Consider the following 59,876-nt stretch of genomic DNA (forward strand, 5'->3'; position numbering starts at 1 on the left):
TGGGCTGCATGTGTAAACGCAGCCTAGGTTTGGCATGGGCCCTCAAATCCTCCAAAAGTTCTACATACATGCAAATGTATTTTTTGAAAACAACATTCAAGCCAATCCTTTTACAATTAACTATTGTCTTTTCTTCCACCTCAAAACAATTGATGTTCAGTGTTTTACCTCTGAAATATTGAGTGATAATTTTGTCTGACACAACAAACACGTATACACATATGTCACAATCCACCTCCACTGCCCTTCCCTTTGGTACTATTTTAGGAGCAAGGGCCTCTTTACGCCTTATATTGAACGTCTAGGTTGTAATGGGAATGCATCGCTCAAGCGGTAAACGTGCCGTTTTGGCTTCCGTTGTGTCACAGCGTCTCTCTTCACACTTCCCACGAGGACATAACACAATCCCTATTTCAGTACACACACACACACACACACACACACACACACACACACACACACACACACACACACACACACACACACACACACACACACACACACACACACACACACACACACACACACACACACACACACACACACACACACACACACACACCATAGACCGACAGTTTAAAATTAGAGATGAATTTGGATTGTGATGTGCACAGCATAGCAAGACTAAGACAACACTGGTTTCCTGTTGAACAGTGTGGAGGAAACCTTTTTCACTCATCCTGAAGACTACTGTTCATATAGACACACAAACATATAAGTGTACCCTTAATGCACACTGCACTCAAGCAGATAATGGCTAATTAAATCAAAAGACTTCTAACACATAATGCTTATAGCAATGCAAAAAAAAGGAGCATGCTATTAGAGATACCACTTAAGGGTACGTTAATCACAGCCCAGATTTCAAAATGGACGACAATTGCCCCCAGATAAATGATCCAACGAGGCACTGAGGGACAAAAGCCAAACAGCTGTGACACCCCATCCCCCTCCATTACTACCCTCAAGAGTCCCCTGCCACCATCCCCCTGGGAACCCATTACGCCCTTCTCCCTCCCACACCCAATCACTGCACTGGACCCCACCTGGTATCTCCCCAGCTCGACTATCAGCCTCTTCGAATGGCATTACCAAAACATCAATCAGAGATTAGCGTACTGACGTAGGTCAATCGGGTGAGGTGATGACTCCTGATAGCAACTGTCCCGGCAGTCAACAACTACCAATAGTGAGGGATGCTAAATTCTGTCTCAATGGTAAAAACCTATAATTACAGACAAGGCCATCTGTAGCTCATGAATACTACATGAGGAGACAGGGCCTCAACTGACTGGAGAGGATTCAGCTTAGAGCCCACAAGTTTCAGTGACAAACGCTGTGCTACCAAGGTCAAGGCTAGCACCAGAAGTCCTCTCGTAGTTCAACCTATGTACCAAAGGTGTAATGTGAAATTCAAAACTCAAGGGTTTTGCCACTGGAGACATTGCAGGAGGGTGCCTCCTTGTGTGCTATAAAATATATTTTTGTTGTTGTGTGAATGATGAGACACCATGTGAGGAGAAGAGCAGGGATGGTGTGAAGCTTAGGACTCTGGGTCTGAGCACCTCCCACTGCAACTGGATCCTGGACTTCCTGACGGGCCGATCCCAGGTGGTGAGAGTAGGCAACATCACCTCTGCCACGCTGACCATCAACACAGGGGCCCACAGGGGTGTGTGCTTAGTCCCCTCCTATACTCCCTGTTCACCCGGGTCTGCGCGGCCATGCGCGACTCCAACACTATCATCAGGTTTGCTGACGACGCAACGATGATTAAGCCTACAGGGAGAAGGGCAGTGTCCTGGCAGTGTGGTGCCAGAGCAACAACCTCTCTTTCAACGTCAGTAAGACCGAGGAGCTGATCGTGGACTACAGGAAACGGGGGGGGCACATCCCCATCCACATCGATGGGACCCCTCAGGAAGTTGAAAGTTGAAAAGTTTGGCATGGGCCCTCATATCCTCCAAAAGTTCTACAGTTGTACCATTGAAAGCATCTTGACTGGCTACATCACTGCCTGGTATGGCAATAGCACCGCCTTCGATCGCATGGCGCTTCAGAGGTTGGTGCGGACAGCCCAGTACATCACTGGGGCCGAGTTCCCTGCCATACAGGACATCTATGTCAGGTGGTGTGGAAGGAAGGCCTGGAAAATTGTTAGACTCCAAGCACCCAAGCCATAGACTATTCTCTCTGCTTCCACACGGCAAGCATTACCGGTGCATCAAGTCTGGCACCAACAGCTTCATAAGACTGATAAATAGCTAACAAAATAGCTACATGGACTATCTGAGTTAACCTTGTATCGTTCTTGGCCTTTATTTTTTTATTTTTGCATTGTCGACATAGACACTCACAGGACCCTACACACTCACAGGACCCTACACACTCACAGGACCCTACACACTCACAGGACCCTACACACGCACAGGATCCTACACACTCACAGGATCCTACACACTCACAGGACCCTACACACTCACAGGATCCTACACACTCACAGGATCCTACACACTCACAGGATCCTACACACTCACAGGACCCTACACACTCACAGGATCCTACACACTCACAGGACCCTACACACTCACAGGATCCTACACACTCACAGGATCCTACACACTCACAGGATCCTACACACTCACAGGATCCTACACACTCACAGGACCCTACACACTCACAGGATCCTACACACTCACAGGATCCTACACACTCACAGGATCCTACACACTCACAGGATCCTACACACTCACAGGACCCTACACACTCACAGGACCCTACACACGCACAGGATCCTACACACTCACAGGATCCTACACACTCACAGGACCCTACACACTCACAGGATCCTACACACTCACAGGATCCTACACACTCACAGGATCCTACACACTCACAGGACCCTACACACTCACAGGATCCTACACACTCACAGGATCCTACACACTCACAGGATCCTACACACTCACAGGATCCTACACACTCACAGGATCCTACACACTCACAGGATCCTACACACTCACAGGATCCTACACACTCACAGGGCCCTACACACTCACAGGACCCTACACACTCACAGGATCCTACACACTCACAGGATCCTACACACTCACAGGATCCTACACACTCACAGGACCCGACACACTCACAGGACCCTAAACACTCACTGGGCCCTACACACTCACAGGGCCCTACACACTAACAGGACTCTACACACTCACAGGCCCTACACACTCACAGGGCCATACACACTCTCTCCATCATTTGCTCATTCACACATAATATGCACATACATTTATACTGACTCTACACACTCACTCACATGCAACCTGCTGCTACTCTGTTGATCTTATATCCTGTTTCCTAGTCACCTTACCTCTATACATACTGTATCTACTCCCATCACTCCAGTATCCCTGCACATCGTAAATAAGCATTTCGCTACACCCGCAATAATATCTGCTAAACATGTGTATGTGACCAATAAGATGTGATGTGATTTTGATCTGACCCTGTATATAGTATGCTTACTTACTTATTGTGTTCTTCATATTTCTTCTTCTTTCTTGTGTATTTTTCTAGTATTACATTGTTATTTGATTATTCTATTGTTGGGTTTTGAGAATGCAAGAAAGTCATTTCACTGTACTTGTTTGCAAGTGATATTAAAAACGTGAAACTTGAAATAAATAGTGTGGTGCGTTGCATGTGAGGGCAATGTAGCATAATATGTGAAGTACAAATTAGAAGGTGCCTGTTGACGCAAACAGGGACTTGATATTCATTCATGCTCTAAAAGGTACACCAGAAATGCACCTGTGACTAAATGCCCATTCATGTACGTCAATCCGTCTGAACAATACAGCTTGTCACATTTGTCATATTTCCCAGCATGCTCTGTTGAAAGTGGATTTTTTAATTTATTGTTTGTTCCAATATCTGTGTGTTCACATGTACATTGATTGTTTCTGTGTTCTATACTAATCCAATCTGTACGGTGCCTTTAGAAAGTATTCACAACCACTTTCACTTTTTCCACATTTTGTTGTGTTACAGCCTGAAATAATTTTAAATGAATTCAATTGAGATTGTGTGTCACTAATCTACACACAATACCCCATAACGTCAAAGTGGAATTCTGTTTTTAGAAATCCTTACAAATTAATTTTAAAAAATGTAAGCTGTAATGTCTCGAGTCAATAAGTATTCAATTATTTTGTTACGGCAAGCCGAAATAACTTTGAGAGTAAAACATGTGCTCAACTAGTTACATAATAAGTTGCATGGACTCACTCTGTGTGCAGTAATAGTGTTTAACATGATTATTAAATGACTACGCCATCACCGTGTCCCCCACTTGTAAGATTTCTAAGTCCAGCAGTGAATTTCAAGCACTGATTCAACCACAAAGACCAGGGAGGTGTTCCTATGGTTCGCAAAGAAGGGCACCTATTGTTAGATAGATGGTATAAAAAAAGAAGACATTGAATATCCCTCTGAGCGTGGTGAGGTTATTCCTTTTACACTTTGGATGGTGTATCAATACAGACAGTCACTTCATAGATACAGGAGTCCTTCCTAAATCAGTTGCTGGAGAGGAAGAAAACCCCTCAGGGATTTCACCATTAGAACAGTTACAGAGTTTAATAGCTGTGAGAGGAGATCAGTGAGCACCACTCTTCATATTTTCAAGAATAGTGGTGGTTGCATCATGTTATGGGTATGCTTGTCATCGGCAAGGACTTGGTCTTTTTGGGGGATAAAAATAAACGTAATAGAGCAAAATCTTGGAGGAAATCCTGGTTGTCTGCTTTCCAACAAACACTGAGAGACAAATACACCTTTCAGCAGGACAATAACCTAAAACAGAAGGCCAAATATACACAGGAATTGCTTACCAAGATGACATTGAATGTTCCTGAGTGGCCTAGTTACAGTTTTGACTTAAATCGGCTTGAACATCTATGACAAGACTTGAGAATGGCTGTCTAGCAATGATTAACAACCAACTTGACAGTGCTTGACACATTTTTTATAGAATAATGTGCAAATATTGTACAATCCAGGATTGCAAAACTTTTCGAGACATACCCAGAAAGGTGATTCCAACATGTATTGACTCAGGGGGTTGAATACTTATCTAATGAAGATAAATTAGCGTTTAATTTTCGAATTAAAAAACTATCTATAATTTTTGTGTAGATCATTGACCCCCCAAAAATGACATTTCATAACTTTTAATCCCACTTTGTAACACAGCAAAATGTGGAAAAGTCTAGGGATGTGAATACTTCCTGAAGGAACTGTAAGTGGTTGGATTTATAGTTGTCCCAGTTTACATGATGTAGGTAGTCTTCATGTACTGTATTTTCTTCCCTACTCTGACTGGCATTAGTTGCCACTCTAAATGCAAGTTGCGAGGGCTGGATGTCTTGCTGTAAAATCAAATCAAATCAAATGTATTTATATAGCTCTTCGTACATCAGCTGATATCTCAAAGTGCTGTACAGAAACCCAGCCTAAAACCCCGAACAGCAAGCAATGCAGGTGTAGAAGCACGGTGGCTAGGAAAAACTCCCTACAAAGTCCAAAACCTAGGAAGAAACCTAGAAAGGAACCAGGCTATGTGGGGTGGCCAGTCCTCTTCTGGCTGTGCCGGGTGGAGATTATAACAAAACATGGCCAAGATGTTCAAATGTTCATAAATGACCAGCATGGTCAAATAATAATAATCACAGGCAGAACAGTTGAAACTGGAGCAGCATCACAGCCAGGTGGACTGGGGACAGCAATGAGTCATCATGTCAGGTAGTCCTGAGGCATGGTCCTAGGGCTCAGGTCCTCAGAGAGAGAGAAAGAAAGAGAGAAAGAGAGAATTAGAGAGAGCATACTTAAATTCACACAGGACACCGGATAGGACAGGAGAAGTACTCCAGATATAACAAACTGACCCTAGCCCCCCAAACTGACCCTAAATTGGCTTCCAACAGAGATTGAATATCACATTGCAAACCCCCATAATGTGACGCGTTAAGAAATAGAATGAGGCTGTACACCTTCGTAACTCAAAGGAAGGAAACTGAAAGAGAAATGTACTCTGCTGGAGTTTAAACAACACAGTAAAGTGTCAAATGACAAGGGATTCGGTTAAAAATGACACTGAAAAGAGTGAAATGGCAATTTGAGTTACATTTAAGAAACCCACTGAGAGTTGGATATTTAATCCATTTAGTGTCGTTATAACTCCAAAAATATAAAAACCATGACCAGAGTCCTTTTAACACAAAATGAGGATAGGAAAATATAAACCCCAAAATAGAGTTAAACACATAACCAAATTGAAATATGCCTTTGGCCTAGTGTCAGCCAATGCACAACAGAGCATGCCCAGCTCTTCTGAAGTGAGTAGACCGGCCAGCTGAGCATTCCCATAGCTTTGCCACATCAAGGGTTTTATAACAGCAGAAATAGCATGCTATCATATCGCCGCAGTCCCACGCTACTGCCTCTGAAATATTCCGTCCCTTGTATCCCTAAAAGCCTTTTGTTGTCATGTTATTTTTCTAAGTAACCATGTGCGCTGTGCGTTCATCTACATAGGAACGGCACATTCGCTTCAGAGACATGGTTCCTCCTATACAGCTTGCTTTGTTGCGTCGTAGTTGTAATAAGTAAGATGTATTTTTTTGTGCTGTTGCTAACGTCCCTCGCTGGGCCATGACAAGACGCAAGTTGCAACCACCCTCCAATTGAACAAGTTCTCCTCCTCCGAGGCAAGCATGGCAACGTGGAGCAGTGAGTGAAGTGAGGAAATTATTTTTTTCTCTCTCCTGCATCCCAATGTTGTCATTGGGTTCTTTTATACATGCTATGACCTGATGTTGTGCTTCAGTATTCCCGCTCTTGTTGGTTACAGTAGTGTGCAGTAACTACCTGTCTGTAGTTGTCATCTTACATCCATTCACATGTATTTGGGTCATATTTAGCGATTATCATTATGAAGTCCTCTCCTATATAAGAAATGGCTGAAAACAGGGGCCAGGCAGTAGCATTTTTGCTCCAGGCTCCAGTATTACTAATGCCATCACTGAAGCATCCTTATTAATCCATTTGATTCAGTGGGGCAACGCTATAGCCAGATGCTGCAAGGCTATTGAGTCACAATGGAGCACAGAGCAGCCCCTCCCCCCACAACCCATACTCCTCTACTCTCTCTCTCTCTCTCTCTCTCTCTCTCTCTCTCTCTCCCTTCTAACAGAGGAATCAGGTGATAGAGATCTTCTACACAGTCACATCTGCTCAACCATATAACCTTTAAACTGTTAATCCCTCTGCTTAAACAGGGCTACTGGCAAGAACACTCCTCTAATACAAAATGGATGGGGTGCTAAATGAATTGAATCCTCGTTGCGAATGCACAGCAGTAAAGATGGAGCCATGCTTCACGTTCGTAATCATGTATAATTAAATTTGAATACTTAATTCAGTCCTAATGGGTAATATGATAAAAATGCAATTCTGCCCCTAGGGACGCAAATCAGTAGTTAAAAGGAAAGTGATGAAAGACAAAGGGAATTCGGTGTAAATTATTTATTTAATTTATGCATACATTAGTAATTTATCAATTGCTGTAAATAAAATCTATTTATGTAGATTGCTTGAGACATTTTAACCACTTTTCACCTCTTTCTGGCAGAGTTGCTATATGCTGGTCTTTGGCTTAGTTCAGATTACAAAGCAGTGATAGAGATCTCTTTCATTATCAACATTAGGCCTACTGTATTGCTTGTTGTCATGTGCACCAAAGCCATATAATTGCTGCTTAAGGGACACACATAATCAAATAAACTGATAAACCGCAATCACACATGAGTGATTGTAACCGTATGTGAGGTGAGCCTGGTGTAATGGAGCGATGTTTGTCCTGTCCTAGATGCACTGTGCATGTTAATATCAACTCAGTGACCTATGAATCACATTTTGGCAGTCAGCCAATGACATGGCGGGAAATACTGACCATGTGACTAAACCAGGACATGACTCTAAAAACATTGATTTCCACCCTATTTTGGTATGAAATAGTGCAGTGCAACTAACCCATCTTCAAATCTCCAAATGTAACATCGTTGTGCTCTGAAAACCTTTCAGAAGCTTTCATCATCTCTCTCTCATTAAATCATTGATCCTCTTGTTGTGAGATTAACCTGTGCACCTTTTGGAAGAGAGACAGAAGAACTGTTAAAATCATCTTCCCACCTGATTAGAAGTGCAACAAACACTACAGAGACCCAACATGACGCCTGCGATTATAATCCCATTATAGCATTTCTCCTCGGAAGCTGATCAGAGTTAACGAGCATGTTCTCTTGCTGGCTTCCGCTGAGTCACTCACAAGCAGGCTTTGGTAGACCACAGAACCCCAATTAACCGAAACAACCGAAGAATTCTGAGCACAAGCAAGAGACCATGCTACATGACCCGAAAATAGAAGTGCATTTAATAAAGCGAAGCAGTTAGTCACTTGATATCCTTGCAATCAAAGTGGTCTGTGAGTTTTAACTATACATGTCAGGAATCCAGCTTGGCAAATGAATCAGTTTGATTGCAGACTGATTGATTAACGTCTTGAATCTGTCCCTGGAATAGTATTGCTCAGCTCAGGACACAGAGGGAAAGAGGACATAACGCGCTCAGAGTAAGAGAAAGATCGCCTTTTGCATTCGGTCTCTGAGAAGACCAACAACTACAATACTAGGTTTTTGACTGGGGGAAATCTTGTCGCTTTTCAAGGTCATTGGACTGGACTGCACGTTGTCAATAACTGAAGCTAACCGAAAGAGAGAAATCCCAGGCATCTTCTCCATGTATGCATTTCAGACTGACATAATGCTCCCCAGACAATGTTTCCACACAAACATTCTCATTCCATTTGTCCATTATAAAAAAGCATTTCATACTTATATTTACAGTGCAAAGCATTTTGCAATGAAACCTAATCGACCTAATCTGGCAGATAATAATGTAAATACATGAACAGCATGACTTTCCTTGGGGGTGTCAGTGTCACCGAGGCCGGGCACCCCCACTCTAGCCTTGTTTATGCCTCTCAGTCTGAGTCACCCCCCATCCACAAACCAGGATTAAGCTCTGCTCTGCTTCCACAGCCCAAACGCCCATCCCTCCATCCACAGAGTGGACCACAGAGCCTTTGACAAAGGGAACAAAAAAACGAATGCCCAGAATCATATTATGAGGTCAAGGTCCATCTAACCTATTCAAACAAGCAAGGAAACAGCCGTGCTAATAAAATAATTCTGTCATGACTTGCTCAGCTTAATTTGACTAGTATACGGTATGGAAACAAGGATCAAGATAGAACAGTGTAAAATGAGCAGTAAAGCCTAAAAGTTTTGTGCTTCAACACTGGCAAGCAATGACAACAAAAACGTGACAGAACATCTACTGAAGGTACTCCATGCCCCTAGTGCTCTTTCTTATTGTCTTTGTTTGGAGAGAAGCCAGCATGCTTTTCAACTGTGTTGGCGACAGAGTCACTGGTCCCCCAGCCTATAGTCCTGTGGCGGTGTTGGGGGCCTCTCCATTGTTTTCTTTTCGGAGCGGCGGTTTAGTGACTGCGTCTGCAGCTCCTTCACCTCCTCCAGCACCTCCTTAGCCTGACGCCAGGAGGAGACGGCCTCCTGCAGAAGACGCTCCGCCTCCGCCCGTCTACTCTCCAAATCACAGTCACTGATAAGTGAGTGTGCACTCTTACTATGGGGCGAGTCATTACCTTTCAGACGGAGCGAGTCAGCACCCTTCAGACGGGGAGAGTCGGCACCCTTCAGACGGGGAGAGTCGGCACCCTTCAGACGGGGAGAGTCGGCACCCTTCAGACGGGGAGAGTCGGCACCCTTCAGACGGGGAGAGTCGGCACCCTTCAGACGGGGAGAGTCGGCACCCTTCAGACGGGGAGAGTCGGCACCCTTCAGACGGGGAGAGTCGGCAATCTTCAGACGGGGAGAGTCGGCACCCTTCAGACGGGGAGAGTCGGCACCCTTCAGACAAGTTGAGCCGATACTCTTCAGACTCTGAGAATTCTTGCCAATTATATTTAGAGAGTCCTTACCCCTCAGAACAGGAGAATCAGTATCCTTGATGCGAGGCGAGACAGAATCCTTCAGACTAGATGAGTCAAAACTTTTTGAAAACGGTGTACCAATGTTCTTGAGACGTGGGGATTCAGAACCCTTCAGACTTGGTGAGTGTGTTTCCATGAAACGGGAAGAATCAGCAGCCCTGAGATGGGGAGAGTCAGTAACCCTGAGACGGGGAGAGTCCTTACCCCTCAAATTAGGAGAGTCATCACTCTTTGAATGGGGTGAGTCTGTACATTTTGAGCGGGACTTCTTACCCTTCATACGAGGCGAGTCTTTCCCCTTCAAACGAGGCGAGTCTTTTACCCTCAAACGTGGGGAGTCACTATTCTTACTGCGAGGTGAACCTGAGGCCCTGGAGTGAGGAGACTCAGACCCTCTCAGATGGTGTAAGCGAGGCGAGTCAATGCCCTTCAGATAGGGCGAGTCAATTCCCTTTGCATGTTGCAGTTCCTCCAATCGCATTTCTTCCAGCAGTTCCTGAGCCCTCTGCATTTTCTGGGCGATAAGACTCTGCAGTTGTCCAACAGGCTGGACAGGTTCATCTGTGGGGCGAGGGCGAAGGACACCTCTGACTGGCCGTGAGGAAAGGACCTCATCCATGGAGGCACAGCGGCTCCTACCCTGGGCACTGAACCTCTTCCCTGGTTGAGGGGTGTGGGATTGAGCCTCAAGATGGTGCGCCCGGCCCCAGGAGAGCTCGCTCCCGCGGGGCAGGCTGCCCGTCTTGGGTACCCTTGAGTCCCTTGTGGTGACACAGAGTTTGGAGACATCTGTGCCAGAACGCTGACGACCTGTGGTCCGTTTGTCTAGGTCAACCCGGAAGTTATTTTCCCAGAAGCCTTCTTCCTCATCATCTGGGGTGGAGCCATCTTCCTCGTGGACAAGGTCAAGGGTCAACATTCCGTCTGAAGAGGTGGATGCCTAGGGAGAGCACAAGAGAGTTTAGCATTCATTGAAACAGACCAGGATAAATCCTTACAATACAAACAGTACAATTTCTCATTTGCCTTTCACAAATAAAATATTGACTTGGAACTAAAATGTCAGTGTTAGCCAAGGTAGCAACACCCACCACAGCCATGAGGTGTCCCCGGGTGGGCAAGCGCCGTGCATGGGGAATCTTGACACGATCACGTGTAGGGTGCACCAGGACACTGTCCTCTTCAATTGTGACCTATGGAGACAATCAGAAAAAGATTGCTTTTTTTACATTCAGAATAACATAAATGTATATTTGTGGAGAGAAAGTTGGGAATGGATGAAAGAGTATAAGGTTATAGGAGCAACAAGTAACTTCCCCTTAGCATGAGCTGAAGATGTAGTGTAGAGAACAGTAGAGTGCATTAGAGCAGAGTACATTGTTGGGTGTTGGAATTCAACCTGCTGTACGAATACAGGCACTTCACACTATGGTGGCTGCAGAGTTCATTCTCACTTCTCGACGATCTCTAAATACGGAAGAGGGACTGTTTGATCGAGAGGCACGAGGAAAACCGGTGGGTGTTGGCAGGGACGGAGCGTTAACGAGGACTGTTCCCCACGGAGATGGATGAGTCAGCGAGGAAACACTTTGATCTCTCATCCACGCCTGGGGAGATACCACTTACTTTCGCTTTTGTCTAAATTCAACAATTTGACACAGTGGGCCTAGCAACTGCAACGGCTAAATTTGTCTGGAAACTTTTTAAGGCTGGCCGTGGGGGCATTTGAGTGTCGGTGGTTTCATTTGAAATCATAAATGTTGCATGAGAGACATGATAATGAGAGAGAAGAATAAGGGAAGCTGTAGAAAGCTGGGGAGAAGTGAGAGCTGGTGACATAGTGACAGAGAAGGGGAGGAGAAGAGTGACTGACCTACCTCGTCAAAAATGCGGTTCTTGGATTTGATGATGGCTGTATTGAGGGCATTGACCCACAACTCCTTCTCCTCTGGGCTAACGGCCAAAAACACAAGATTGGGCACCTGAGGAAAGGACAGAATCGATTGAGTGGTTGAAAGAAGAGAAAGGGATCCTCCCAATATTCACCCTTCTTCCTACAGTAAGTGTGCACTTGCACACTCTCATCATGGATTTAAAAGCAATAAATGAGTGGAAGCATTGGCTTGGAGGGAGATTTTTGGAACGTAGCCAGTGTGTGAGAGATGGAATGGGGGACAGGAAGCTTAATGGGGCGGCTTTGCCTAAATCGCTAAGAAAAGGAGATTGCGCCTCACTAAATGTTAAAGATGGCTCTTATCTAAAGCAGGGTCTAAGCTGTAAACTGGAGGAAGAATCTCTGCAAAGCTTGACACAAATAGGTAAATTGAGCATCTGCCCTTAATCCAGTTCTTGTGTATAATTAAAATCTTCTCTCAAACACACACTCCCCCCTTCCATTCCCGACACGTAGTTACAGAATATCCCACTACGACAGTGAACAATGAAGTGAAATGAACCAGCAGCTGGTGCCGAGATCGAGAGGAACTGCAGTGGGTCAGAAGTGACAACTTCTGTGGGTGGAATCTCTATAGGATTTGGCCGTTATAGAGAATGCCTCTTCAGTGGTAATGGGATTCTGTGGATTATGTCTTTCTGGAGAAATCCACCAATCCCGGTCTGCGGTGGGGGTGTGTTAATGTTCAATCCAATGTGGCAACACAACCATATCATCTCCCAGCGAGAAAATTGAAGAAATGCCATCAGCTAGACACATTTTTTTGCACCTCTCTTGAACGGACTATGCACACAAAGTGGACTCTACCCACACACTGACACCCCAACACACACACTTTCACCACATACACTCAGTGGCCAGTTTATTAGGTACAACTATCTCGTACTGGGTCGGACATCCCTTTGCCTCCAGAACAGCCGAAATTCTTCAGGGCATTGAAACGTTGCACAATTGGTATCAAGGGACCCAACGTGTGCCAGGTAAACATTCACCACACCATTACACCCCTGCCACCAGCCTGCACCGTTGACACCAACACCGACAACAAAACTTGTACATGTTGATCATGTATTTTGTGTAAAACATGTAAATAGCTACACGTAACCCACTCCCCTCAAAAAAAGAACATGAAATGATGCTTACCGAGGCAGGAAATGCAGCAGTTTGAACAGTTTGGTTGACAACATGACATGTGTAGGTCATTGCGCTTATGCTTAATAGCCGACTAAGGGAATACAATAGTGCAAACAGTTTTGTGTACAACATGAAGTTTGTAGGCTACACCAGCTACCGGACAAAGGCGATCAAGGAAGGTGGACCAGCAGCGAAGCAGTCAGCACAGCAGCTACGTAGGTAGCGGAGTGGTAATAGCAGCTACGTAGGTAGCGGAGTGGACACAGCAGCTACGTAGGTAGCGGAGTGGACACAGCAGCTACGTAGGTAGCGGAGTGGACATAGCAGCTACGTAGGTAGCGGAGTGGACATAGCAGCTACGTAGGTAGCGGCGTGGACACAGCAGCTACGTAGGTAGCGGAGTGGACACAGCAGCTACGTAGGTAGCGGAGTGGACACAGCAGCTGCGTAGGTAGTGGAGTGGACACAGCAGCTATGCAGGTAGCGGAGTGGACACAGCAGCTACGTAGGTAGCGGAGTGGACATAGCAGCTACGTAGGTAGCAGAGTGGACACAGCAGCTACGTAGGTAGCGGAGTGGACACAGCAGCTACGTAGGTAGCGGAGTGGACACAGCAGAAAACAAAGTCGGAGGTTAACACAGGCTTGGGAGATACGTTATGCGTTCTGTTTCTATGAGATAACATGTCATGTTTACATGACCTTTATGAATTAGGAAGCCTTTACATCCTTTTCTTTGGCGTTTATCCCAAAACGCTATTCATTTCCCCATAGGCTTTGTCCAATGAACCATAGCAGCAGATAGTTCCTACAAAAAGACGACATTACTATTTCTCTCTATTGAGATACAAAATATCGGTGTCCGTAGCCACTCCGTTATCTTTAACTCTGCATTGTTGGAAAAGGACCCGTACGTAAGCATTTCACTGTTAGTCTACACCTGTTGTATAGGCAGCATGTGACAAATACAATTTGATTGATTTGATTTTGAACGTGTACTCAACATATCATACTCTCTCTTTACAGAAAACCACAAACTATGTCTGACGATAAACTCAAGTTTCAGTTTTCAGCGAAATTAAACTGCTAAGTGCATTTTGAGCTAAAATCGACACCTGCAGTAAGGGCTTCTTACTGAGGCCTAATCACCCCAGGCCCTGTGCAGCCTCCCTGCCTGACTCCTTCACTTTCCCTGGGCAGAAGGACTCACCATATTCCCAGGCTGCTTGCAGCGAAGCAGGGTGAACCTGCTGTGGTTCTTCTTACTGCGACTCTTGGCCTTGCGCAGCTCCTCAGAGCGTTCGTAGTCAGCCAGGTCAAACAACTCCTGGACTTTCCTCTCATCCTTCACCTGGAAACACGCAGACAAAACAGGAAGTAGTTACAACTCAGGTCTATAGAGATGTGCAAGATGGCACTGGCAAATTAGCTTTGTCAATTTGTTTTGAACCTTAAAACATTAGTCTACCACAAAAACACACATATGCACATGCACACACACACACACACACACACACACACACACACTCAAACTCTCTCTCTCTCTCTCACACACACACACACACACACACACACACACACACACACACACACACACACACACACACACACACACACACACACACACACACACACACACACACACACACACACACACACACACACACACACACACACACACACACACACACACACACACACACACACACACACACACGCTCAAACTCTCTCTCTCACACACACACACACACACACACACACAGAACAACCTACTATGCATTACAGCAGGTCATCTTGAGTTTAACCCAAGGGTTAGAACACTAATTATAAACTGGGTGGTTCCGTCCCTGAATGCTGATTGGCTGACAGCCGTGGTATGATCGTATACCATGAGTATGACAAAACATTTATTTTTACTGCTCTAACTACGTTGGTAACCAGTTTATAATAACAATAAAGCACTTCCGTGATGCGTCGTGCCTAAGAACAGCCCTTGGCTGTGGTATATTGGCCATATACCACACCCCCATGCCTTATTGCTTAATTACCACTCTTTGTTCCATCAGCCATCAACAGCACAGGGACACACCACGGTGCCTGGGTGAAAATCAACCACTTCTCACATTCGTATCATCCATTATGTTATTGAGGTTTCAAATGAAATGTTCTGAAATACCAGGCCTTAAATGCGTATACAGAAGCTCTTCTGTAGGTGTAACAAAGGTCTTTTTAAGTCCAAATGTCTATATTAAAAAAATCCATTACATGCCTGACATCCTAATGTTACTATGTCATGATCATGCTTTTACACAGAGCATTGAAAGATGTGTTCATTTTCAAAACCTGCTTCCCAATACCGTCAAAAAGCAATAGCCAGACAAATTGGTAGAAAAATGTAGTCTTGGAGCGGATGCTCCTGTGTTACTCCCCTGCCTCCCATTATTGGTCTCGTGGCCCCGCAGCAAAGTGTCTGTTTAAACACAGATCAATTGTAATCAACAGCGCTGGGGCAGAGACATCGACCCCTCCACTGAGCCTGACTGACAGGTGATTACATACAACCTCACGGGTGGTGGGACCTCCCAGAGAGCCCCATTAGATTCTACATATCAACGGGGTCAATGGGGGTCAAGGCAGGTGTGTGTGTGTTTGGTGGTGTTGGGGGTTGGTTCTTGACATGGGTACAAGCCTGTGTGTAGGCCTCTTGTGAGAACTAAAGGAAGACGCAGAAAAATAAGGTTAAACGTCATTGGAATACATAGCAATGGTGTGTGTGGGTGTATGTGAGTGTGTTTTTAGAAGGGGCAAGGGTGTTCCACTTTAATCTTGATGCATAGAGATTTTACACAGCAACAGAGCCCTGCATCAGAGGAATCTGCCAACGTTCGAACGAGACACGGAGCAACTGAGAGCTTCTGTGATCAAAGAAACCACCACATACGGTATCATTATATAATGTGTCGCAGCCTAGTATCAACCACTATTAATCCACTCGCAGCCTGAAATGCACTTGTTAGGGCTACATTTGGCCATTTGTGTTTTTTAATTTCATTGAGGAACTCTATTATGCCTAGCGATATACAGTATACCGGATGAGCACAATACATAGTGTCCAATTTCTTCATGACAAAAAATAGATCCAAACTGTGTCCCACCTGCATGCTGCTACCTTTTCGTTAGCCACCCAAACTGCATTTAAAATGTAGAAGTTAAGCATGAACTGTGTGTGTGTGTGTGTGTGTGTGTGTGTGTGTGTGTGTGTGTGTGTGTGTGTGTGTGTGTGTGTGTGTGTGTGTGTGTGTGTGTGTGTGTGTGTGTGTGTGTGTGTGTGTGTGTGTGTGTGTGTGTGTGTGTGTGTGCGTGTGTGTGTGCGTGCGTGTGTGTGTGTGTGTGTGCATGCATGTGTGTGAGAGGGAGAGAGACAGAGAGAGACTCTAATATGGGGCAAAAGAAAAAAGCAGAGTTGGGGGTGTCAGTGGGGGTTAAATCCTGCACTGAATCACTGAGAATAGCCCAGTAACATACAGTCCTGAAACGCAAAGATACCGAAAGTCTATAATAGTCGGCGGCAGCCCATCCAACAGTAGAATGCAGGGGGAAACCCTAGAGCGAATGGAAAGGCGATGTCCCTTTGGTCACACTCCAAAATCTGGTGGACATGCCTGTAATACCCTGTAATCAAGCCCGAAAGGATTTTATATAAACCAGGTTGGAATTAAAAGGAGAAATGGATTAAAAGCATCTTTTCAATCACTCTGGAAAATGTAATGCAGTTTAGAGCTGGGGAGTTGAAAGAGGTGGGTTTATTTATAATGTAATACAACATATATATATAATATTCTCAGAACTGGCCAGTAGGTTTTCCTGAAATAACTAGCATAACAAGTGTGAAAAGCTAAACCACCAGGTCTCCCTGCACCAATCATATAGCTTTGTTACATTGACCACATGATATGCTTGACGACCAGTCATATCCACATCATATCATATCCATATCATATCATATCCATATCATATCATATCATATCCATATCATATTCATATCATATCCAATTACATACTGGTTTCCACCAATAACCCAGTTCTCCACTGATCACATTGATCCGTCGGACCAGCAACAACACTTGTTCTTGTCCTTGACCAATGTCAGAGGTGTGTTAGTCCAATTTCATGCTAAGCTCCCCTAGTCAGAGGGTTTCTCTATCAACCACTAAACTTGGTCACACATTCGCCTTCTGTCACAGATGTTGAGCCAATCACATTGCAGTATCTGTAAGCTACATCAATCGCAAAGATCTTGACCAACTACAAAACACCTTGTCCAACTGTGTCACCACATTTCTTTAAAGCAGGGCCTAAAATCTTACCCCAAGTACCCCTTGGCCTAGGTCATACGGTATCCGACGAATACAAGCTTCCCTCACTTTCTCTCTCACCAAATCCTGTTTTGTTTGAGTGTCCTCTTTCATATGCCGTGCAAGTCACCACTGAAAACCATGAAAACTCTATATATACAGTACATGAACATAGACGGAAACCCCGTCAATTATTCACATAGATCATAGATTGAGTGCTCGTGTTGAAGCACTTTGAGCATTCTACAGGAGCATCTCTCTGTCTGCACGTGCCGAGACTACAGAAGAGAACAGAGAGCGCTCTTATGAAAGGTGTATGATGTGCGTAACCTGCAGCCAATAGCACAGCTGTAAGATAAGAACAGAGCAATACGCAGGGTTGATGTCGTCGGAGCAGAGAACACGCACCTCCTTAACCTGCTCTCTCAGCACACAGACACACATCTCATGCTCAACTACGACAACACACGCTGCTGTACACTTCACACGCCAACAGCAGCCTTCTATGGACGAACAGACCTCTCTGTAACCCACGCGTCTACGCAGTTCCTCTGCTGTGTAATACACGTTCTTATGGCAGCACGTCTGTGTGGCCAATTGAGTCTCTCCGAGCTATGGTTCTGCAGCCTATTATGGGAAGATGATACAAAATTATTCAAAATCCTGCGTTGAGCAGTAGCTGAGTGGGCATAATGTGAAAAATACACCGCAGTTAACAGGCTCTTTGAGATGATGAAACCTTTAATGATATCTTGAAATGTTCAACACAAAAATACTGGAGCTGTTCTCTGAGTAGTTTCCCCTGACACTGCAAAGTAACAGGGAGGTGATGAAATTCAATAGTCTTTAAAATACACTAAGTGTACAAAACATTAGAAACACCTTCCTAATATTGAGTTGCACCCCCTTTTGCCCTCAGAACAGCCTCAATTCATTGGGGTATGGACTCTACAAGGTGTCGAAAGCATTCCACAGGGATGCTGGCCCATGTTGACTCCAATGCTTCCCACAGTTGTGTCAAGTTGGCTGGATGTCCTTTGGGTGGTGGACCATTCTGGATACACACGGAAAACTGCTGAGCATGAAAAACCCAGTTATTGACATACACAAACCGGTGTGCCTGGCACCTACTACCATACCCCATTCAAAAGCACTTAAATATTTTGTCTTGCCCGTTCACCCTCTGAATGGCACACATACACAATCCATGTCTCAATTGTCTCAAGGCTTAAAAATACTTCTTTATCCTGTCTCCTCCCCTTCATCTACACTGATTGAAGTGGATTTAACAAGTGACATCAATAAGGGATAATGCTTTCACCTGGATTCACCTGGTCAGTCTATGTCATGTTGCGTTCCTAATGTTTGTACACTCAGTATACACTACAGGTCAAAAGTTTTATAACCCCAACTGATCCAAGGGTTGTTATTTATTTGTACTATTTTCTACATTGTATAATAATAGTGAAGACATCAGAACTAAGAAATAACACATATGGAATCATGTAGTAACCAAAAAAGTGTTAAACAAATCTAGATATATTTTATACTTGAGATTCTTCAAATAGCCACCCTTTGTCTTGATGACAGCTTTGCAAACTCTTGGCATTCTTTCAACCAGCTTCACCTGGAATGCTTTTCCAACAGTCTTGAAGGAGTTCCCACATGTGCTGAGCACTTGTTGGCTTCTTTTCCTTCACTTTGCGGTCCGACTCATCCCAAACCATCTCAATTGGGTTGAGGTCGGGGGATTGTGGAGGCCAGGTCATCTGATGCAGCACTCAATCACTCTCCTTCTGGGTAAAAATAGCCCTTACACAGCCTGGAGGTGTGTTGGGTCATTGTCCTGCTGAAAAACAAATGATGGTCCCACTAAGCCCAAACCAGATGGGATGGCGTATTGCTGCAGAATACTGTGGTAGCCATGCTGGTAAGAATTCTAAATAAATCACAGACAGTGTCACCAGCAAAGCACCCCCACACCATTACACCTCCTCCTCCATGCTTTACGATGGGAAATACACATGCAGAGATCATCCGTTCACCCACACCGCATCTCACAAAGACACAGAGGTTGGAACCAAAAATGTCCAATTTGTTTCTTGGCCCAAGTAAGTCTCTGCTTCTTATTGGTGTCCTTTAGTAGTGGTTTCTTTGCAGCAATTCGACAATGACGGCCTGATTCACAGTCTCCTCTGAACAGTTGATGTTGAGATGTGTCTGTTACTTGATCTCTGTGAAGCATTTATTTCGGCTGCAATTTCTGAGGTTGGTAACTCTAATGAACTTATCCTTTGCACCAGAGGTAACTCTGGGTCTCCCATTCCTGTGGCAGTCCTCATGAGAGCCAGTTTCATCATAACGCTTGATGGTTTTTGCGACTGCACTTTGAAGAAACATTCAGAGTTTTTTAAATGTTCCGTATTGACTGACCCTCATGTCTTAAAGTACTGATGGACTGTCGTTTCTCTTTGGTTATTTGAACTGTTCTTTCCATAATATGGACTTGGTCTTTCACCAAATAGGGCTATCTTCTGTATATCCCTCCTACCTTGTCACAACACAACTTATTGGCTAAAATGCATTAAGAAGGAAAGAAATTCCACAAATTAACTTTTAAGAACGCACACCTGTTAATTGACATTCATTCCAGGTGACTACCTCATGAAGCTGGTTGAGAGAATGCCAAGAGTGTGCAAAGCTGTCATCAAGGCAACAGGTGGCTATTTGAAGAATCTCAAATATAAAATATATTTAGATTTGTTTAACGCTTTTTTGGTTACCACGTGATTCCATGTGTTATTTCATAGTTTTGATGTCTTCACTATTATTCTACAATCTAAAAAATAGTAAAAATAAAGAAAAACCCTTGAATGAGTAGGTGTTCTAAAACTTTTAACCGGTAGTGTATATTTGTGTTCTGTGCCGGGTCGGTCTCGTGGTAGAGTTGGTTGCTGACCTCCAGACTATATCCCCTCCTGCGGCAGGTGTTCATCCCAGTTAACGCCTTAGTTCTATCTGTAAACTTCCCTCTAAATACAGTATCACCCCTACAATCAAACATTTAAAGAATTGACAAGAGAACAGATAGATACATGTTTGTATTAGTGGTCAAATGATTAAGTAAGTTTGAATCTGGGGAAGTACAGAGTAATGTCACCAGCAATTAACGTCTCAGAGTCCCAGTTGCATGGCTGCAAATCCTCTTATGAGAACCTCTGACACATCGAACCGGTGCCCCGTGTGAAGATGCTTCGAGGTAATAGAACAGTATACCTGCTTACTGTGCTTCCCCCGAGCTTATGTAGCTAATCTTATGAGGCAGTAGACAATTGGCCAGCTTGCACACTCATGCCACAATTCAATCAATTGCAGATAAAGTTAAACTACAATGCTGGTCACGTTTTAACGCAAATGTTTAACGCATTTAAGCAAATACTCCCGCAAGTTGTACTCTTGACTATGTTGATTCAAAACCACACCTGCTTTGAAATACAGTATAACGTGTTGGACTGAACTCACAGTATGAGTGTCCTTCATCTGTGATTAATAGAAATTATTGGGGCAATTAATTTGGTGATTATGGTTCAAAAGTGTAATTTGTGCTGTAACTTCGCTAACAAACTGATAGCACTCAAATTCGATAAGCCATTAAATCAAACTCAAAGAGGGCACTCTATAGGAAAATGAAAAGATTATTCCGGGCCCCAAGAGGCCGTACAGCTGTAGTTACGCTGAGTGTCAGAGATACAAAAGCCTTAGTGTTCATCTTAGCCTTCTGGCCCACTTCATGAACAGCGTGCTTGTCTTTTCAAAGTTCACATTTGAATAATGCACCACCATTAATCGGGGTTATTAAGAAGTTGCAGCGGAGCACATGACACGCAGGTCAAACAGCACTGAGGGAGCAGTTACCTTCACCTGATAAATAGCTAGCATGCCACTTACCAATTACCCTAATATAAAAATATCTCCTTATCAAAAATAGAATTGTATTAAGTGTAAAAGGAGCCATCGATGCATTACATAACAGAGCTAAAACATCCAAGAAATTAGAGAGCATGTGTGAGACACGATCAAGAGACCAAAAAAGGGAGAGAACGTGAACAACACTGAATTGATGCGTCCCGTACCACAGGTGAGGATGGTGATGGCATTACACAGCGACTGAACCTCAGCTTCAGCCTGTCTGTGTGTATAGGGTAGGGTTGAGGGGTGGGGGCATTTGGGTGCTTGGGGATCCTCAGGCACAGCGAGAGGCGCAGCTGCGTCAGCCGTGGTCTTATGAGATTCTGACACGTGTTTGTTGCTCATCCAGCAGGCTGTAAGGGAGTAGGTTCACAGAAGAAGAAAAAAACGTTGGTTCTAAAATGATCAGGGAAACTGGCATTGCATGCAGCTGGAGCCCTCAGCCCCCGCTCTCTCCATTCAAGGGAAGCTTGTGAGTACCCTGCTGGAGCCTTGTTCACGGTCTTATTCGGGGTTCTGGAATGGACAGCAGGAGCACTCAAAACTCAGTCAGGCCTCTGGGGCTTGAAGATAAGGCGAGAGAGGCATTGCATGTGACTGAATCGTCAAGTGAACCTGCAACGGTGTCATTGGTCTGTTTGTTTCATTAGCAAGTTGACACCTACATCCACAACTGAACCAGATACACATTTTATGAATAAGGATAGCCTTAACTGAACCTGAACTGAACCAAGTGCATGTCTGCGAGTTATTATCTTTAAATGTTTGTCTGTCATGAGACTTTCTGAGAATCCCATAGAGGAATAATTTAAAGGGCATTATTCCACTTTCAGAAAGACCTGTGCCCTCTCAGCTGTCAGTAGCGTTTATCTCCATGATTACTGCTTGGGGGGAGTACTGAAACAGTAATATCAAACAGAATCTGACCTGAAAAACAAAGAAGACAGAAAATAATAGAGAATCCAGAGATGGATGGCTGATTCTGTCCATGCCCTATAGTGTGGCCATTATCAACAACAAAAAGATACCAGTGCTAATCCCCAGATATGATGGTTCAGCGCCTTTCCACAGAACGAAAGGGTGTGAATTCGCTACATCTCAAAGTTTAACACCGAGGCCATTTGATCTCGAAACTTGTCCTGATAAATGAGGCTGTTCACTGGAACCTTTCATGTGATAAAAGCACTTGGACATAAGCCATTACTTTTGGTCAAACAAAATAGTTATTTTTCTATTCCATGGCCAAAAACCTGTTGTATTGTAATGGACAGTGTTCTAAATCTGCCCAACAATTATACTGAGTCACCATCCGCCACCAATGCCCATAGTTGTACCCACTAGACACACACTGGTTGAATCCACATTGTTTCCAGGTCATTTCAATGAAATTATGTTGAACCAACATGGAATAGATGTTGAATTGACGCCTGTGCCCAGTGGGCATTTTGTTGACCTCAGAAGGTGGGAACGTTTGCGTCAGTGAAAGTAATCTGAATTCAGCACATCATTTTTTTTTGTGCTTGCATAGGGACTTGTGCTTAGATTTGACAATGTATCCTATTTATTTTCAACAGCTAAGGAACTTCAATCAATTCCATTGTCCCCTTCCCATGGCCTTGATTTCCAGACTTCTAACAACATCTGTCTTTTCAAAACCAAGGGGGACTCCTGGTGAAATGTGTTGCTGGAAACAACAGAGCAAGAGCAGAGAGCTCAGGTGTAGCTTACATTAAAAGGCATTTCACATTTCCACAAAACAAGTTCCTCAGATCTCTGAAACTTGAGAAACCCAAGATGTCCTTCCACAGGCCAAAAAGTCAAAATCCATGTTTTCCTGTCAAAGCTGTCATCTAAATGATGCACCTTAAACGGGCTGTGTGGTATTTGTGGTTCATTGGTTTTCAACTGTGTGGTGCACAGACAGACACACACACAGAGCATCTCTACTGAGCAAGGGGAGCGAGCCTGCAACAAAGGAAACCTGAAATATCTACGGCAGTACAGGCCCTACACACACGCACACACACACGCACACGCACACACACACACACACACACACACACACACACACACACACACACACACACACACACACACACACACACACACACACACACACACACACACACACACACACACAGGTGGCCAGGTTGTCCGTTTAACAATTTCAAGTACAGGTGCGCCCACTGTAGACACAATTATAGCCTTCACCAGTGGAGGCTGCTGAGAGAGGATGGCTCATAATAATGGCTTGAATGGAGTCAATGGAATGACATCAAACACACGGAAACCACATAGGATGTGTTTGATGCCATTCCATTGTCTCTATTCCAGTCATTATTATGAGCCATCCTCTCCTCAGCAGCCTCCACTGGCCTACACATAATATTGGAGCACAGGAGGTTGGTGGCACCTTAACTGGGAGGACGGGCTCGTGGTAATGGCTGGAGCCACACATGGTTTGATGCCATTCCATTGGCTCCGTCCCAGCCATTGTTATGAGCCGTCCTCCCCTCAGCAGCCTCCACTGTGGAGGTAAAAGAGAAGTGCATACCTCTTTCTCAGATATGTACAGATGGTCTCCTCTCAGTATCACGAAACGGTTTTTCCATATTTCCCTGAAAATCCCTTTGCCACAGAACTTGCGGATCCAGCCTACTTTGTCTGGCTGCGATGACAGCTGGTTGACATCTTGGGGACCCTGCATGTTAGAAGTGGAATAAACCCGTTAAAACCTAGTTTAGCTTAACAAGATGTTCGCGAGAGTACAGATAAAAGACGAGCCCTTTCAAAGGCAAATTACTTTTCAATCTGAGCCTCAGTAAATCCACTCGGGAAACTATGAGTGTCCTCGCGTCTTTTCCCAAAAATCATAACGGTGCGCTCTTCTGTGCGTAAAATGTAAGTGCATGTCTTATAACATCCAGGGTGTGGCAAATAAAATATCTGAAAGCTACCAACCGATACAGCGCAACGGACATCTGACAACACATTGTACTCTTCACTGGAAGATTGAATCCGCATGTTGAGGGAATCCGTGTAATGGCACACAAGGAAATTAATAGGCTACATACAGATTGAATGTGGAACGCATAAGGACGTGCTAAACGACGTTTATTTAGGAATTGTATGCTATCAAATGTATGATATAGACAATGTGTGTGATATAGCGGCTAATGTGTGCTGTCGTGTCAAAGCGCGCATGATGCCCGATTATGGGCATATTGCCAGTTATATCATAGAAAATGTATGGGCTAATGCAAAGATGCATGGCCAAACACCTGCATCCGATACTTGGAAAAAAAAGCTATATCTCACCCGTTTGGCTAGATTGCTCTTCTTCATTATGACAGAATCACTTTTGTGGATGTGAGCCAGGGAGTTCCTACAGTTTTAAGTATTTTCCTTTCTTTCGGAGAAGATATATTTTTTAATTGCATAAACTGTCTTTCGCTTTATTTTCTCCCCAATCTGTTTCAATAACGGTTTATATTAATAATTTCGGTGACGCGGTCTGTTCGTGCACTGTCCGTCATTACGAGACGGTGGCATCGTCCCTCCACCTCCGTAGGTAGGCTACACTGATCTTAAACAAGCGGGCTGAAAGGGCATTCCCGTTATTAAAGTGCTCGACAGCTCCATCTATTGCGCTGTCGGCGTGATGTCACCAAGACCGAGGAAGCCAAAGCGCTCTTACAGTACGTTTGGGAAATAGAAGAGCAAGGGTCAGTTGAGAGTAATCAAACCCAAATCCATAACCTGCCCATATGGGAACAATAAACTAAAATCCACAATTGATATCATTATGATAATGACCATTGATTTTTCAATAGAACCTGTATACATTCTCGCATTGGCCAACTAGACTTATCCATACAACATTTCGATTTAAATCATATTACAGGGGGGAGTATTTGGAGACCCCCATAGAAATATAATCTATTCTTTCCGTTATATTTCTAGGAGACCACAACGTTTTGTCTCGTGATGAGGACCTTTAAATGACTGTTGCATGCACCCTAGACAGTAGGTTCGTGGTTTTCTGTCATCTCTATTGGTTTAACTCTATTTTCAGCTGTGCCGATTCCCTCTTCTCAATATACAGGATCCACAATGAAGAAGAGACAAATGCTGTACATATGACTGCACAGAATTACCTTGGACATTCGAAAACAAACACAAATTGGGAAAATGCTCCTGTCCTAATACTCATGTCTCTTGGGTTCAGATGGAGGTTGTTGGCAAATTAGAGACATCCTGGGGCAACTTTCCTAGTAGTCATATTCTCATCTACTTATCCTCTAAATAAACCGAAACAACTGAACACCGCATTTTTGGACCTCCGATAAGAAAAAGCAGTGTTGTGTAAGTAATCGGCATTAAGCTGCTCAGAGCACAAACTCTGAGCCTTTTCCTGACCCCCAGATCTTTCAGAACACACACCCACAATCTCCAGGGAATGCACTCTGACTGTGGAGTTGCTGCTGTGTTATGGTGAACAGCGTCTTGTTCCTTAGGCAGCAAACGGAAAACAATTACTTAAAACGGGGCGAGACTGCAATAAGAAACGCTCATTTCCATTTCGTATTGACAACACTTTCGGTTGTATTCCTTATGAACATAACCCAGGCAATGTTGTTGTTGTTGCGGAGGATTAGAGGATCTGATTTGGGGGGGGGGGGGTTGTAGAGGTTTTATAGGGAGGCAGGCTGAATATCTGTGGCCCATGTGGCTGGTAGTGGGGGTAGGCAGTTGGCAAAGAATCAATCAACTGCCAGATATGGGCTGCCAAACATTTTGGTTGTTTGTCGTGTGGGGGGGGGACCCAAAGACTCCACCTTGGGTTTAGATGCTGTGCATTCAATTTCTTACCCAAACATGACATCTCTGAGTGGAACCAGAGCAGCCACACTAGCCCACAAAAAAAGACCAAACAAACTGTACTTTCAAGTCATAGCAGAAACAGGGTGCAGGAAATGCTGTTCAAATGAAGGTACAACAAGAGGGTAACTTCTCAAAGATATTCAGAGAGAGTGTGGCTTGGCATAATGGACTTGGACGGAGGAAGATGATGATGTTATCATTATTGATCTAAGAGGGAACAATACACATGAATGAAATCAAAACAGTGAGGGTTATTTCCATCAACTGCGACAAGAAATGGGTTATAAGGAAAGAATTACAACATAACAGGAAATGTGTACAAGATAAACGAGAAACACAACACATCACTCTTTACATTTATTTGGTATTTTCCACAAAATATTCACAGTCATTTCAAAATCAGCAGGTTTGGATGACATGTATATAGCATGGGGAAATGTACATAGGCAAGGAAGGAAAACATACACTGTACATCATGTTATCTTAGAGATATATATTTTTCTTAATATTCTGGGCCCAAATAGGAACTTTTAAGATAAACAAGACTTCAAGAGTATTTGTGTCACTTCTGTTTCCAGAAATTAAATAAAGGTCTAATATAAGAGCAGACTGGAGTTTTCCACTTAACTCCAATATAAGGGGAAATGTTACACTGCAATATGTTCAAATGTTGGACACTAACATTGAGAGTGTTGTGCTCTGTTCAGTCACAAGTCAGTTTGCTTTGGTACCCAGGGTTAGGTAACCTGGATTTCTAATGGGGTCACATGTTCATTTGGTTGGAGTTAATTGGCCTAGTTACAACAAGTTTTTAAGGGGTCGATAAAGAGTCCAGCTGTGTGGTGGTGAAAGCTGAGAGCACTGGAATGTTTTTAGTGGGACACATCCATTAATTAAAGCATGGGCTAGTAACAACAATAAGGAACAGACACAATATATAGTGAGAGTGTGAGCGTGTCAACAAACATTCAGCGTCTGTTGGGATGACCACCTGCCCTCTGCACCCTCTCGGTCTGGCCCGCACCCGCCGTCAATGTCACTTCCTCCAGGAAGCTGTGAGAGGGCAGAAAAGGGACATGAAGATACCATTCCTCACGAGGCTGAGAGAAGCATGAGCAGTACTGCCAGTACATCAGCATCATCTCTGTGACTCACAAAATACGTTTTCATCTAAAAACAGAAGCCCATGTGACAGAGGTATACATGCAGACACAATAACCTCAGATTCTAGCCCTGTGTTACACAGACACACAATTATTGTGTCAGTGTGTCTGTCACTAGGGTTCCGGTCTGTAAAGCAATGATAGGGCGGAAACATGGCAAAAAAATAAAAAATAAGAAACCCTCTAGAGAAATGTCAAAATACCTATTTCTGTTAGCTGATCAACCCAAAACATTTAAAAGGTGTCATTGCGAATGACACAAGAGAGATTTTGGCTAACTGTCACCGAAAGGTACGGTTCTAAAGAGCAGCCATCTTGTCTCTCTTACAGACCTCGGCCAATGAAAGACCCTCATAAATTGTATTTGTTTTATTTTTAAATGTTGACTTTTGATAGAGCAGTAATTACAGAGTACTATAGTGATATATCAGAGATACCAGTGTGACAATTGCTGATGTTAACGCTCATCTGTTTGCAGTTGGTTTCCATTCATGCAGCCTCCTCTGGGTGACTAGCCTATATCAATGAGTGACTACACACATGGTCTAGGACCTAGGTCAGATAGCCTACCATCCACCCAACTATGAAAAAATATATATAAAAAAATCCTGATGTTTAAGTTCAAAAGGCACAAGAGAAGAACATGGTATTGAACCTACAACCTCCAGGTCATAAATATGCAGTTTTTGGAACAAAGCTGCCGAGATTGGGTCTCATTCAACCAGCCATATTCAAAAACAGTCCTGGTTATCAAAAGACAGATTACGACCCTTGTGGTACAATGGTAGTGGTAGGCATATATTGTATGGGTGCCTTCAGAAAGTATTCAAACCCCTCGACTTTCTCCACATTCTGTTTTGTTACAGCCGGAATTTAAATTTGATCAAATTTAGAGATTTTGTGTCACTGGACAACACACAATAACCCATAATGTCAAAGTGGAAATTTTTACAAATTAATAAAAAATGAAAAGCTCAGTAAGTTTTTGACCCCTTTGTTAAGGCAAGCCTAAATAAGTTCAGGAGTAAAACTTTGCTTAACAAGTCACATAAGTTGCATGGACTCATTCTGTGTGCAATAATAGTTTTAATCGTGATTTTTTTAAATGACTACCTCATCTCTGTACCCCACAAATACAATTATCTGTAAGGTCCCTCAGCCAAGCAGTGAATTTCAAACACAGATTCAACCAAAGACCAGGGAGGTTTTCCTATGTCTCGCAAAGAAGGGAACCTATTTGTAGATGTGTAAATGATAAAAAAGCAGACACTGAATATCCCTTTGAGCATGGTGAAGTTATTAATTACACTTTGGATGATGTATCAATACACCCAGTCACTACAAAGATACAGGCGTCCTTCCTAACTCAGTTGCCGGAGAGGAAGGAAACCGCTCAGGGATTTCACCATGAGGCCAATGGTGACTTTAAACCCCCCTAAGGTCAATGTCCGCACCCTAGCGGAAATCAAATTAGCATAATAAAAGAATCCCTATTAAAATCTGTCCATTTAAGCTAGAGATACTGTATCTGTTTTTTTGCATTGGATATATGTCAATCCATCGCATCCGCCTACGTAACAAAGGTGACAGAGCTAGAGCGGTGTTTGTCAGACCATGAGACAAAAAATGAATGGAAGTACAGTATATATGGAGACTGTTTGGTGCCAAAAATAAGGTGTTAAATACAAAAATTCAGAACAAACTTACTTTAAAACATTTTGTGAGACACTATCTGTTATGCAATGCGTTTGTATGGGCTAATAGCAGTAAGGCCCCAAAAAGGTAAGTAATAGCAGTAAGGCCCCTTCTTTTCTTCTCACACACACACACACACACACACACACACACACACACACACACACACACACACACACACACACACACACACACACACACACACACACACACACACACACACACACTACTTCAAGGGGTCTTAAAATTCTAATTCAAATAGCAAAATGATCCTTGGTACAATGGTCTTAAAACAATTCCAAATAACTAGTACCACGGTTCGATCCCCGGCTGTATCACAACCGGCCGTGATTGTGCGCTGCCCTATGGGACTGCCAATTGGCCCAGCGTCGTCAGGGTTAAGGGGGGGTTTGGCCGGGGTACGCCGTCATTGGAAAATAAGAATTTGATCTTAACTGACTTGCCTAGTTAAAGGTTCATATATATATATATATATATATATATATATATATATAAACACAGGTAAAGTGAGAAGTTTACATACACCGTAGCCAAATACATTTAAACTCAGTTTTTCACAATTCCTGACATTTAATATTAGTAAAAATTCCCTGTCTTAGGTGAGTTAGGATCACCACTTGATTTTAAGAATGTGAAATGTCAGAATAATAGTAGAGAGAATTATTTATTTCAGCTTTTATTTCTTTCATCACATTCCCAGTGGGTCAGAAGTTTACATACACTCAATTAGTATTTGGTAGCATTACTTTTAAATTGTTTAACTTGGGTCAAATGTTTTGGGTAGCCTTCCACGATAAGTTGGGTGAATTTTGGCCCATTCCTCCTGACAGAGCTGGTGTAACTGAGTCAGGTTTCTAGGCCTCCTTGCTCACACACACTTTTTCAGTTCTGCCCACACATTTTCTATAGGATTGAGGTCAGGGTTTTGTGATGGCCACTCCAATACCTTGACTTTGTTGTACTTAAGCCATTTTGCCACAACCTTGGAAGTATGCTTGGGGTCATAGTCCATTTGGAAGACCCATTTACAACCAAGCTTTAACTTACTGAAGTCTTGAGATGTTGCTTCAATATATCCACATAATTTTCCTACCTCATGAGGCCATCTATTTTGTGAAGTGAACCAGTCCCTCCTGCAGCAAAGCACCCCCACAACATGATGCTGCCACCCCCGTGCTTCAGTTGGGATGGTGTTCCTTGGCTTGCAAGCCTCCCCCTTTTTCCTCCAAACATAAATGGTCATTATGGCCAAACAGTTCTATTTTTGTTTCATCAGACCAGAGGATATTTCTCCAAAAAGTACGATCTTTGTCCCCATGTCCAGTTGCAAACCGTAGTCTGGCTTTTTTATGGCGGTTTTGGAGCAGTGGCCTTTCAGGTTATGTTGATATAGGACTAGTTTTACTGTGGATATATATACTTTTGTACCTGTTTTCTCCAGCATCTTCACAAGGTCTTTTGCTGTTGTTCTGGGAATGATTGGCACTTTTCGCACCAAAGTCCATTCATCTCTAGGAGACAGAACGCGTCTCCTTCCTGAGTGGTATGATGGCTGCATGGTCCCATTGTATTTATACTTGCATACTATTGTTTGTACAGATGAATGTGGTACCATCAGGCATTTGGAAATTGCTCCCCAGGATGAACCAGACTTATGGAGGTCTACAATTTCTTTCTGAGGTCTTGGCTAATTTCTTTTGATCTTCCCATGATGTCAAGCAAAGAGGCACCGCGTTTGAAGGTAGTCCTTGAAATACATCCACAGGTACACCTACAATTGGCTCAAATTATGTCAATTAGCCTATCAGAAGCTTCTAAAGCCATGACATCATTTTCTGGCATTTTCCATGCTGTTTAACAGCACAGTCAACTTAGTGTATGTAAACTTCTGACCCACTGGAATTGTGATACAGTGAATTATAAGTGAAATTATCTGTCTGTAAACAATTGTTGGAAAAACTACTGTGATAAGAGAAAACTGAGGATAGATCAAGAATATTGCAGTTACTCCACAATACTAACCTAAATGACAGAGTTTAAAGAAGGATGCCGGTATATAATTATTTATACTTACTCCAAAACATGCACCCTGTTTGTATATAAGGCACTAAAGTAAAACTGCAAAAAATGTAGCAAAGAAATTAACTTTCTGTCCTGAATACAAAGCATTATTATCTGGACAAATCCATCACATCACCGAGTACCACTCTTCATACACTGCTCAAAAAAATAAAGGGAACACTAAAATAACACATCCTAGATCTGAATGAATGAAATATTCTTATGAAATATTTTTTTCTTTACATAGTTGAATGTGCTGACAACAAAATCACACAAGAATTATCAATGGAAATCAAATTGATCAACCCATGGAGGTCTGGATTTGGAGTCACAATCAAAATTAAAGTGGAAACCACACTACAGGCTGATCCAACTTTGATGTAATGTCCTTAAAACAAGTCAAAATGAGGCTCAGTAGTGTGTGTGGCCTCCACGTGCCTGTATGACCTCCCTACAACGTCTGGGCATGCTCCTGATGAGGTGGCGGATGGTCTCCTGAGGGATCTCCTCCCAGACCTGGACTAAAGCATCCGCCAACTCCTGGACAGTCTGTGGTGCAACGTGGCGTTGGTAGATGGAGCGAGACATGATGTCCCAGATGTGCTCAATTGGATTCAGTTCTGGGGAACGGGCGGGCTAGTCCATAGCATCAATGCCTTCCTCTTGCAGGAACTGCTGACACACTCCAGCCACATGAGGTCTAGCATTGTCTTGCATTAGGAGGAACCCAGGGCCAACCGCACCAGCATATGGTCTCACAAGGGGTCTGAGGATCTCATCTCGGTACCTAATGGCAGTCAGGCTACCTCTGTCGAGCACATGGAGGGCTGTGCGGCCCCCCAAAGAAATGCCACCCCACACCATGACTGACCCACCGCCAAACCGATCATGCTGGAGGATGTTGCAGGCAGCAGAACGTTCTCCACGGCATCTCCAGACTCTGTCACGTCTGTGACATGTGCTCAGTGTGAACCTGCTTTCATCTGTGAAGAGCACAGGGCGCCAGTGGCGAATTTGCCACTCTTGGTGTTCTCTAGCAAATGCCAAACGTCCTGCACGGTGTTGGGCTGTAAGCACAACCCCCACCTGTGGACGTCGGGCCCTCATACCACCCTCATGGAGTCTGTTTCTGACCATTTGAGCAGACACATGCACATTTGAGGCCTGCTGGAGGTCATTTTGCAGGGCTCTGGCAGTGCTCCTCCTGCACCTCCTTGCACAAAGGCGGAGGTAGCGGTCCTGCTGCTGGGTTGTTGCCCTCCTACGGCCTCCTCCACGTCTCCTGATGTACTGGCCTGTCTCCTGGTAGCTCCTCCATGCTCTGGACACTACGCTGACAGACACAGCAAACCTTCTTGCCACAGCTCGCATTGATGTGCCATCCTGGATGAGCTGCACTACCTGAGCCACTTGTGTGGGTTGTAGACTCAGTCTCATGCTACCACTAGAGTGAAAGCACCGCCAGCATTCAAAAGTGATCAAAACATCAGCCAGGAAGCATAGGAACTGAGAAGTGGTCTGTGGTCACCACCTGCAGAACCACTCGTTTATTGAGGGTGTCTTGCTAATTGCCTATAATTTCCACCTGTTGTCTATTCCATTTGCACAACAGCATGTGACATTTATTGTCAATCAGTGTTGCTTCCTAAGTGGACAGTTTGATTTCACAGAAGTGTGATTGACTTGGAGTTACATTGTGTTGTTTAAGTGTTCCCTTTATTTTTTGGAGCAGTGTATTTTCAAGCATGGTGGTGGCTGCATCATGTTATCGGCAAGGACTAGCAAGTTTTTGGGGGGATAAAAAGAAACAAACAGAGATGGGCACAGGAAAAATTCTGCAGGAAACCTGGTTCAGTCTGCTTTCCAACAGACACTGGGAAACAAATTCACCTTTCAACAGGACAATAACCTAAAACACAAGGACAAATATACACTGGAGTTGCTTACCAAGAAGACAGTGAATGTTCCTGAGTGGCAGAGTTACAGTTTTGACATAAATCAGCTTGAAAATCTATGGCAAGACTTGAAAATGTCTGTCCAGCAATGATCAACAACCAACTTGACAGAGCCTGAAGAACTTAAAAAAATAATAATGTTTAAATATTGTAAATAAATTAGCTAAAAATTCTAAAAACATGTTTTCACTTTGCCATTATGAAGAATTGTGTGTAAATGGGTGAGATTTATAAAAAATATATATTTAATCAATTTTGAATTGCACTGTAACACAACAAAATATGGAATGAGTCAAGGGGAATACTTTCTGAAGGCACTGTATTTCCAGCGTTAGGCCCACTGAGGTGGTACACAGCAGTAGAGGGTGGCCTAGGACAAATCCCCCAAAGGGGTTAACTGTGTCTTTGTGTTGCTGATTGCAGGGAACATTATCATGAAACAACTTGTGAGTGAGTACCAATGGGCAGCGAGCAACTCATGCAGTACACAAAGGGGGAAAGACACAGGGGAGAAGCTTAAAGATGCATTAAAGAGCCCCATTCCTATTGGCTTATAGTTCCTCTGGGTGAGGGGGTAGAACATGGTTCAAATGCGCCACACGCAGCGCTATGAGCTAAAAAAAAAGAAGAAGCATGGGACGTGCCGTTACAGCCAACATTAAAAGGCAAAATAACGGGCAAGTAGATGTTTCGAAGAGTACTTGTGCATTAACATGTTCAGATCATAGAATTTAGTTTTTTTGTGTGTTGCTTTTAACCCAACCTCCCAAGCAACACACACCAATGCCCAGAAGAGTTGGAAGCCAGGATCAACCAGTCAGGAGGGAAACTCCTTGCCCTGCCCCTCTGTGCAACCTATAGGTTATTTGTCTTACTCAATGTCACAACAACAGGAGACGGCTGTCTAGGGTCACTAGAATCTACCCTAAGAGCTCAAATATAAAAACGGGCAGAATTTTGAATCTTGGACAACATAACAATTAAAATACAGCTAGCACCAGTTAATTGAAATATGATCATGTGTCAGTATGTCAAGGTCAGCTTATATAAACAAGCCTGCCTGTGACAGACAAAACAGAGACAACATCAAGACACTAAAATGTAAACAACCCATATATAGCGAGTACCAGCATTTCCCTAGCATGGAACAGCAACAGCACGCTAAAAATAAACCTCACAACACACACAGGTGCACCTATCATCTTCGGCAGCACAAAAGTGAGTGCTGCAGTACAACACGAAACGCCTCAGGATCAGAGCAAGAAAGTTGCAAGTTCAATTCCCAGAGGTGGACATTGTTAGATGGTGTTGCATAACCGAGAGCGAGAGACACTTCCCCTGAGTTGCGTCAGCAAAAGCTATAAATGTCAAAGGCGCGGGGCCAAGGAGCATCATCACTCAGCACATGGGTGCTGCTTAGCAACCTAGGTAATGTAATCACACTGCAAACCGGGACCGTTGGTCTCTCTTGCCTAAATCCCTTGTCGTGTAAGACCTGGTCAATCTCAGGCCTGCTCAGGTTGGAAACTCATAAAAGGCTGATGAGGAGCACTAAGTTGTCATATAACCGCGAGAGAAATGCATGGTTTGACATCAGGGTTTGACGTGTGTAGGTGTGTGTGTGTGTGGGTGTTTGTGTGTGTGTCCAGACCCAGTGATGAAAGAGAACAGGGGTGATCCCACACAGGAGTGTCAGAAAGGGGCACTGCAAAAAGAGCGCTGAAGCATCTCCTGAGCACCCCGGTGTCACGTGATCACACAAAGTTCTATTCAGCTCAGCCCGAGAGAGAGAAATATGTATAGATAGCTAAACAATGATTTATTCAGCCAACACTGTCAGTCAGACAGAGAAATAGATGGAGGGAGAGGGAGCGGGAAAGAAAGGCTGTGAGTAGACAAACTCTTCATTCAGCCAACACCGTCAGAGAGAAAAAGGGGGAGAGAACAAGAGAGAGAAGAGTAGCGATTCGGTAAATACCAGGTTAATTAAGCAAAAACTGCTTTTCCGAAGAAGGGCAACACAAATAACTAATAAGGTTCAAAAGAGGAAGGTATGCAAGTTGAATTACTCTTTAGGTGACTCCATTCAAGCTAGGGATAACATGGACATAGTAAACCATACCTATCACAACTAATATCCGTAGTCAACGTCAGAACAGTGAACCCCCATGAGCAGAAAAGTTAGATATTAAAGGGACATTTGACAAAAAAAATATGTAACGAGTGAAATTAATGTTTATCAAGTAAAATACCCCTTTAACATTATTGAAGTTAATCTCAGTAAATTGTATAAAAACTGAAATGCCCAGTTACCATTAGCGAAGTCATTTCTGTAAATTGAATAGAAACTTAGTGTTCTGCACGTAAAGTGTAGGCTGACTCGGAGTTGATATTCCGTCATAAGAAGGAATTCCCCTCGACCATTCCAACAAATTGGGGGAAACAAAACCATTCTTTCCCAACTTCATTGTCAATTTTTTGTTATAAAGAAATAACAAAACATGTCAGAAAGCTACTGTGTTGTTCAATGTAACTGTAATCAGGTCAGAAATCCCAACCTACAGTTCGCAATGCTCCCCCGCAGGGAAATAGAGCCTGCGAGAAGAGTCCTGTGGCTTCAGGCTATTCGGCGTGGGAGAGTTGGAAGTGTCCAAGTAGGCTACACTTAGTTATACGTGCGGAAAACATATATTTCACAGGTAAGACATTTAACTTGTTTAATATAGGCCATTTGTAATTCCAGGAGTACTATTTGTAGCTGTATAGTCCGTTTGTGTTTGCTGGTCTTGGCTAGCTTAATGTTCCCATCGGTAGCTACGGTGCCTTCAGGAAGTATTCATACCCCTTGACATATTCCACATTTTGTTGTGTTAAAGTCTGAATTCAAAATGGATTAAATAATTTTTTTAACGCACCAATCTAAACACACTACCCCATAATGACAACGTGAAAACATGTTTTTGACATTTTTGCTAATTTAATGAAAATTAAATACAGAAATATCTCATTTACATAAGTATTCACAAACGAGTCAATACATTGTAGAAGTCCCTTTACAGCTGTGAGTCTTTCTGGTTTAGTCTCCAAAAGCATTCCACACCTGGATTGTGCAAAATGTATTATTTTCAAAATTCTTCAAGCTCTCAAGTTGGTTCTTGATCATTGCAAGACAACCATTTTCAGGTCTTCCATAGATTTTCATGCCGATTTAAGTCATTGGAAAACATCCCTGGTCTTTGTGGTTGAATGTGTTTGAAATTCACTGCTTGGCCGAGGGATCTTACAGATAATTGTATGCGTGAGGTACAGAGATGAGGTAGTCATAACATTTTTTTTAGGAAACACTATTATTGCACACAGAGTGAGTCCATGCAAATTATTGTGTAACTTGTAAAACACATTTTTACTCCTGAACTTATTTAGGCTTGCTATAACAAAAGGGGTTGAATACTTATTGACTCAACACATTTCAGCTTTTCATTTTTAAGTAAAATATTTTTTTTTAAATCTAAAAACAGAATTCCACTTAGACATTATGGGGTATTGTGTGTTGGCCAGTGACACAAAATCTAAATTGAATCCCATTTTAAATTCAGGCTATAACACAACAAAATCTGGGGAAAAGTCAAGGGGTGTGAATCCTTTCTGAAGGTACTGGAGCTTCACTCACGTGGCTGCTAGCACCATCATGAATAGGGCCATGAGGGAAGCCCTACAACATGACTTTATAACATTAAGTATTGAGAACGCTCGGGAGCAGGCAATGTTGAAAAGTCATCTTTAGACATGTTGAACTTCTCTTAAATGCACCTTTGTAATTGACTAAAACAAGAGACAAGAAAACTGCATTTGAAAAAGGTTAAGTGTTTGCTGTGAGCCAATAGGTTACCCACAGGTTGTCTTCCCCACAGGCGTGCGGGGCCATGACATTGCATCTTATACTGACTGGGACCAAAGCCGCGGGAGGTAGGGGTGCTGCAGCACCCCCCGATAAATATAAATAATTTAGGCTATACATTCCCCCCCCCCCAACATAATAATACTCCTGTCTGAACATACATAGATCAAATCATTCAAAATACTACACCAGAAAGCATCATTTTGATAGAGGATTAATAGCTTCTAAAAAATATCTGTGGATTAAGTTTAATCACAAGCATTTACAGGTCGGGAAAGCCGCAGTTAGGGCAGAAAGCGCTCCAAATATAGAACAGCTTGTTGCGTTGTGGCCAAAGATATAATCCATAGAAGGATTTCGGAACCTCTAACCCTGGCACTTTTTAAAAATGTATTTAACTAGGCAAGTGAGTTAAGAACAAATTCTTATTTACAATGACGGCCTAGGAACAGTGGGTTAACTGCCTTGTTCAGGGGCAGAATGACAGATGTTCACCTTGTCAGCTCTGGGATTCGATCTAGCAACCTTTCGGTTACTGGCCCAACGCTCCACGAGGCTACCTGCCGCCCCTATTTTTACTTTCAAACTCATGGGTACACTAGCATTGGCAGACAGTCCTGACATGAATGGGAACTGCCCTCTATGGATTATATTTCTATGGTTGGTTGTGGCTGTCAGTTTGCCTTTCCCAAATTTCTAAATACAATCGCGAGAAACATTTAGGCCTACAGTTTCAAAAGCAAATGCCTGCTGCTGAAAAAGAGAAGAGTAATCTGTCTGAAGAAGCTAAAAAGATTATTCTGAACAACTTTTGAGTGAACAGCACTGTTTTTCAAAGTAGCTTATCTTGACATATTGGCACAAACCCATCGCCGGTGAGTAGCCTATGCTTCATCTTCATCATTGGGCGAGTCAGTGTCACTGGAAGCTTTATTTTCTAGCCTACTTTAGCCTATATATATATATATACAGTGCCTTCGGAAAGATCACATTTTTCAAATTTTGTTACGTTACAGCCTTATAAAAATACTCCGCAATCTACACACAATATCCCATAATAACAACAAAGCAAATGTATGAAAAATAAAAAACAAATACTTTATTTACATACAGTACCAGTCAAAAGTTTGGACACACCTATTTTCTACATTGTAGAATAATAGTGAAGACATCAAAACTATGAAATAACACATATGGAATCATGTAGTAACCAAAAAAAGTGTTAAACAAATCTAGATATATTTTATATTTGAGATTCTTCAAAGTAGCCACCCTTTGCCTTGATGACAATTTTGCACACTCTTGGCATTCTCTCAACCAGCTTTACCTGGAATGCTTTTCCAACAGTCTTGAAGGAGTTCCCACATATGCCGAGCACTTGTTGGTTGCTTTTCCTTCACTCTGTGGTCCAACTCATCCAAAACCACCTCAATTGGGTACTTTTTACTGGTACTGTATGTATTCATACCCTTTGCTATGAGACTTGAAATTGAGCTCAGGTGCATCCTGATTCCATTCATCTTCCTTGAGATGTTTCAACAACTTCATTGGAGTCCAACTTTGGTAAATTCAATTGATTAGACATGATTTGGAAAGGCACACAACTGTTTATTTAAGGTCCCATAGACATGAGGTCGAAGGAATTGTCCGTAGAGCTCTGAGACAGGCTTGTGTTTTGGCACAGATCTGGGGAAGGGTACCAAAAAAATGTCTGCAGCATTGAAGGTACCCAAGAACACAGTGGCCTCCATCAGTCTTAAATGGAAGAAGTTTGAAACCACCAAGACTCTTCTTAGAGCTGGCCGCCTGGCCAAAATGAGCAATTGGGGGAGGGAGGTGACCAAGAACATGATGGTCACTATGACAGAGCTCCAGGTCCTCTGTGGAGATGGGAGAACCTTCCACAAGGACAACCATCTCTGCAGCACTCAGCCAATTAGACCTTTATGGTAGAGTGGCCAGACGGAAGCCACACCTCAGTAAAAGGCACATGACAGCCCATTTACGTGCCAATTTTTTATAAATAAAAACCTGTTTTTGCTTCGTCACTATTTGGTATTTTGTGTAGATTGCTGAGGATTTTATTTTATTTAATCAATTTTAGAATAAGGCTGTAACGTAACAAAATGTGGAAAATGTCAAGGGGTCTGAATATTTTCCGAAGGCACTGTATATAATATAGGCTACAGTAGGCTAGAAAATAAACCTTACAGTGACACTGACTCACCCAATGATGAGGTGATAATTCAGAGGGTGAATGGGCAAGACAAAACAGTTTCCCGTGTGTATCAAGAATTGTCCACCACCCAAAGGACACCCAGCCATCTTCACACAACTGTGGGAAGCACTGGAGTCAACATCCCTGTGGAACGCTTGACACATTGTAGAGTCCATGCCCTGACAAATTGAGGCTGTTCTGAGGGGAAAAGGGGGTGCAACTCAATATTAGAAAGGTGTTCCTAATGTTTTATACACTCAGTTCCATTCATTTTTTAAAACTGGTACCGGGCTACCTTCAGACAGGCCAAGTGAGGCTTGTGGACGCCCTATAGCACTGACATGTACGCGTTTGTGAGAGTCTCACCTTTTCATAGAGGGGTCATATCAGTGTGTAGCCAAAACTGTTTGAATGCTACAGACAGAAGTTGACATATCGGTGGTGCCGACTTCCGTCCTGTGACGCTTGTGGGGGTTGTAGAGCAAAACGGAGAACACCACCGTGTTCGGGAGAGTCTCATCATTCCATTGGAGTGATCATATTAGTTAGGCCAAACCGGTCGGGACGCTACAGACATATTTGTGAGAAGACCGATTTTTAGGGATGACTCGTGATCTAACAAACACCGCCGTAGCTCAGCTCAGCCCCCCCCGCCACCGATGGGGAAGGTCGCCACTGGCATATGTAGTGGATTGAGACGCAGCCCAACAGATATCTCTAGGTTAAACAGAGACTTTTATGGGGATTTTTGTATTATGCCAATTAGATTTCCACGTGGCCGTCGACTCTAGGGAGTTAAGCCATTTTGATCATATGTGTTGACCTGGTAACAGACAATGGATGTCTACTGGCTAATGGCTATGTCTGGAAAATTGACTGAGGCGACTACAGTAGGTCACGAGGAGTGGTTGATGATTCTGACCTCTTGGTATTGTGGATGGTGGTGCCGCCCAGTACGATCCGAACCCCTGGCATGGTGCGGTTCAGGTTGTAGACTGCCAGCGCCTCCTCATAGGTGGCCCCTCCGATGACAAACACTATGATATCCTGTGGCCTGAAGAGGAACTACATGGTAATCATTGATAGGCTAGCATCCGGTTGGGGTCATCCAATAACAGTGATGAACTGTGGGCTTATGTGCTCATACACACAGATTATGTGTTTAATTATTTTTATTTTTTTTACGTATCATTGATAGTGTGTAGAAGTGTGTGTGTTTGGATATTCAGGAGTAGGGTCTGAGGTTGTGTCTTTAACTGTGTGTGTGTGCGTGCATGTGTGTGCGTGCGTGGATGTGTGTATATATATATAATATATATCACCCTACCTGTCTCGAAGGGAGCTGGGTCCTAAGTAAGGGAACTGACTGTCTTTCAGCCGGCCCTTGATCAGCTGGTCCAAGGTCTCCTGCAGTAACGGTGCATGCTGCGTGTACACATTCTCAACTCCCTGGAGACACGCACGCACCCAAAACCAAAGGTGTTTTATTAGAATCTGGTTGAGAGTGGCTAGATGGACACAAAACTACCGCTAGTATTTGTCTAATTTGTGAGGAGAATGGTATACCTTCAGCCCCTTGAAGAACTGTTTGGTGATGGCAACTGCGTCTTGGGGGTTGATGAGGTCACTTCCTCTCACCCTCTTCCCTCCATACTCCACCATGGACGTTACCATCTTAGGTAAAAGATGCCAGTTAAACAAGATAAAAAGGCTTAATTTGATTATTCTAACCCAGTCTAGATTGATAAAACAGACGCATCAAGCATACCAACATACTGAATGTACATTGTTGATCCCAAAATAATAACATCTACATAATATAAGACGAGTACAACAACAGTATACAGTTCTCATATTGCCCCAAGGGTCAGGTAGTGGTACAGTATAGAATGTTCCCTTACCCTGCGATGCCTCTCTGACACGCCCTTCCTATTGAGCTCCTCCATGAGGCCCGGCAGGATGCTGCTGCTGTGTCTCTCGTAGCGCAGTGCGTACAGCATCACCAGGCGCACCGCGTCCAGCTCGCTCACCCGCGGGTTCTGCAGCAGCCGACGCACATTCTGTGGAAAAACAGGGAGTACATTTTACATAGCCTTTAATACAGACTGACATTCTTTATTTTGTAATGCTACTTCACTATGGCTTCTATGTGCAGTGTTTTATTGTATTCTGAAAGTCACTATTATTATAAGTGGCCAAGTCAATATACAATACAGGAGTGGGTTGTATTCCTCTTCAACCAACACAAAGTAATATTGTGTGAAATATTAGTGTTATTGTATAAAATAACATTGAGCTGTAGGCCCCTCCCGAATGTCACATTTCCATTGGTGTCAGTGATAGGATAATAAAAAATCTTATCTTAAAAAAAATCTTTACAAAAAATGAAATATCTTATTTACATAAGTTTTCAGACCCTTTGCTATGAGACTCGAAATTGAGCTCAGGAGCATCCTGTTTCCATTGATCATCCTTGAGATGTTTTGACAACTTGATTGGAGTCCACCTGTGGTAAATGCAATTGATTGGACATGATTTGGAAAGGCACACACCTGTCTATATAAAAAATTGACAGCGCATGTCAGAGAAAATACCATCTTCCAACAGGACAAAGACCCTAAGCATACAGCCAAGACAACGCAGGAGTGGCTTCGGGACAAGTCTCTGAATGTCCTTGAGTGGCCCTGCCAGAGACTGGACTTTAACCCGATCGAACATCTCTGGAGAGACCTGAAAATAGCTGTGTAGCAAAGCTACCCATCCAACCTGACAGAGCTTGAGAGGATCTGCAGAGGGGAATGGGGAGAAACTCCCCAAATACAGGTGTGCCAAGCGTGTAGCATCTTACCCAAGAAGACTCAATGCTGTAATCTCTGCTGAAGGTGCTTCAACAAAGTACTGAGTAAAGGGTCTGAATACTTATGTAAGTGATATTTCAACAACAAAAAGTATACAAATTTGTTTTTGCTTTGTCATTATGGGGTAGTGTGTGTAGATTGATGAGGGGGAAAAAGGCAATTTAACCATTTCAGAATAAGGCTGTAACGTAACAATGTGGAAAAAAATCAAGGGGTCTGAATACTTTCTGAATGCACTGTATCTGGTAGTGTATTTCTAGTCAGTCTCTGACATCAAGTCAGTGCAGAGCAGGACTGGAGTGTTGATTAATTTCAGACAATTCAGGAAATTCTATTGGTAATAATAGAAATGTGTTTCCTACCAGTAAATACAAAAATAACGCTAGTTAGCATTGGTTGACAGACTTAATTATAACTTCCTACATACTGGTCATCAAGACATAAAAATGGTGTCCACTAGTTCATCTGACTCTAGGGAAGTAGATAAAGTACCTCGTTGCCAAAATCCCAAAGTATCCCTTCAACCCCAGAGTCTTACCTGTGACGCGCTTGAGTGGTCATTCTGGCAGGCAAGCTCCTGCTCCACCTCTGACACCTCCATCAGGTGCCTCTCGCTCACCAGGCGAGACAGCTCGCCCACCACAGTCACGTGCTTCGACACTGTGCCAGACATCTTTTTGAACTGGGGGTAGTTGTCCACAAATGCCTGCAGAGAAAAATAGCGGGAATTATTTTTAAAAATAAAACAGAAAGAGATTTCTTAAAGTTGCAGCAATTATTTATAGCTCATATCATTATTGTAATTAAGAGATCATTTATCTAATTGTGAGTGGTTATTAACTAATGAGGCTGAGATGTGTTAGTGGTCCTAAATGAGCAACTGCAACAGGACATGCTGGGAAATTGAGTTCCTGTACTGGGAAATCGAGTTCCTACAGCGCCCAGCTCTCACCTTCATATCAGAGATGGACTCCAGCTTCTGTTGCTCCTTGGGCTTCTTCTTCTGGAAGTCCTCCATCAGGTTCTTGATGTTTGTGCCGATCTCTCCAAAGTTCAGGTACAGATTCTGAATAAGAGAATGTGAGAGTGAATTGGAAGTTGTCAGCTAACGTCTGGCCCTGTCGGAATTCTTTAACCTTTTCTCACTGACCGACTGCTACACATTTTGCCCCACATTCCATCAGTCTTGTTACAGAGGGTTGCTGGACGCCTTCCTAACCTCTAGGCCAGGGATCGTCATCTATATTCAGCCGCTGGCCGATTATTATTATTTTTTTCTTGAGCGGATGGTCAGGGGGCCGGAACATAATTACAAATAATGTGTAGACTGCAAATTTACCACAAGAAGAACAAATAGATATAACATTTGATTATAACATGAATCCTTTCAAATCTTGCTTGTATTTGTATACGATCACATACAGTGGGGCAAAAAAGTATTTAGTCAGCCACCAATTGTGCAAGTTCTCCCACTTAAAAAGATGAGAGGCCTGTAATTTTCATCATAGACACACTTCAACTGTGACAGACAAAATGAGAAGAAAATCCAGAAAATCACATTGTAGGATTTTTAATTAATTTATTTGCAAATTATGGTGGAAAATAAGTATTTGGTCACCTACAAACAAGCAAGATTTCTGGCTCTCACAGACCTGTAACTTCCTCTTTAAGAGGCTCCTCTGTCCTCCACTCGTTACCTGTATTAATGGCACCTGTTTGAACTTGTTACCAGTATAAAAGACACCTGTCCACAACCTCAAATAGTCACACTCCAAACTCCACTATGGCCAAGACCAAAGAGCTGTCAAAGGACACCATAAACAAAATTGTAGACCTGCACCAGGCTGGGAAGACAATCTGCAATAGGTAAGCAGCATGGTTTGAAGAAATCAACTGTGGGAGCAATTATTAGGAAATGGAAGACATACAAGACCACTGATAATCTCCCTCGATCTGGGGCTCCACGCAAGATCTCACCCTGTGGGGTCAAAATGATCACAAGAACGGTGAGCAAAAATCCCAGAACCACACGGGGGGACCTAGTGAATGACCTGCAGAGAGCTGGGACCAAAGTAACATCAGTAACACACTACGCCGCAGGGACTCAAATCCTGCAGAGCCAGACGTGTCCCCCTGCTTAAGCCAGTACATGTCCAGGCCCGTCTGAAGTTTGCTAAAGAGCATTTGGATGATCCAGAAGAAGATTGGGAGAATGTCATATGGTCAGATGAAACCAAAATAGAACTTTTTGGTAAAAACTCAACTCGTCGTGTTTGGAGGACAAAGAATGCTGAGTTGCATCCAAAGAACACCATACCTACTGTGAAGCATGGGGGTGGAAACATCATGTTTTGGGGCTGTTTTTCTGCAAAGGGACCAGGACGACTGATCTGTGTAAAGGAAAGAATGAATGGGGCCATGTATCGTGAGATATTGAGTGAAAACCTCCTTCCATCAGCAAGGGCATTGAAGATGAAACGTGGCTGGGGTTTTCAGCATGACAATGATCCCAAACACACCGCCCGGGCAATGAAGGAGTGGCTTCGTAAGAAGCATTTCAAGGTCCTGGAGTGGCCAGTCTCCAGATCTTAACCCCATAGAAAATCTTTGGAGGGAGTTGAAAGTCCGTGTTGCCCAGCAACAGCCCGAAAACATCACTGCTCTAGAGGAGATCTGCATGGAGGAATGGGCCAAAATACCAGCAACAGTGTGTGAAAACCTTGTGAAGACTTACAGAAAACGTTTGACCTTTGTCATTGCCAACAAAGGGTATATAACAAAGTATTGAGATAAACTTTTGTTATTGACCAAATACTTATTTTCCACAATAATTTGCAAATAAATAAATAAAAAATCCTACAATGTGATTTTCTGGATTTTTTTTCTAATTGTCTGTCATAGTTGAAGTGTACCTATAATGAAACTTACAGGCCTCATCTTTTTAAGTGGAAGAACTTGCACAATGGGTGGCTGACTAAATACTTTTTTGCCCCACTGTATCTCTCTATTATGTGTGAGAATACTTTGGAACAGATATCCAAAATTAAAATCACTTGGTGCTGAAATGCTGCCGTTTTTACAGTCTTATGTCCAGCAATAAGAAAACAAATTTGTCCCGTGGGGGAACCGTGCTCTAGGCTACCTGCCAGCCTTTTCAAATGAGACCGTCTCAATGCCGAAGGGAACATTTGTGTAGAATTGGAACCAGGCCTAGAGACTGGGACTCACGTTGGCATAGAACTCATCGTTCTCTGCAGACAGCACCACCTCCTTCAGCTCCTTGCTGATCCCTGGGACTCGGGACAGGTCAATACGGTTGTTGTTGAGGCCAAGCAGCTCGTGCACCATGGCCTGGTACGTCCACTGGAGGGAGCAGGGCAACAAACAATGAAACCAAAGCAATGAAACCCACAATTAAAATAAAGAACATTTAATCTCTACTAATTCCATTCAACGATGAGGGGTGTATGAGGTTTTTGCCAATTGATTAGCTTTTATAATGTGCGCTAAAGATTGGTGCATTACATGTGACACAAAGGGCCTTGAGTACATGGCCTAGTTTAGTGTGCAGGTTGCAGGCCTGGTAAATGTATGTATAAGACGCTGCTGCCCCCAAGTGACCAGAGGCTGCAGTACACATCAGAATGATGTGAATATTCTACAGGTATGTCGTTTGACTAGATGACCTGGTCATTGCCTACCTTTTTGCAAATATGTAGCCTGGGTTCCAGACTGATGAAATGCTCAGTCTGGTGTCAGGCTAAAAAAACAGGTAGATTATCTTTGAAATGTATCTTCTGGCTAATAGTTCAAACAAACATCAACAGTGAAGAGGTGACTCAGAGTTCCTCTGTCTTCTGTCTGTGTTCTTTTGCTCATCTTAATATTTTATTTTTATTGGAAAGTCTGAGACATCTCTTTTTCTTTGCAACTTTGCCTAGAAGGCCAGCATCCCGGAGTCGCCTCTTCACTGTTGACGTTGAGACTGGTGTTTTTCAGGTACGATTTAATGAAGCTGCCAGTTGAGGACTTGTGAGGCGTCTGTTTCTCGAACTAGACACTCTAATATACTTGTCCTCTTGCTCAGTTGTGCACCAGGGCCTCACACTACTCTTTCTATTCTTGTTAGACCCAGTTTGCGCTATACTGCGAATGGAGTAGTACACGGCGTTGTACGAGATCTTCAGTTTCTTGGCAATTTCTCACATGAAATAGCCTTCATTTATCAGAACAAGAATAGACTGAAGAGTTTCAGAAGAAACTTATTTGATTTTGGCCATTTTGAGCCTGGAATCGAACCTCAAAATGCTGATGCTCCAGACACTCAACTCGTCTAAAGAAGGCCAATTTTGTTGTTCTGATTGCTTCTTTAAATCAGAACAACAGTTTTCAGCTGTGCTAAAATAATTTCAAAAGGGTTTTCTAATGATCAATAAGACTTCAAATGATAAACTTGGATTAGCTAACACACTGTGCCATTGGAACACAGGAGTTGCTGATAATAGGCCTCTGTACGCCTATGTAGATATTCCATTTAAAACAATCTGCCGTTTCCAGCTACAATAGTCATTTACAACATTAACAATGTCTACACTGTATTCCTGATCAATTTGTTATTTTAATGGACAAAGAAATGTGCTTTCCTTTCTAAAACACTGACATTTCTAAGTGACCCCAAACTCTTGAACGGTAGTGTAGTTCTGACCTGGTTGAGTAGTGGGGTGATGGCGTCATCGCTGCGGTCCATGATGAGCAGGAGAGGAGGCACCTCTGTCTTCCTGAAGTCAAACAGCTCATACTCCTTGGTGATGATTTGCTGGAGGAGGAGAGGGGTAGTGAGATTGCGTGCATGCGGGCGCATGCGATAGTTGTGTATGTGATATTAGTCACCTTCACGCTCTCTCCCAGTCTCTTAGCCATGTCTGAGGACAGCTGGTAGCGGATCATGGGACATTTCTTCAGGGCCAACAGCACTGAGGTCAGACCCTGGGTGGTACGTTGTAGGAGAGTTGGCTCCCAACTACGACCCTGCAACACACACAATATGGGAATGCACTCTGTAAACAGATCCAAAATACAGAGGGAATATGTCATGTGTAGAGACAAACAAAAAACGTTAAACTAAAGTCAATGCAGATGAATAATAAACCCCTTTATAGATTGTTGCATATGCAAAGCGTCATAGCTTATTTGCATGTCCTACCCTTGCGACACCACTGAGGTTGAGGGAGAAAAGGTGTGGGTTCACAGCAATGAAGTCTCCATAGAACTCCTGCAGTCATATATGAGAGAAATTTGAATGATTAGTTTCCAGTATAAACGTCAAAGGATAACCTGGCTTTTACAAGACGACCCGTACTGTAAAGTGGTTATAACTGGAAATTATGAAAAATGTGGATTCAGGACTATTAGGAAAAACCAAGAAAGGTAAAAAAAAAAAAAAATAATAATAATGTTTACAAATAATAATAGTTGTGTACCTAACTGATGGATACTGTCCTACAGTACTGCCCTTAGCGTTAACTTACCTGCACTTCTGCAACCACCTCCTGTTCATCCGCCTCAGCCAGGGCTTTTATCTCACTCTTACTGATGACGTTGCTGAAGTCTAGAAAGGATTATGAGGAGGATGTCACCCATACAGGAAAAACTATATATTGGAATATATTTAAATATATTGGGAAAATGAATTTACCAAATATATATCAAATAAATACACGCTCACGTCTCACAATCTTCTCTACACCAATGACAACGTTGAGTTTCTATTGACCTCTGGTACCTTAGCATTAGGTTCCCAAAGAGTTATTTTGCATGCAAAAGTTGGATCATTGAGTTGTAATTGAAAATGTATTCTGCAGCTATTAAGGTACAGCCTACCTGCCCCTTATGAAACATTAAAAAAATGAGGTTATTTCGAAAAGGCACTTGAACGTAGACCATATCTGTAAATATATTTTTAAATAGATTCAAATACATTTTCCTGAGCTGTCAATCACAATTTGTAATGTTCCATCATTTTTGTCAAAAATGTTCAGGCTTTGTAAATTTGGATGGGGATAATTTATGGACAGTGATATTTAAACCGTGTCTCAGATTGTTTTGAGCAGATTTAAGTCAGGACTGAGACTTGACCATTCAGGAACACTCAACACCTCTTGGAAAGTCATTCTGGTGTGTCTTTGGTATTAAATTGTCTCGCTGAAAAATAAAACTAGTCGCATGGTTAGGTTTTCAGAAGACCGAGGTGGGTTTTCTAACTTTTTTCCTGGGCTTAACTCCTTTAATATTTATTTTGATCCTGACAAATTCACCAGTCCCTGCTGATGACAAGCATACCCATAACATGATGCTGCCACCACAATACTTGAAGACTGAGGTGAGTTTAAAGAATTAGAGTTTTTTCAATCGTGCATTACCGGACTCCTCCTTCCTAGCTAGCAGTAGACAGTGTTTTTCACTCCCACCTGCCCTCACCGTTGTAAACAAAACTGCTGGAAAAAAGTGGCCGACAGGCAGGGGGCAAAGGACACTGTCTACCGGACGCACCTGCCTCCTAGCTAGCTTTCTAGTTAGTGACACTGTATATTATGTATATAAGTATATCATTTGTATCTATTGTTTGCAAACTTTGCCATGAAATGAGCAGCAGCAGTACAGAATCATCGCTAGACCAGTGCGTTAGACGCACATTCCTCTCATTAGATGCACAATTAAAGAGGAATTACACTCGAATCTTAATGTTTACTTACAGACCTAAATAAAATGTCTTCTGATGTGATTTAAGCATTGACATGGACTCATAACATCCAATTTAGTTTTTTCTCTAGAAAAAAATTGTAATTAAGATTAAATCTAAAACCAGGAAAAACGTAACTGAGAACCTCATTTGGAGGAAATTTTATAAGGGCCCCCCCTTAGAGTTGTTTATTAACCATTCTTTTATGAGGTATATTGACAGAAAACATAGTGCACTACTTTCTCTTGTACACTAAGTACCCGGGGAAGGGCTGCAGGGGAGGAGAGAAGAATATGCCTATTTGAAAGCTTGAAAAAATGTGTAGCTCACGAAAAGGTTGGAGTACCCTGTCCTAGACACTGTAATTCGTGAAAAGCCTAGGAGGCCGGTCGTTTCTTAGATCAAGAAACTGGCACACTTGGCACCGAAGATCATACCACACTCAAAAGGTCAATAGTTTTGCCCATTCTATTGTTCAATCGAAACGTAACAGAATGCCTCAATGCCTGCTTTACATAGCAAGCCACGGCCACATGACTCACTGTCCGTAGGAGAAAACCATTTTCGCGAACGGGGTGGTGCACCTAACGAACGGACCACTGAGTGTATTTAAAAACGGACAATTTTGGAATATGTCCATATATTTTTGTATATATATATATATATATATTTTTTTTTTGTATATATATATATATATATATATATATATATATATATATATATATATATATTTTTTTTTTTTTTAAATATCTGTAATTTACAAACATGTTGTTGAAATATATATCAACATATAATTTTTACGTATGGGCAATAGCCGCCACCATGAAATGTTGATGTGTGGTCAATCGCAATGTCAATCAATTTTGAGTCTTTAGGTTTAAACCATATAAATGAGACAGGGACATAACATCTTAGTCCACCTTACCTGTATTTGATCTGTCTAAAAACCTGCACAAGAATCAGAACTATACGATTTAAACAACAGCGCAGAGTCCTTACAGATGAAGTAGACACTGTACTTTGGTCGCCGGAGCTCCTGTATCAGATTTTCCACATTCTCCTGTAAAGAGGACAGAGAGAAAGTCAGGGGAGTCATACAAATCCAAAACTGAGCATGACTAAAGTACTTTGCCTCCAAATAGTGCATAGTGTGTGGACGCAATATATTCAGTATTACGTACAGTATACGTACAATGAAGTTGACATATGCATTCATACAGTTGTGGATGGACACAATCCAGTAGATACAATGTGTGTGGATGGTAAGTAACAAAGTCTTAAAGGCCCAGTGCAGTCAAAAAGATGATTTGCCTGTGTTTTATTTATATTTCCACACTATGAGGTTGGAATAATACTGTGAAATTGTGTAAATTAAGATAATCGGTTTTAGTGTAACAGCTGTTTGTAAATTTCAGCCTGATTTGGTGGAATGGAGTTTCGGCCTTCCATGTTGACATCGCCATGCAGATAACTTAAGTTAATATACCAATAACAAAGAGTTCAAAGCCCCGCTGCCAATAACAGCACATTTTCAGTTGTTTTCTCCTCTCCACTCAGACCACTCCAAGACAGTACTAGCAACATTCATGTCCTAGCAATATTATTTTTGACCATTTTAATTGAAAACAATCACAGTAAGGTACTCAGTTGTTACCCAGAAATTATTTGATATAGAAATAAAAATGGTTGCATTGGACCTTTAATGCAGAGCAAAGTCTGGCTGCAATGTGTATACAGTGACTGGGGCACCTTGGTTGGCCTGAGGAAGCAGATGGCTTTGAGGTGCTTCATGTTGTCTCGACTCTGTGAGTCGATTCTTTCAAACAAGTAGACCTCCTTCTGTAGGATCTCGGATTGAGTGTAGACCACACTGACGATGCTGGTCTGATGAGACAAGAAACAAACAAATAGGCATGATGACAAAACGCAACTGTAATGCAGTAAATTTGTTTCTACATGAGCCAAAGATTGGCATATTCCAATGGAAGGAGCTGCTGACAGTATGACATTATCAGAAGCTTGGTTATCCTATCTATATTATTTAATACTAATCATTAAAGGAAAAGTTTCCTTTTTTTATAACCAAATCTCTACATTTGATATGAATAGAATTTTAGAGACTGGTCCAGAGACTTTTTTGTGATTTCACGTTTTTTTTTAATCATCAGGAATTGGTGAATAATTCAAGGTTGTTCCTTCAATGTGTCCGTCTCAGAAAGACAACACATACACGACATTGCCAAAAGTATGTGGACATCCCTTCAAATAAGTGGCTAATTTATATACATCTAAATAAATATTTGGCTATTTCAGCCATGCCCGTTGCTGACAGTTGTATAAATCTCAATAGACAAACATTGGCAGTAGAATGGCCTGTACTGTAGAACACAGTGACTTTCAACAAGGCACCATCATAGGATGTCACCTTCCCAACAAGTCCGTTCATTAGATTTCTGTCCTGCTAGAGCTGCCCCAGTCAATTGTAAGTGCTGTTATTGTGAAGTGGAAATGTCTAGGAGCGACAATGGCTTAGCAGCAAAATGGTAGGCCACGCAAGCTCACAGAACGGGACTGCCGAGTGCTGTTGCGCGTAAAAATCATCTGTCCTCGATTACAACATACCGAGTTCCAAACTGCCTCTGAAAGTAACATCAGCACATGAACTGTTCGCCGGGAGCTTCATGAAATAGGTTTCCATTGCCGAGCAGCCTTACACAAACCTAAGATCACCATGCGCAGTGCCAATCGTCGGCTGGAGTGGTGTAAAGCTGGCAGCTATTGGACTCTGGAGCAGTGGAAACGCTTTCTCTGGAGTAATGAATCACGCTTCACCATCTGGCATTCCAACGGACGAATCTGGCTTTGGCGGATGCCACGAGAATGCTACCTTCCCGAATTAATAGTGCAAACTGTAAAGTTTGGTGGAGGAGGAATAATGGTCTGGGGCTGTATTTCATGGTTCAGGCCAGGCCCCTTAGTTCCAGTGAAGGGAAATCTTAACGCTACAGCATACAATGGCATTCTAGACGATTCTGTGCTTCCAACTTTGTGGCACCAGTTTGGCCCTTTCCTGTTTCAACATGACAATGCCCCCGTGCACAAACCGAGGTCCATACAAAAATGTTGAGATCGGTGTGGAAGAATTTAACTAGCCTGCAGAGCCCTGACCTCAACCCCATCAATCATATTTGGGATGAATTAGAACGCTGACTGCGAGCCAGGCCTAATCGACCAACATCAGTGCCCGACCTCACTAATGTTCATGTGGCTAAATGGAAACAAGTCCCTGCACCATGGAGGCTGTTATAGCAGCAAAGGGGGACCAACTCCATATTAATGCCCATGATTTTGGAATGAGATGTCTGACGAGTAAGTGTCCACATACTTTTGGGCATATAGTGTACCAACAAAAATAACCTGATACATTGTAACCACTGTCCATCGTTTGAACCACTACATTGTAACCATTCTATCTACATTACTTACAGTCTCTTTATCCATGAGCAGAACCTTCATTCCTGGCCCGCTGTTTTCTATCATTTTGGAGATATACTGCTTGACAGCAAGTGTCACATTCATTTTGACAACGTTCTTAAATTCTAGCAATGATAGCTTGAAAAATAACCAAAGGCCGAATTGTATGAACTTAAGATCTCTTGCACCAGGCAACGCTTCAATTCGTTTTTATGTTAAATGAGTCTATTGTTGACAAATATTCAGCTCAGCTTCGAAATGAACCCGAGTTACATTTCCGGGTGAACATTTGGTCAACTGAAGAGTGTAATGACTGATCTACGACCAGTTTGTAGAGCAAAGTACAGGCAAAAGCGTAATCTGAGCATGCAGTTCACTGATCCAAAGTCAGTATGTGTTTGTTATATCCCACAATGCTCCGCTAATGGTTGCACGACGAGGACGCCATTTTGGTAAGGGCAGACCATTCAAATGAAACGGATATATTTTGTTATTTTGAGAAATATGTCATGCATGCAAGCAACTTCTGAAAACATATAAATAAAATATTGAGATGTACACATAGCATAAAATGTATTAAGTCTTTAAAATAAGTAACACTTTTTAAAGGTAGTTTAGCTAAACTGATAAAATAACTGGGGTGTAAAATTACAATTAATAAAACTACAATATTACTCATGCAAAGACTTCTGAAGCAAAATAACATTTTTTTTAATGAAAATATGAAAAATACAGAATTTCAGCATGAAGACCAATGTAACGAGAATAAGCTTCAATACAATAAAATACAGAAAAAAAATTGATCAAAATATACTGTATTATAATACAACATCAAAAAATATAGAATATAGAAAATGTGTAGAATACAGGATATATATAGAATACAGAATATCTTCTGATATGAAAGTTAAGAGCCAACATTTAAAAAAAATGCTAGTATCCGGGGGAGTTCTGGCAGGTGTGGTTGGGAGTTGCACCGTGTTGCAAGGCGAGTTGTTCAGTTGTTTTAATTAAGTCCCACGAGCCCGGCGCTAACGCCCCATAGTCTCAGTGCTGCAAGATCATCTCTCCCCTCAAGAGCTGGCTCCTTTACCTGACAGTCACTGAGAAACAAACACATCCTAACTTAAAGCTCACCTAAACACATACAGTAGTTATTTACACTGAACAAAAATATAAAGGCAACAATTTCAAATATTTTACTGATTTACAGTTTATTTAAAGTAATCAGTCAATTGAAATAAATGTATTAGGCCATAATCTATGGATTTCAACTGACTGGGAATACAGATTTGCATGAGTCATCGAGCCGCTCCGTGGCTCGATGACTCATTGCGAGCTCACAGAACAGAGCTCCGGGCAGCCGAGCGGAAATGGAGGAAAACTCGCCTCCCTGCGGACCTGGCATCCTTTCACTCCCTCCTCTCTACATTTTCCTCCTCTGTCTCTGCTGCTAAAGCCACTTTCTACCACTCTAAATTCCAAGCATCTGCCTCTAACCCTAGGAAGCTCTTTGCCACCTTCTCCTCCCTCCTGAATCCTCCTCCCCCTCCCCCCCCCTCCTCCCTCTCTGCAGATGACTTCGTCAACCATTTTGAAAAGAAGGTCGACGACATCCGATCCTCGTTTGCTAAGTCAAACGACACCGCTGGTTCTGCTCACACTGCCCTACCCTGTGCTCTGACCTCTTTCTCCCCTCTCTCTCCAGATGAAATCTCGCTTCTTGTGACGGCCGGCCGCCCAACAACCTGCCCGCTTGACCCTATCCCCTCCTCTCTTCTCCAGACCATTTCCGGGGACCTTCTCCCTTACCTCACCTCGCTCATCAACTCATCCCTGACCGCTGGCTACGTCCCTTCCGTCTTCAAGAGAGCGAGAGTTGCACCCCTTCTGAAAAAACCTACACTCGATCCCTCCGATGTCAACAACTACAGACCAGTATCCCTTCTTTCTTTTCTCTCCAAAACTCTTGAACGTGCCGTCCTTGGCCAGCTCTCCCACTATCTCTCTCAGAATGACCTTCTTGATCCTAATCAGTCAGGTTTCAAGACTAGTCATTCAACTGAGACTGCTCTTCTCTGTATCACGGAGGCGCTCCGCACTGCTAAAGCTAACTCTCTCTCCTCTGCTCTCATCCTTCTAGACCTATCGGCTGCCTTCGATACTGTGAACCATCAGATCCTCCTCTCCACCCTCTCCGAGTTGGGCATCTCCGGCGCGGCCCACGCTTGGATTGCGTCCTACCTGACAGGTCGCTCCTACCAGGTGGCGTGGCGAGAATCTGTCTCCTCGCCACGCGCTCTCACCACTGGTGTCCCCCAGGGCTCTGTTCTAGGCCCTCTCCTATTCTCGCTATACACCAAGTCACTTGGCTCTGTCATAACCTCACATGGTCTCTCCTATCATTGCTATGCAGACGACACACAATTAATCTTCTCCTTTCCCCCTTCTGATGACCAGGTGGCGAATCGCATCTCTGCATGTCTGGCAGACATATCAGTGTGGATGACGGATCACCACCTCAAGCTGAACCTCGGCAAGACGGAGCTGCTCTTCCTCCCGGGGAAGGACTGCCCGTTCCATGATCTCGCCATCACGGTTGACAACTCCATTGTGTCCTCCTCCCAGAGCGCTAAGAACCTTGGCGTGATCCTGGACAACACCCTGTCGTTCTCAACCAACATCATGGCGGTGGCCCGTTCCTGTAGGTTCATGCTCTACAACATCCGCAGAGTACGACCCTGCCTCACACAGGAAGCGGCGCAGGTCCTAATCCAGGCACTTGTCATCTCCCGTCTGGATTACTGCAACTCGCTGTTGGCTGGGCTCCCTGCCTGTGCCATTAAACCCCTACAACTCATCCAGAACGCCGCAGCCCGTCTGGTGTTCAACCTTCCCAAGTTCTCTCACGTCACCCCGCTCCTCCGCTCTCTCCACTGGCTTCCAGTTGAAGCTCGCATCCGCTACAAGACCATGGTGCTTGCCTACGGAGCTGTGAGGGGAACGGCACCGCAGTACCTCCAGGCTCTGATCAGGCCCTACACCCAAGCAAGGGCACTGCGTTCATCCACCTCTGGCCTGCTCGCCTCCCTACCATTGAGGAAGTACAGTTCCCGCTCAGCCCAGTCAAAACTGTTCGCTGCTCTGGCCCCCAATGGTGGAACAAACTCCCTCACGACGCCAGGACAGCGGAGTCAATCACCACCTTCCGGAGACACCTGAAACCCCACCTCTTCAAGGAATACCTAGGATAAGATAAGTAATCCTTCTCACCACCCCCCCTTAATGATTTAGATGCACTATTGTAAAGTGGCTGTTCCACTGGATGTCAGAAGGTGAATTCACCAATTTGTAAGTCGCTCTGGATAAGAGCGTCTGCTAAATGACTTAAATGTAAATGTAATGTTGGTCACAGATACAGTACCTTAAAAAAAACGTTAGGTGCGTGGATCAGAAAACCAGTCAGTATCTGTTGTGACCACCATTTGCTTCATGCAGCGCGCGATACATCTCCACAAGGTGAACATGTGTAATGATCATGCTGTTTAAACAGCTTCTTGATATACCACACTTATCAGGTGGGTGGATTATCTTGGCAAAAGAGAAATGCTCACTAAAAAGTATGTAAACACATTTTTGCGACGAATTTGACAGAAACAAGCTATTTGTGCGTATCGAACATTTCTGGGATCTTTTATTTCAGCTCATGATATGGGACAAACACTTTAAATGTTGTGTTTATATTTTTGTTCAGTGTATATTGTCTACACTCAAAATATATACCGCATTGTACACACATACTTTTGATGGGATGCTTAACTATCACATACACACACAAGATACACTCCCACTGTAAATGAAAATCATCCCCCTCCAATTAACACACAAACACACACACACAAAGAGAGAGATCGATTTAGGCTAATTCACTCTACACACTGGGATGCTACTACCTGAAGTAGTAGCCGCTCTTCTCCTCCAGCCCCTCAGTGACGGCGCAGTAGATGGTGGTCTGGGCCCCCTCCCTGGGGGTCTTCATCAGGAGCCAGGCGGGGGCTGACAGCATGGAACTCAGCATGGGGTACTTTGACTGCGAGTGGCGCCACAGCTCTGTCCGGATAACCCCGGGGTGCAGGGAATACGACGTCACTCCAGTACCTGATGGGGTGAGTGTAGGAATAGGGCCCCTAACCTTAGAATGTTGACATTCAGAGACATCATGTGGCAGAGAGCAATGCACTGTACACCAGTTATGACCTGATTTTGAAGCAACATGATTTGTTGGTATAATGTTTGTTGTGCATACTAAGACTGCTACTGATGGGAAAGAATGGGGGAAAACAGCATTAATAGGTAAATAATCATTAAATACAGTAATTGCATAGGTCCGATTATTTTTACAGTTAACTTCAAGATACTTGATAAATACTCTGCAACAACAGCCTCAAATCACTCCGCTCCCCAATGCACATTACAAAAACAAAAGATAAGCCTTGACACCACCCCTCTCAGCCAACTGGTACGGGCTTGAATCCACTAATAAACATTAGTTCCCTTATCTTTAGCCATGCATTGCTAAACCACCATAAAGTAAAGTCAAATCCATCCATAACTACGGTAAAATCCACATCGATTGTTAACCAATAAATGTAGACTAACAGTGTATGTGTTGAAGTATTTATTATGGTGTTTTCTGAACCCGCACAAAGTTATGGCCCATTGGTATTGTATTTCCATGTATTGGTTAACTGGGGTCCATTATCAATACAGTACATTTAGCCATTGAACAGGATATGTAGTGGAAATGGAAAAATCTCCTAGTTACATTACCTAATTTTCTATGCATAACCAGGTTAATTAATTTGAATTGGTCTAATTTCTAACTACATGTACATGAGTAGTAATACGTAATAGAGCTGTAATAAGGCAACCCCTCACCTTTGGTCCTTCGTGCCAACTCCCTGGAGAAGAGGAGGTTGGCCAGTTTACTCTGCTTGTAGGCAATTACTGAGTTGTATCCCTTCTTATCAAAGTTAAGGTCATCATAGTGGATTTTCCCTGAAAGAGAATGAGGTAGAGCCAGATAAAGCTATAACTCAATTGATGATATTTGTTTTATTACAAAAATATATGATCAGAATGGGCTTACCGCCTTGATGAGCGATGCTAGACACAGTGACGACGCGGCTGGGGGTGGAGGCTTTCAGCATGTCCAGGAGAAGATTGGTCAATAGGAAGTGACCTAGGTGATTGACAGCAAATTGACTCTCAAACCCGTCCACTGTGAAGCTTTTGGGACATAGCATTATACCTGTGAGGAATAGAGGATTGAGTATTTAACAGATGGTTAAAAAAAATCAGGCCCACAACTTTGACAACGAAAAACATGCTATAGTTCAAAACATACCCAGAGTAACACCAACACAATTCAGGCTCTCAAAGCATGTTGGTTAAATGCATCAGTTTCACCTGCATTGTTGATAAGTATGTCCAGACGGGTCTCCGTGGCAATGAATTCCCTGGCAAACTGTCTTACTGACCCAAGGGAGGCCAGGTTTAGTTGTTGCACCATCACGTTAGTATTTCCAGTAGAACTGCGGATCTCTGTTGCAGCGGCCTCTCCCCTGGTGAGGTCTCGGCAAGCCATAATCACCCGGGCTCCTGAGAACACGCAGTACCGTCCATCTGAGAACACCCTCATCACATTCTCATCCAATAGAATATATAGGATCAGTCCTATCATCAGCTGAACAACATCCACAAATTTACCACACCCCATCACTAAGCCCCCTATTCTCATGCCTTCCATTGAATAGCCCCCACAATTGCCCTTAAACCCAAATTTTCTTCAGATTGCATTGTAACTTGTTTGTGTTCAAAAGCGACATCCCATGAAAGGTAATGCAAATCACAACATAGTTACAGTCCAATAGAGAAGTGGTATTTGCCTACTGTACCTCTCATGGCCATATCCCAGGCCGTCTCCTTGCCGATACCAGTGTTGGCACCAGTGATCACCACAGTCCTTCCATGCAGCTTGGCACGGCTGTGGCATATCCCACCGGCGATCCACTTTCTCAGTAAAACATAGCCTGGTTTGGAGACAAACGGCACTGAGACAAAATATCACTCTTACTTCGTCTTATGTTGACCTATGAACCTTTTAAGCCTATGCAACAGACCCTTTGTTGTGGGAGTAGGAATTGTTTACATACTTAATGGACAAGGTAGCATATACTGTATGTGCAATTGTAAAGTATTTACACACATAATAGTATATATCAGGATCTTGGAGCTACAGGGAATAAACACGTTTAAAATGACAACCCTTAAATAGACACTACAATACAAATGAACCACATACCACGGTCAATCATCCTTCAGTGATTCTGTTCATTTCCATGTCGATCAAGATAAATGTATAACACAATCTGAAGAATTGTACATCCTGTACGTCACAACATGTGTCATGCGGTACAATACTCGCTGTGGGTAGTTTATTGGTGTTTACTAAGAAGTTCCTGGTTTTGTTGAAAATAGGTTACAATTTACCGAGACTACATGTCCATGTAGAAATGTTAGAAACGATTTTAGCATTACAAAAAACTGTCAAAGTAATTGAAATGAGGTCTGAAACCTACAATACATCAAGATAACTTGCATAGCAGTAGAGCTGTGACTTACTGATGGTTGACACTGTGGTCACAGCGCCGTACTTGACGAGCTGGTTTTTCTTCAATTCTTTCCACATTTTATCAGCTGTTGCCAAAATAATTTGACCACCCCAGGCAAGACAATTACATTTTAGCCTGGTAAATCATGAGTTTATCGAGTATGTCTCGTCTTCTTGAACTGGGTTGCTTTAAATGTCGTTATAGCACAAGCAGTGATACAGATCGAGTAGATATGAATAGGTCTAAGTATCTTACATACGGGGTTTAAAGTCTTATAGTCCGATTAAACCAGGACTACTCCCTTGACCAGTCAGTGACCACGTTTACATGCACACCAATATCCCGTTATTATTCGGGATACTTAAGTATTCTGTTTTTGAGTTGATGCATATAAACATCATATCCCGTTTACAATAACCCGAAAAAACTTGTATCCCGGTTATGTGAAACCAGGACAAGATGCCTGGGATATGTTGATTTTAGATGGGATACTGTGGCATGTAAACATCTGTTGTTTTTCGCGGTCTGCGCAGGCTCAGTCGCGCATATTTTGGGTGTTGTGTGTGATGACTTCAAAAAGTCGGCTACCTGCGCAGTTCGATCCACCAGACTGGACCGTACAGCATACTGGCTACTTTCAGGTTTCTGCTTATAATTTCAGACATTTGGTAGGTCATTTGTTCATCA

At 43.0% G+C, this 59,876-nt stretch overlaps 3 protein-coding genes across 5 annotated transcripts; all 3 read right to left on the bottom strand.

Moving 5' to 3' along the window:
• Positions 1 to 7,585: 7,585 nt before the first annotated feature.
• On the bottom strand, positions 7,586 to 25,102 carry LOC135551416 (pleckstrin homology domain-containing family O member 1-A-like). 2 transcript variants are annotated; one of them, XR_010457301.1, is made up of 7 exons: positions 24,868 to 25,102; positions 24,104 to 24,250; positions 14,436 to 14,576; positions 12,016 to 12,120; positions 11,230 to 11,331; positions 8,429 to 11,078; positions 7,586 to 7,751 (listed from the first exon to the last, which is right to left on the bottom strand). XR_010457301.1 is itself a non-coding variant. In XM_064982631.1 (6 exons), the coding sequence occupies exons 1-6, from the start codon at positions 24,892 to 24,894 to the stop codon at positions 9,552 to 9,554; spliced, it is 2,049 nt and encodes a 682-aa protein (XP_064838703.1). In that variant the 5' UTR covers positions 24,895 to 25,102; the 3' UTR covers positions 7,586 to 9,551. The 2 variants fall into 2 exon arrangements, 1 of the variants encoding a protein (XP_064838703.1); XM_064982631.1 differs by having other exon boundaries at positions 7,586 to 11,078.
• A 1,675-nt stretch (positions 25,103 to 26,777) lies between these two features.
• LOC135552164 (vacuolar protein sorting-associated protein 45-like) lies at positions 26,778 to 52,789 on the bottom strand. Its single transcript, XM_064983612.1, has 15 exons — positions 52,528 to 52,789; positions 50,791 to 50,925; positions 50,041 to 50,101; positions 47,831 to 47,910; positions 47,506 to 47,574; positions 47,193 to 47,330; positions 47,008 to 47,118; positions 45,531 to 45,665; positions 43,255 to 43,368; positions 42,841 to 43,008; positions 41,346 to 41,504; positions 41,011 to 41,118; positions 40,772 to 40,893; positions 40,367 to 40,498; positions 26,778 to 27,486 (listed from the first exon to the last, which is right to left on the bottom strand). The coding sequence occupies exons 1-15, from the start codon at positions 52,618 to 52,620 to the stop codon at positions 27,402 to 27,404; spliced, it is 1,710 nt and encodes a 569-aa protein (XP_064839684.1). The 5' UTR covers positions 52,621 to 52,789; the 3' UTR covers positions 26,778 to 27,401.
• A 413-nt stretch (positions 52,790 to 53,202) lies between these two features.
• Positions 53,203 to 59,656, bottom strand: LOC135552165 (retinol dehydrogenase 11-like). Of its 2 annotated transcripts, none has more exons than XM_064983613.1 (7): positions 59,200 to 59,656; positions 58,473 to 58,607; positions 57,985 to 58,176; positions 57,665 to 57,826; positions 57,454 to 57,573; positions 56,469 to 56,673; positions 53,203 to 53,618 (listed from the first exon to the last, which is right to left on the bottom strand). In XM_064983613.1, the coding sequence occupies exons 1-7, from the start codon at positions 59,264 to 59,266 to the stop codon at positions 53,522 to 53,524; spliced, it is 978 nt and encodes a 325-aa protein (XP_064839685.1). In that variant the 5' UTR covers positions 59,267 to 59,656; the 3' UTR covers positions 53,203 to 53,521. The 2 variants fall into 2 exon arrangements, with proteins under 2 accessions (XP_064839685.1, XP_064839688.1); XM_064983616.1 differs by lacking the exon at positions 59,200 to 59,656 and adding an exon at positions 58,880 to 59,150.
• Positions 59,657 to 59,876: the final 220 nt, after the last annotated feature.

This window comes from Oncorhynchus masou, chromosome 13, assembly GCF_036934945.1.
Source record: "Oncorhynchus masou masou isolate Uvic2021 chromosome 13, UVic_Omas_1.1, whole genome shotgun sequence".
In the NCBI taxonomy this organism is placed as follows: Eukaryota; Metazoa; Chordata; class Actinopteri; order Salmoniformes; family Salmonidae; genus Oncorhynchus; species Oncorhynchus masou.

Bases quoted from the DNA above. Each gene is read 5' to 3' on its own strand.
- LOC135551416 (XM_064982631.1), bottom strand. From the start codon at position 24,894: ATGAAGAAGAGCAATCTAGCCAAACGG. The intron at 24,251-24,867 runs GTGAGATATAGC...TCTAACATGCAG, and splicing joins AGAGCAATCTAGCCAAACGG to GGTCCCCAAGATGTCAACCA. The intron at 12,121-14,435 runs GTGAGTCCTTCT...TCCTTTCCTCAG, and splicing joins GCAAGCAGCCTGGGAATATG to GTGCCCAATCTTGTGTTTTT.
- LOC135552165 (XM_064983613.1), bottom strand. From the start codon at position 59,266: ATGTGGAAAGAATTGAAGAAAAACCAGCTCGTCAAGTACGGCGCTGTG. The intron at 58,608-59,199 runs GTAAGTCACAGC...TCTCCAAACCAG, and splicing joins GACCACAGTGTCAACCATCA to GCTATGTTTTACTGAGAAAG. The intron at 58,177-58,472 runs GTACAGTAGGCA...GCGTGTTCTCAG, and splicing joins CTGGGATATGGCCATGAGAG to GAGCCCGGGTGATTATGGCT.
- LOC135552164 (XM_064983612.1), bottom strand. From the start codon at position 52,620: ATGAATGTGACACTTGCTGTCAAGCAGTATATCTCCAAAATGATAGAA. The intron at 47,331-47,505 runs GTAGGACATGCA...TGTGTGTTGCAG, and splicing joins ACCTCAGTGGTGTCGCAAGG to GGTCGTAGTTGGGAGCCAAC. The intron at 45,666-47,007 runs GTCAGAACTACA...TGCTCCCTCCAG, and splicing joins TCACCCCACTACTCAACCAG to TGGACGTACCAGGCCATGGT.